Below are 70,924 nucleotides of genomic sequence, written 5' to 3'. Positions count from 1 at the left end.
GATAATATTTTACTTGAAATATAATATCTTAGATATAGAACATCTATCATCATGCTCATAATCATCACTAGTTGATATCGTTGTTATTTCCTCAATTTCTTGAATTTTTTTTTTCATTAGATTACATAGTAAACTTTTAAATAAATGATATAATAAAGAAATATTTTATGTTTAAAAAATATTAATAATTTTCATAAATAAATTTTCACCATAATTTAGTTAGAATTATAGTTTGAAATCTTTACCAATCAAATTATCTTTATGGTTATGATTTTTATGGCAATCCTTATTTCATAGGTTGTACATCTATCTCACAATTCATTCAATAGCAAAGCTTAGTTTGTATACTTACATATTTGTAGTGACATTTTCCTCGCATCACTTTCTCATACAAATCCGTAGAGATTTCGAATTGTGATTCATGGAAGTAAACTGTTTAAGTAGCTAAATCTAGAAAGCACAACATTAAGATCAAAATGATTTACTTTGATAACCTATTATTCAATTGGTGCAATATGAACACTTAGTTACGACAACATATGCACGATTCTTGATTAAGCCTCAATGTGTTTATGATTCGCAATGCAAAAATGCCAACCAAAAAGATCCAGATATGACTAGAGTAGGTAAATACGATTGATGTATTTATGAAAACAGGCCAAAAGTGATGCGATTCTGAGAAGCCAACAAAACACTAGTTCGAGCATAGCTAGGGATGATATCGAAGAAATGGTATGCCTAGTCTTCATCATAAACTCCAATCTCAGTCAAGCAAAACGAGAAGTAGATAGTTTAGATAATCTGACTCAATATCTCACGATCGATGTATTTATGAAAACAGGCCAAAAGTGATGTGATTCTGATAAGCCAACAAAACATGAGCATAGCTAGGGATGACATTGAAGAAATGGTATGCCTAGTGTTCATCATAAACTCAAATCTCAGTCAAGAAAAACGAGCATTAGACAATTTAGATAATCTGACTCAATATCTCACGATCGATGTATTTATGAAAACAGGCCAAAAGTGATGTGATTCTGAGAAGCCAACAAAACACAAGTTCGAGCATAACTAGGGATGACATCAAAGAAATGGTATGCCTAGTCTTCATCATAAACTTCAATCTCAGTCTAGCAAAACGAGCAGTAGACAGTTCAGATAATCGAACTCAATATCTCACGATTGATGTATTTATGAAAGCAAGCCAAAAGTGATGTGATTCTATGAAGCCAACAAAACACCAGTTCGAGCATAGCTAGGGATGACATCGAAGAAATGGTATGCCAAGTCTTCATCGTAAACTCCAATCTCAGTCAAGCAAACCGAGTAGTAGACAGTTTAGATAATCTGACTCAATATCTCACGATCGATATATTTATGAAAATAGGCCAAAAATGATGTGATTCTGATAAGCCAACAAAACACCAGTTCGAGCATAGCTAGGGATCATTGAAGAAATGGTATGCCTAGTCTTCATCATAAACTCCAATCTCAGTCATGCAAAACAAGCAGTAGACAGTTCAGATAATTTGACTCTATCTCCTCGCTTTCAGTGTTTTCAATAGAGTCAGCAGAATCTGATCAATAGTGTTCTCAATATCTTAAGACGCTTGTCTTGGTTTTGATTGACGTAGAATCTGATCAGTAATGACCTTGCAATGCAAAAAAAACATAAATCATGACAAATGATAGATTAATCATCAACATAATATCCACATGTTATAATGGCAAATTATAGATTAATCTACCGGAAAGAATGTGAACTTCAAATACAATCATCCACCTGAAAGCGACATTCAATGTTATGCAATAGAAGTAACAAAGAACAAAATCAAGTATCTATAATCCATCAAATGATTCAGGAAGAAATAGAGTCTAGGAAGGACTAAAAATACTTAGGTAAACACTCATCTATCCATACACAGTATATAGACACAAACATATGTGCATAATAGTATACATCTGTAAATACATACACGTAGAGACCCAGGCATAGACACATATTAAACAACAAACGTTTTGAATTTAAAAACTACACATATCATGATAGACAAAAATATAAATTAGCAATAAAATCACAGCAGACCTATAGATCAAGATAGATAATTTCATAGAAATTTTTTTTATATAATAATACCTCTAGAATGTCAATAAAGAACAAAAGATATCTATTTCTTATATAGAGCCTCATATGCCTCATTAGTCAATTTACCAATCATAGTTGTTAGCACAAGTCATTTGGAGTACTACTGGAACAAAGATGAATCGATATACTTGTATAAGTTTGTGTGGACATATGTTGAACTCCATATGAATCTTCCACATACACTAACTCATCATTTGCAAGTGTCTGGATATTTAATTTTTCACTATTGATTGCCAAATAGATAAACCACAATACCACATTCTATGCCACTAATTCTATCATACGATGTTATCTTTTCAAACGAACAACAATATTTTTAGTCATCAATTAAATGACCTTTCTGGCTTATGCATTTTAGAAAATCATATAATTTCTTTGCAACTAGCATTTATAGGTAAGAACATGATGTTCTAATACAAAAATTTCTAATTCAAAGAGAAAATATTAGAAAAGATAACATACTTCTCAGAGATTCAAGCGCACCAACACAGTTGACAAAAAAATATGACATCATTGTTCTTTGTGCATATTAGATAAGACTGAAAAAAGAGCATTCGTATAAATTAAGAAAGAGAATATTACACATGAACTAAAATTGAATAATAAAATATTTAATATACCTTGCCATGTAAGCATATAGGTGGCTTTAGACCTTTCAGTTCTAGTAGTGCAGCAGGCAGGTCCCAAAGTCTCTCTTCACATATAATACCCCAAGTAAGTGCAGGTCCTAGAATTTCCGCATGGACTATCTGATACTTTCTCCAAATAAAATCTATAACAAATCCTATGAGCATGCTAATGACAAAGTAAGGCCCACCAAGAAATAAAATTGCAAGTGCAACTGGATCGGGCACATACTCAGACAATGAAATTTTCTTTTTCTTTAACCATTCGTGGAGAATATTGAGGAATATTGAAATAAAAAAGAACATAATGGATAGGGGAAAACAATTTTGTGGTAAATGCTTCCAATTATTATTTGCTATGAAATCCATTCCCCTATAAACAATTCCATATGGCACATTATATCTCCCAAGTGATGTATCAAACGGAAAAGATTTTTTAATAAGTATTATACTATCATTTATATTAGTAGATTTATTCATGACTACGAGTATATCAGTACTTATAGATTTTCTAGGAAATATGGGAGGTCATATCTTTCAATTTATCTTAAAAATATTAGATGTATTATTCAATAATCTCTATTTGCAAAAAATAAATCTCCATTGTACTTCTACTGTGATAGCTTCATCGATTACATTGGGAGGTATATATAATTTGTATAGTTTTTATTTTAATAATTATTTTTTATATATAATATTATTTTTCTATTATGTGCATATAATATATACCTTGTTAGAGCTCAAAAATGGTTGTGTCAATCGGTTTTTGGATTATGATTATTTTCATCATAATGATTTTATTAGGTGGGTAATTCTAGATTATGTATATGAAAAAAGTAAGTATTTCTATTTTTAATAAAAGTTTGGTGGATAATTTTTCATTTAAAATTTAATTATACTATAAATTATGCATATATTAACAAATATTTTTTTTCTTTCTAGATTATGATTGTGAAACTAAATCTTTGGTTCTCGAATGCAGCCACCTATTATACATTATTAGACATTTTTCATCAAGATTATATGAAGAATATAAGGTAATTTATTATTTAAAATATTATTTTTTTTATATGAATTGAAATATAATATAAATCATTATTATATAAATAATATAGGAAACTAAGCATGTATTGCGTACTTACATTTTTACTAAGCTTAACTTGAGGATGATTTTTGCAAGTAGAGTGTGGTCTCTAAACTTTACCCATATTTAGTATATTAGCATTTAAGAAACTATAAGTTTCTATTCATATAAACTTTATTATAATAAAAAGTTATATTATAGTTAATATTAATTTTGTTACATTAGATGCGATGAACTTAAATGTATTCTTAAACCCAACATGAAATAATGTGGTTGATATTGGCCCATTAGATGGTATAAAGGTATAAATGTACTATTATTTAATTGGAAGATCAAGTTACTCTATGATTTCAAATGATAAATTTTATATCATTAAAATATTTTTATTATTCAATCAAATTACTCTATGTTTTGATCGATTTAATAGATTTAACAACTTTTAGTACCTTATTTTACCACATGAAATTTCAAATCTGAATATATGAGAATATTATTTATTATTATTGTGCATATATGTTGACATAAATAAAGACATAAATTAATTAACAATTGCTTAAGAATACCAAACTAAATAAAATAAATATATTTAATAAGAATATTATATTTCTTATTTGATTACATTATTGACTATTAATTAAAGGATTATCAAATGATCATATAATTTCTGATATTTTGAGAATATTATGCTTCCATATAGATAAGAAAAATCTTGAGATTAAAAAGTTAGATCTAGTACAAATCTGTCATCATGATCATCAGATATCCTTGTTATTTCCCCAATTTTCTATAAAAAAAAATTATTTGCATTTGTTTAAATAATAAACTTTTAAATAAATGATATAATAAAGAAATATTTTATATTTTAAAAAATAATTATATTGTGCCCTATGGAACTCTTTATAAGGGAATGGATTTCATAGCAAACAATGACCGGAAGCATTTACCACAAAATTGTTTTCCCCATCCATTATGTTCTTTTTCATTTCAATATTCCTCAATATTCTCCACGATTGGTTATAGAACAAGAAATTTTCATGATCTCAATATGTGCCTGATCCAGATGAATTTGTAATTCCATTTCTTGGTGGGCCTTATTATGTCATTAGCATGCTCATAGGACTCGTTATAGATTTTATTTGGAGAAAGTATCATATAGTCATGTGAAAATTCTAGGACCTGCACTTGCTTGGGGGATTATATGTTGAGAGAGACTTTGGTACCTGCCTATAGCACTATTTAAACTGAAAGGTCTAAAGCTGCTTATATGCCTGCATGGCTAAGGTATATTAAATATTTTTTTATTCAATTTTAGTTCATGTGTATTATTCTTTTTCTTAATTCATATATATGCTCTTTCTTGGTTTTTCGGTCTATCTATTATTAACTTATAATTTCTATCACTTACAGTTAAGAGTGCTGCAATATGCACTGAGGGAGCAATGATATCATTTCTTTTTATTAGCTATGTGCTGGTGCCCTTGAATCTCTGAGAAGTATGTTATCTTTTCTAATATTTTTCCTTTGAATTAGAAATTTTTGTATTAGAATATTATGTTATTATCTATTAATGTTAGTTGCAAATAAATTATATGATTTTCTAATATGCATAATCCTATAAGGTCATTTAATTGATGACTAAAAATATTACTATTCATTTAAAAAGATAACATCATAAGATAGAATTAGTGGCATAGGCTGTCGTATTATGGTTTATCTATTTGAAAATTAATAGTGAAAAATTAAGTATCCTACACTTGCAAATGATGAGTAAGTGTATCTGAAAAATTCATATAGAGTTTAACGTATATCCATACAAACTTATACAAGTACACATACTCATCTTTGTTACAGAAGTACTCCAAATGACTTATGCTAACAACTATGATTAGAAAAATTGACTAATGAGGCATATAGGGCTCTATATAAGAAATAGATATCACTTGTTCTTTGTTGACATTCTAGAGGTATTATTATATAAAAAAAAAATTCTATGAAATTATCTATCTTGATCTATAGGTCTGATGTGATTTTGTTGCTAATTTATATTTTTCGCTATCATGATATATGCAGTTTTTAAACTCAAAACCTTTGTTATTAAATATGTGTCTCTAGGTCTCTACATGTATGTATTTACATATGTGTATTATTACTGTGTATGGATAGATAAGTGTTTACCTAAGTTTTTTTAGTCCTTCCTAGACTCTTTATTTCTTCCAGAATCATTTGTTAGTTTATAGATAATTGATTTTGTTCTTTGTTACTTCTATTGTATAACATTAAATATCGCTTTCAGGTGGAATATTTTAAACGATAATCAGCTTATGAGAATCTGTAATTTTAACTAATTAGCAAATCATGTTTTATCTCTAGGTTGACTCATGTCAAGGTTGGCAGAAAAGGACCTTATGTAGTTTGTCCCAATCTAAATTTTTCTATGAGAGTTTGAAACATAATGGTTTTGACAAAAACTGTCAATACAAATCAACAAATTAGTTGAAAATAATGAACTGATCCTATTTACACTAATATCTTCTATCTTCTATCTAATTCTAATGTACAAAAGATGTAGCCTTATGCTTTTTTAGTTCTTAGCTACAAAAAAACCATATATTTTAGTATGGAAAACTGAGACCACCGAAATTGACATAAATAGCTGAAAACTATTGAAAGCGTAAAAATCTCTAAAATTAGAGAAACTATAGAAATGAAAATATTTTTGATTTTTTCAAACCAACACTAAAGTTAAAATGAAGATCATTGGACAAACACTAATAGTATTAGGATCTTCTTATTTGCAATCTTGATTGTATTTGAAGTTCACATACTTTCCGATAAATTAATCTATCAAACTCACAAAATATTTTAAATTTCTTAATGATGTTAATTTAGATAGTAAATATTTTGATCGAAGCATCTTCTTGAAATTGAATCGATATTACTTACTTTTATATATATATAATATAGAGGTTTATACAATTTGTATTATTTTTATTTTAATATTAATATTAAATATTTATTATTTTAATAATAATAAATTTTTGTTAGGTGCATACCTCAAAAAGAGGGTGTACCAATTAATTTTTGAATTGTGATTCTTCTTATCAAAATTATTTTATTAGTTTGGTAATTCTGGATTATATTTACAAAGGAAATAAATTTTTCTTTTTTTCTTAAAACTATTGTAACTACATGATAATTTTTAACTTTAAATTTACTTATACTAAAAATTATGCATATATTAATAAATATTTGTTTTTTTTATATTATTATTATGAAACTTAATTTTTAGTTTTCAAATGTGGCTAATACTTATTTATTATTAGACACCTTTTATCAAGATTATACAAAGAAATAAGAAAATTTTTATTTAAAATATTAAATTATTTTGTAATAATTTGAATATAATATAACTCATAGTTATATAAATGTTATACGAAATAAAGTTTATATTGTGTACCTATATTTCTAAAAAATTTTATTTGAGTTCCATTTAATTGATTTTTACGAGAGAAGATGAGTATGATCTTTAAATCAAACTCATATTTCACATATTATTATTTTAGAAATAGTAATTTTCTATTCACATCAACTTTATTTTAATTTAAAGTTATATTATAGTTAATATCCATTTTATTACATTAGATGCGATGAATTTAAATGTGTCATGAATACTAAAATAAAAATTTATGATCAATATTGGCTCATTAGAACGTATAAAGGTATTATTATTTTATTCAAATATCAAGTTACTTTGTTTTTTAAGTGATAAATTTTACATCAATAAAATATTTCTATTATTCAATTAAATTAATTTTATTATTTGATTAATTTAAAAGATTTGATATTTAATATCTTAATCATAGATAGTAAATATCTTAATCGTAACATATTCTTGGAATTGAATCGGTATTACTTATTTTTATAAAAAAAATAAATAAATTACTTATTGTTGTTATCAATTTTTTTATTTTAAAATTATGAAAAAAATAAAGTGATGATAAAGAAAAAAAAGCTATGAGAACCGTTCATTTGTAGTATAATTTTAAAATAATAAAATATCCTATCAAAAGGTAATGGGGCATAAAAAATTTAGAGTATTTGCTTAGTATGATATCAAACTATAATTTTAACTAATTTATGATAAGAATTTATTTATCAAAAATATAATAAATTTTTAAATATAAAATATTTCTTAATTATATTGTTCACTTAAAAGTTTATTATTTAAACTAATGCACATAATTTTTTTCGAAAAATTGAGGAAATAACAACTACTTCTACTACTATTGTTATTGGTTTTTTCCCTCTAATTCTTTGCTATGTTTTAGGTTTGAATATAAGTTTTAAAAATTACAAAGAAAATAAGGTAATGATAAAGAAAAAAATGCTCTGAGAAACATTCTTTTGTAGTATAATTTTAAAATAATAACTTGATATATAAAATATTTTTTTATTATATCATTCACTTAAATGTTTATTATGTAAACTAATACACATATTTTTTTACAGGAAATTAATTAAATAACAATGATATCAACCAGTGATAATGATGGGATAGATTTGTACTAGATCCAACTTTTTAATCTTAAGTTTCTTCTTATCTATAGAGAAGCATAATATTTTAGAAATATCATAAATTATATGATCATTTGATGATCCTCTAATTAATAATCAATAGTATAATAATATAATAAACAAAATATTCTTATTAGTTTTTAATTATATTTAGTTTATTATTTTTTAAGTAATTGTTAATTAATTTATGTCAACATATATGTACAATAATCATGAATAGCATTCTCATATTTGATTCAGATTTTAAACTTCATACGGTAAAAGAAGGTACTAAAAATTGTTAAATCTATTAAATTAATCAAATCATAGAGTAATTTGATCGAATAATAAAAATATTTAATGATATAAAATTTATCATTTGAAACCATTGAGCAACTTGATCTTTTAATGAAATATTAGTGCATTTATACCTTTATACCATCTAATAGGCTAATATCATCCACATTACTTCAGGTTTAAGAATATATTTAAGTTCATTGCATCTAGTATAACAAAATTAATATTAATTATAATATAACTGATAAAAACCTCAATAATAGTCGAGATTTCCCTAACGAGGAGATGTTAAGGAAAATCCTGCGACAACTACAGCACCTCCTCAGCGAACAACACCTGGCTTCTCTCAAAGTGGGACTATGCTCGCAGCATCATCGGCTTCTCCCAAACTTGCAAGCTACAGCATGTGCAGTGACGGTGGTGCCGCTGTTGCTGCAGTCGTTGTTGCTTGCGGCAGCATCAACAACTACAACTGCATCGTGAACAGTGGCAGCATGGATCTCATTGCTTGCTTGTCATTAATGCCTCAATGAAGACCTTTTGTTTGGAAAGTTGACAAGTGATCGGTATAGGAGGCCTCAACAATTTTTTTTTACCCATCTAATCATTGCAAACTCCCACCTTGCTCCCTTAAATTGATATATATTATTTTGTAAGAATTTGAATATAATACAACTCATAGTTATATAAATATTATACGAAATAAAATTTGTATTGTGTACTTATATTTCTACTAAGTTTTACTTAAGTTCCGTTTAATTAATTTTTGTCATAGAAGATGGGTATGACCTTCAAATCCAACCCATATTTCACATATTAATATTTCAGAAATAGTAAGTTTCAATTCACATCAACTTTATTTTAATTTAAAGTTATATTATAGTTAATATCTATTTTATTGCATTAGATGTGATGAATTTAAATGTATCGTGAAAACGAACATGAAAAAATATGGTTAATATTTACTAACTAGAACGTATAAAGGTATTATTATTTTATTCAAAGATTAAGTTATTTATGGTTTTAAGTGATAAATTTTATATCAATGAAATATTTCTATTATTCAATCAAATTACTTTATTATTTGATTCTTTTAAAAAAATTAACATTTAATCATTTAAAAAGTTATCAAACTCACAAAATATTTTAAATTTCTTAATGATGTCAATTTAGATAGTAAATATTTTGATCATAGCATATTCTTAGAATTGAATCGATATTACTTACTTATATATATATATATATAATATAGAGGTTTATACAATTTGTATTATTTTTATTTTAATATTAATATTAAATATTTATTTATTTAATAATAATAATTTTTTGTTAGGTTCATACCTCAAAAAGAGGGTGTACTAATTAATTTTTGAACGATGATTCTTCTTATCAAAATTATTTTATTAGTTTGGTAATTATGGATTATATTTACGAAGAAAATAAATTTTTCTTTTTTTCTTAAAACTATTGTAACTACATAATAATTTTTAACTTTAAATTTAATTATACTAAAAATTATGCATGTATTAATAAATATTTGTTTCTTTTTAGATTATTATTATAAAACTTAATTTTTAGTTTTCAAATGCGACTAACACTTATTTATTATTAGACACCTTTTATCAAGATTACACAAAGAATATAAGAAAATTTTTATTTAAAATATTAAATTATTTTGTAATAATTTGAATATAATATAACTCATAGTTATATAAATGTTATATGAAATAAAGTTTATATTGTGTACCTATATTTCTAAAAATTTTACTTAAGTTCCATTTAATTGATTTTTGTGAGAGAAGATGGGTATAATCTTTAAATCAAACTCATATTTCACATATTAGTATTTTAGAAATAGTATTTTTCTATTCACATCAACTTTATTTTAATTTAAAGTTATATTATAGTTAATATCTATTTTATTACATTAGATGCGATGAATTTAAATGTGTCATGAATACTAAAATGAAAATTTATGATTAATATTGGCTCATTAGAACGTATAAAGTTATTATTATTTTATTCAAATATCAAGTTACTTTGTGATTTTAAGTGATAAATTTTATATCAATGAAATATTTCTATTATTCAATTAAATTACTTTATTATTTGATTAATTTAAAAGATTTGACATTTAATATCTTAATGGTAGATAGTAAATATCTTAATCATAGCATATTCTTGGAATTTAATCGGTATTTTTTATTTTTATAAAAAAATAATAAATTACTTGTTGTTGTTATCAAATTTTTTATTTTAAAAATTATGAAAAAAATCAAGTGATGATAAAAAAAAAAGAGCTATGAGAACCGTTCATTTGTAGTATAATTTTAAAATAATAAAATATCCAATCAAAAGATAATGGGGCTAAAAAAACTTAAAAGTATTTGTTTAGTATAGTATCAAACTATAATTCTAACTAATTTATGATAATAATTTATTTATCAAAAATATAATAATTTTTCAAATATAAATTATTTCTTTATTATATCATTCACTTAAAAGTTTATTATTTAAACTAATGCACATAATTTTTTTTACAAAAAATTGAGAAAATAACAACTACTTTTACTACTATTGTTTTGGGTTTTTTTCCTCTAATTATTTCTTATGCTTTAGGTTTGAATATAAGTTTTAAAAATTACAAAGAAAATCAGGTGATGATAAAGAAAAAAAAGCTATGAGAACCATTCTTTTGTAATATAGTTTTAAAATAATAAAATATCCAATTAAAAGATAATGTGTCTAAAAAAAACCTTAGAGTATTTTCTCCGTACAACATCAAACTATAATTCTAACTAATTTTTGATGAGAATTTATTTATGAAAAATATAATTATTTTAAATATAAAATATTTCTTTATTATATCATTCATTTAAAAGTTTATTATGTAAACTAATACACATAATTTTTTTTATAGGAAATTAATTAAATAACAATGATATCAACTAGTGATAATGATGGGCATAATGATAGATTTGTACTAGATCCAACTTTTTAATCTAAAATTTCTTCTTATCTATAGAAAAGCATAATATTCTAGAAATATCAGAAATTATATGATCATTTGATGATCCTCTAATTAATAGTCAATAGTATAATAATATAATAAACATAATATTCTTATTAGTTTTTAATTATATTTAGTTAGTATTCTTAAGCAATTGTTAATTCATTTATGTCTATCTATGTCAACATATATGCATAATAATCATGAATAGCATTCTCATATTTGATTCAGATTTAAAACTTCGTATGGTAAAAGAAGGTACTAAATATTGTTAAATTTATTAAATCGATCAAATCATAGAGTAATTTGATTGAATAATAAAATTATTTAATGATATAAAATTTATCACTTGAAACCATATAGTAACTTGATCTTTTAATGAAATATTAGTGCATTTATACCTTTATACTATCTAATAGACCAATACCATCCATATTACTTCAGATTTAATAATATATTTAAGTTCATCGCAGCGACGGTGGTGCAGCATGTGCAGCGACGGTGGTGCCACTACTGTTGCAGTCGTTGTTGCTTGCGGTAGCATCAATAACTACAACTGCATTATGAATAGTGGCAATATAGATCTCATTGCTTACTTGTCATTAATGCCTCAATGAAGACCTTTTGCTTGGAAAGTTGGCAAGTGATCGGCCTTAGCATTTTTTTTTACCCATCTAATCGTTGCAGACTCCCACCTTGCTCCCTTAAATTGGTATATATGCCTAACATATCCTCATCATCTTTATCTCATATTCCAATTGCTATTCCCATAGAAAACCACAGTACCCTTTTCTCTACAGACCGTATTTCTATCAATGTTGCCACTCTCATCCCCTTCAAATTATCCAAAGGTGGTAACTACGCATCATGGCGTACTCAATTCTCTAATATATTATTTGGCTATGATCCAGTACCAAATGCGGACCACAAACTATGGTTACGCCTGGATCACCTCATTCTTCAAGTAACTCAAGCCTCGGTCGCTTGATCCCTTGCCCCACTCATTTCTTCCTGTAACACTACTGTCGAAGCTTGGTGCAAGTTACAAACAACCCTGGCCAATCGTTCCCGCACTCGCATGCTTAGTCTCCTATCCAATCTCATGAAGATAAAATAAGAGGGAAGCACTGTTGTTGATTATCTACACAACATAAAGATTATCATCGATAACTTGACCTTGATAGGTCATTCCCTCAGTGATGAAGAAGTTACTGTCCATATCCTCAACGACCTAGGAGACGAGTATAAGGAATTGACAGCAGCAATACGAGCATATGATTCACTAGTGTCATTTGAAGAACTCTATGGCAAGTTGACTGACTATGAGATATATCTCAAGCATGAGGATAAGTTACCAAGACCATCCATTACAGCTCAAGTCAATAAAAAATCTAAGAAGCAGAACAATCGGTACAATAAAGGCTCCAAACAAACCTCCCCTCCTCAACCTTCTCAACATTTCAATTGCAACCATCAAGGTGGCTACTTCAATTATCCTCATCCTTGGCGTCCTGATCACACATATTAACAAAGAGTTATCTACCAACTATGTGACAAATTTTGCCACTCTACAAAAGTCTGTAGAACTCGACCCAGACTTCCTCTTCCGTCACATTGGCCTCACATAAATCTTACAACTACTTTGGCTACTGGTGATCAAAATTGGATTGTGGACTTTGGCGCATCTCATCACATTACCTCTTATTTACAAAACTTGTCCATCCACAACGACTATGACAGAAATGAAGACATCATCATCGATGACGGTAATGGACTCCCCATTACTCATACTGGTTCCACAATGCTTAATTCACATAGTACTTCGTTTAGGCTAGATGATGTTTTGTGTGCACCCCACATCAAATGAAACCTCATTTTTGTTTCTCAATTCTGCAAATAGAATCATACCTCAATTGAATTCTTTCCTAACTCCTTTTTTGTCAAGGATTTGAGCACGGGGGCATCCTTGGTCCGAGGCTAGAGTAAAGATAACATTTATGAGTGGTCGTCAGTTCCACAAATCACCCAACCCATTGCCTACTCTTCGATCGCAGCTCTAACTGACATGTGTCATCGTCATCTTGGTCATCCCTCAACTCTTATTTAGCAAAAACTGTTTTCCCGTTATTCTCTTCCTATGTTTAAAACCAATAACATCATAACTCATTGTGATGATTGTTTAAGTAATAAAAGTCATAGACTTCTCTTTGGAAAATCCTTCATATCCTACTCTAAACCCCTTGAGGTTATTTACATTGATGTTTGGGGCCCCGCTCTAATCACTTCCTTTGACAAATTCAGATTTTATATTATTTTTGTAGACTATTTCACCAAATATACATGGTTATACCCTCTTCACCATAAATCTGAAGTTTCAACGATCTTTACCAACTTTCGAAGATTGGTCAAGAACTTTTTTTAGTTTAAAATTAAGACTATTTACTCTGATAGTGTCGACGAATATCAAGCCCTCATATCTTGCCTATCTGCTTGTGGTATACAACACCTCAAGTCACCTCCACACACTCCTCAACTCGTTGGCTCTGTTGAACGCAAACATTGACATATAGTTGAACTGGTCTCACACTCCTACACCAAGCCTCTATGCCACCACCTTTTTGGACTACAGCATTTCAAGCTGCCATATACCTTATTAATCATATGCTCACTCTAGTCCTTGAGTACGAGTCGTCGTTTGAAAAATTATTTCACAAATCTCCAAACCTTCAAAAACTCAAAGTGTTTGATTGTCTATGTTATCTATGGTTGCATCCATATGCCTCACATAAGATAACATCAAAATCTAAACCTTGTGTTTTCATTGGATACTCCCTTGACCATAATCACTTTTGATGCTATGAACCCTATTCTCGAAAAGTCTTTATGTCTCATCATGTTATTTTTATAGAGACTACCTTTCTATTTCATAACCCTGAGTCTCCTGCTGTGCGACCTATTCCATCATATATACATCACTGGAGTATGCCATCAATTCTATCAACCGAGTCTCCCATAATATCATCCAGTCCTCATCAGGATTCACACTCTCTCCCTCTCCCGGTGCAACAGCTCTTCACCCCCTCTATTGTGTATCTCCCTTCTTCACAAGGTTCCCCTACGCCTAAAGTCATTCCCTCGTAATCACAATCGCTATCTTTATCCTCTCCTGGTACCAATGACACTGAAGTCCCTCAACCTCCACCGCTCATACCTACAACACACCCTATAGCCCCTGGACATCAATTGATAACACGATCCAAAAGTGGTGTCTTTAAACCACGATAAATCCTTAACCTACATGCCATCACAACATCCTCGTCAGAGACCATTGAACCTACCACAATTACTCAAGCCCAATAATCTCCATACTAGCGTAAAGCCATGTGTGAAGAATATAATGCACTCCTCCATAATTCTACATTGACCCATGCACCCTTTCATCCCACACAAAATATCATCGGGTGTAAGTGGGTTTTTCGAATTAAGCGGAACCAGATGGATCCGTAGCCAGATATAAAATGCGTCTAGTGGTCAAATGGTTCATCAACGACCTGATGTTGACTTCATAAAGACATTCAGCCCTGTTGTTAAACCCACAACAATCCGACTTATTCTAAGTTTGGCCATCTCCCAAGGCTGACATTTACGTCAACTCGACATTAACAATGCCTTTCTACAGGGGACCCTAACTAACGATGTCTTCATACAGCAGCCTCCTGGCTTCATTCACCCTCAATATTCAAAGCATATTTGTAGACTACAAAAAGCTATTTATGGACTTCGTTAGGCTCTAAGAGCTTGGTACACTGAACTCAGCTCATTTTTTTGCATCAGTTGGCTTTCTTAACTCCAAATCTGATACCTCCTTATTTCTCCATCACCAAAGTGGCAATATAATATATCTTTTGGTGTATGTGGATGATATTATTGTCACGGGCAACAATCCTATGGAAATCAAGGCATTCCTCAAGCATTTAGCAGATCGATTCTCCCTTAAAGATCTAGGAACCGAGCTATTTTTTAGGAGTAGAAGCAACATACATATCTTTTGGGCTCTTCCTATCACAACGAAAGTATATTCAAGATTTATTAACTAAAACGAACATGCAAGATGCAAAGGCAGTTACAACACCTATGTCTACTAGCAAGTCGCTCAAACTTTGTGATGGAAGCCCTACTATAGACCCAACTCAATATCGTCAAGTCTTTGGCTTCTTATAGTACTTATCTCTCACCCGTCTAGATATCTCATTTGCGGTCAATAAATTATCCCAGTTCATGCATCGACTATCTACTATGCATTAGTCTGCAATCAAACGAATCTTGCGGTATCTTCATGGGACTATCAATCGTGACCTTTTTTTCCATAAACACTCCCCCTTTAATCTTCATGCCTTTGCCGATGCTGATTGGGCAGAAAATTTTGATGATAGAATATCCACGTTGGGGTATATTCTCTTCCTTGGATATAATACAATCAGTTGGAGTTCTAAGAAGCAAAAGATAGTTGCACGTTCTGAAGCTGAATACTATGTCATATCCATCGCTGTTGTAGAACTCAATTGGGTCATAAATCTCCTCAAGGAGCTTAGTATCAACATCACCTCTACTCCTACAATATATTGTGACAATGTCGGAGCCACTTATCTATGTGCTAATCTAGTATTCCACTCACATATGAAACACATAGCCATCGACTTTCACTTCGTGCGAGAACAAATTGTCAGACATCAACTACGTGTTTCTCACATACATACAGTTGATCAACTAGCGGACTCTCTCACAAAGCCTCTCACCCGCAACAACAGTCAAGATCCCCCGTGATAACAACCTCAACAACAGCCAGGAAAATTCTCTCTTCTAACATGTATAAATAGGGAGTATTGTATTATATTGTTTCAATGTAAAATACATTCTTCTTCTTTGTATTTCATTTCTATCAATAACTTTATATTATAATGAAGTTTACACGAATAGAAACTTACCATTTTAGAAAATGCTAATATGCTGGGTAAGGTTTGGAGACTACACCCTACTTCTTTTACAAAAATCCACCAAATGAGTCATCAATACATGCTTTATTTCTTATAACATTTATATAACAATGAGTTGTATTATATACCAATTTTTATACCAATTTAATATTTTATTATTTTAAAACTATACTATAGAGGAATGATTCTCATGGCTCTTTTTTTCTTTATTATCATTTGATTTTCTTTGTAACTTTTCAAGACAAGAAATTTAAGGACAATAGTAAGCAATCTTTTTTCTTAAATAAAAGTAAGTAATATCGATTAAATCTTTTGAATTGATCAAATCATAAAGTAATTTGATCGAATAATAGAAATATTTCATTGATATAAAATTTATCACTTAAAACCATAAAATCACTTAGATCTTATAATGAAATAATAGTACATTTATACCTTCTAAAGGTACTTCATCCTTTATACCTTCTAAAACTAATATCATCCACATTACTTTATGTTAGTCTTAAGAATACATTTAAGTGTATTACATCTAATGTAACAAAATGGATATTAATATTAATATAATATTTTATGATAATAAAATTGATGTGAATAGAAATTTACTATTTTTGAAATACTAATATGTCAAATATGGTTAAGGTTTAGAGACCTTATCCTATTTCTCTTGAAAAAAACAACCAAACTAATACCCGAGCAAAACTTAGTAGAAATATAAGTACGCAATACATGCTTTGTTTCTTATAACATTTATATAATAATTAGTTATATTATATTTCAATTCTTATAAAATAATTTAATATTTTAAATAATAAATTATCTTATATTCTTTGTATAATCTTGATAAAAAGTGTTGGTGGTTGCATTTGACAATTGAAGATTAAATTGTTAATATATGAATAATTCTTAGTTTAATTAAATTTCAAGTTAAAAATTATGATGTATTTATCAAACTTTTAATAAAAATAGAAACATTTACTTTTTTCTTATACATAATTCAGAATTACCTACATAATAAAATCATTATGATGAAAAGAATCATCTTTCAAAAATCAATTGGCACACCATCTTTTTGAGCTCTAATAAGGTATATCTTGTATGCACCTAATAGAAATAAAAATATTAGTATAAAAATAAAAATATAAACATTAATATTAAATATAATTATTAAAATAAAAAAAATATATACAAATGGTATATATCTCATAATATGATCGATGAAGCTATGGCAATAGAAATACAAAGGAGATTTATCTTTTATAAATAAATATTATTAAATAATACATAAAATATTCTTCAAAGAAATTAAATGATATGACCTTCCAGATTTATTGAAAAATCTATTGGTTCTAACGTACTTGTAGTCATGAATAAATCTACTAATATAAGAATATTAAAAAAATTCTTAAGAATTTTAAGGACAACAGCAAGTAATCTATTTTTTTTTATAAAAATAAGTAGTATTGATTAGATTCGAAGAATATGTTACCAATGTTCAAGATGTTTACCATCTCAATTGAATCATTGAAAAATTTAAAATATTTTGTATTTGATAACTTTTTAAATGATTAAATATAAAATCTTTTAAATTGATCAAATCATAAAGCAATTTGATCAAATAATAGAAATATAATATTAATATAATATTTATCACTCAAAATCACATAATAACTTGATATTCTAATGAAATAATAGTACCTTTATACATTTCAATGAGATAAAATCATCTATGTTACTTCGTTTTCAAAATACATTTAAGTTCCTCATATCTAATGTAACAAAATTGATATTAACTATAATATAATTTTAAATTTTAATGAAGTTGATGTGAATAGAAACTTACTATTTATACACAATAAGAGAAGTAGCATGTGGATATATATATATATATATATATAGTGTGTGTGTGTGTGTGTTTGTGTGTGTGTGGATTTTAGTGATAATTCTGGTGAAATGCATTGCCAGCAATTACTAAGATGATAACTCTGGATTTGCCATCAGTTTACTAGGAGGATGACTCTGAATCTAAACTTTTAAACGATATGGATATGTATCACTATATTTCAGTGATAGAATGAGGTGAGGTGCAGTTGAAAATTCTGTTGACTAACCTGAGCTCACCACGTAGACTGGGACACCAAGTAGGTTTGTATATGAGTTGCGGTGTTGATCCAAATATACATTGGAAAAATAGTTAAAAAATCTCCAATTCATATGAATTGGGATGTTGATCCAAATATACATTGAAAAATAGTTAAAAAAAACTCCAATTAATATGAATTGGGGTGTTGATCCAAATATACATTGGAAAGATGGGTAAAAAATCTCCAATTAATATGAATTGGGGTGCTGATCCAAATATAAGACGCACCAGATGACCACGGTTGGGTTCGAATCGATTTATCATATTTTTTTTTTTTTGAATGGATTTATTATATTTTTGAATCAATTTATTATATCTGAATGCATCGATGATCATGACCAAGCAAAATGATTACAGTTATATTCAAATCAAAATCAAAACCTAATTGATGTGATAACCCCAACTTAAATCGGATCACCAGAGCAATATAATTCGATTTCAATTATTAAATAATAAAGTCAAAATTAAGATCAGATTTCAAATCGGAGAAACAAAAAAATAGAGAGAGAGATGACACTACAACCTAATAATATGAGTCCGGTGAAATAATTTAATTTTTTTAATAATTCGAGAGCGGATCGTACAATCCATAAAACGGAGACGCCCGATACCTACTGGCCTTATAATTTTCAGCCAATATGGTTTCTCCCCCATAAGCCAATCACTATAATCTGAATTATATAGAAAGCATGGAGAGATCGAAGGAAAAAATGGAGGGACTGCAGAGAAACAGGCAGCTTATACTACTCGCTCCACTGATTAGAAAGTTACAAATAAGCATCCAAATTTCCAGCCTAAGCATTGCATATAGACATACATATATGGAAGCCAGTTTAACATTTATTAACTATAGCAGTTATTCCTACCTTAAGACGATAAATACTGTACTAAAAAGACACCCCACAACGTGAGAGAGAGAGAGAGGCTAATAGTCCTCAGGAGCCAAAGGCTGGTGAGTGCGAGGAGCCTCAGCTGGGATCATAAGGAACTCATACATAACGCCTGCAAGTGATGCACCTATGAAGGGGCCAACCCAGTACACCCAGTGGTGCTTCCACCTCCACCCGATAAGTGCCGGTCCGAAGGCCCTCGCCGGGTTCATTGCCGCGCCGTCGAACGGTCCCCCGGCAAGGATGTTGGCACCCAGGATGAAGCCAATGGCCAGAGGCGCGATGGTGCCGAGGTGCCCCCTCTTGGGGTCGATCGCGGTCGCGTAGACGGTGTAGACCAGCCCGAACGTCATCACTATCTCCAGCAGGACGGCGTGCCAATCACTGACGCCCGACGCCACCGAGAATCCAACCGGCCTCTGCATGTCACAGGAAAACCCGCCAACTTCACCATCTACAATATAAATGGCACGCTGCATGTGAACGGCCAAGGATCGTTACCATGCCACCGGTCGCGAGCCTGAGGAGAAGGGCGGCTACGACGGCGCCGAGTAGCTGCGCCACCCAGTAGAATACCGCCCGCACAAGGGAGATCCGGCCGCCGACGAGAGCGCCGAGCGTGACTGCAGGATTGACGTGGCCACCCGATATGTTAAAGGCGATGGCCACGGCTACAGCCAAAGCTAGCGCGTGGGCTATAGCCACCACCACCAGCCCCCCTGCGGTGGAGGTGTCCTTGTAGAGCTTTCCTGCAACCAACAACGTGCATGCATGAATCCATGCCTCGTTCGGTGTCCACATGCAGCCAAGCCTACAATCATACTCACCGAGAGAGAGAATGGAGCCCTCGGCGGCGAAGACGAAGAGAGCGGTGGCGATGAACTCCGAGAGAGCGGCACGCATGGTCTCCGGTTGGACGGCATCCTCGGTGCGGCCGAAGGCGAACCTGCGGGGCGGCATGGCTGCGGCGCGACCTGTTCCCGCTCAACCCTACTTCTTTCTCTTGACCTTCTTGCACAGCGAGGCTTCGCATGGACAACCGCGGGAGGAAACGGAGATGAAAGCGTTCCGGAAGAGGGGAGGGGTTATAACAAGTGAAGGGGCGGGCGAGGCGAGGGGACACGTGGGAAGAAGGTCGCAGCGAGGCGTGGCACGTCGGGGAGAGGTGTCTAGAGGTGGCTGAAGCCGCTTCTGTAGCATGTTCTTATCGTGATGTCGTTACGCTCGGCGTGTGGGCTTCCATGCACGGGGCGACCTTGTTGGGCTCAGCACGGTCTTGACACCACTTCTGTGCTGCCTTCGGCATGTTCCTTCGGGCTTCCTTAGCAATATTAGTTCACGAAGCAATTTCTTCTCGTCACTTGCAAATGTGCGTCTGGGTTTGGTTTGGGAATTGGCCAAATCCTATGAAGCTAATTAATTTGATCCAGTGTGCCATGATTCGACAATTTCTCATATCTACAAATCCTTTGAGCCCAAACTATATGGAATACGAAGGCTAATTTGAGATCGAAATCGTCTACGGCTACACCCGGGACTTACATCACATGGGCCCCATTCTGCTTTCACGCGCAATGAAGCGGGTAAAATGAATGGGTGCATAAATTATTACTTTAAGCACAACTCATAAAGCATTTATCCAACGGCCAATGGTGACCTAAGACCTCTCGCAGCCGTACGGTTGTAAACCCCAATCTCGAGCTGTCAAAACCCTGGCGTCAGATTCCGGAGATGAGATGAGGCGATAGATCAGCATTTGATCAAATGGGCTTCGATCTCCTCACAGAGAACTTGTTCGCCGGCCACGCCGCGGCGGCGGCCGGCTCTGTCGCCGGTGCCGCGTTCCTCACCCATCCCCTCGACACCCTCAAAACCCTTCTCCAGGTAAATTGGATGTGTCTCATCTCCATCCCTGCCCTCTTATTGCGTATCGATGTGATGTTACCATAGATTTGTTAGGTATTGATATCTCGTTTTGTTTTCGATCGATGATGAGTCGTCGAGATTTCGCGCATGAACAGGTTGGTGCGGGGTCAAGCCAACGGGTGGGTCTTTGGCAGGTGGTCGAGAGGGTTCGGATGGTTTCAGGATTGTCAGGTATTGCTTGTTCTAAGTTGCATCCTTTTTCAATTTCTTTCTGTGGCATTTGAGTTGTTTGTCAAGAAAGACGGAAACGGGATGGCTTGAATTGGGATCTGTTGTCCAATAGGTCTATTGAGTGTATGTTTACCAATATGAGTTGATGTGATTATTGCGATGGTTAAGTTATACGAGTATCGAAAAAGTATTCTGTGAAGTTGTTGAAGATTTACTTTGTTTCTGACTAGGTTATTGGACCGTGTGACATATCTGGTTTGCCCACATCAGATTGGTACTCTTGTTTTGTTGAACCTTGTTACTACCTTAAAACCTAGTTTCTATGCCTTGAGCTTCTTGACGTAGTCATAATTGTCACAGAATTGGTTGTATGGCATGGTTCCATCAATATTTTTAGTAAATATGATGAGGTTTTAAAATCAAATCTCTTTTATCTGTGGATATCTATACTGGGTAGCCCAAATAACAAGGCTACCACCAATTCAGCTTTAGCGGATGTTTAATGTGCACAACCTTGCCATAATCCCAGGCTTTTCCTGTACTGTATCTGCAGTAGTTTCAGTTTCTAGAAACATGAACGTCCTTGCTCTTGCGTGTACAAAACAAGATTGTTAAACAATTGGTTACACTACTTATAGCTCTTAAAAAGTTATGAAGCTCGATCTGGTTTCATTCTCTGTCATGGGTATTATCTAAGGAGTAAAGTTACAGATAATTGCTGATTGAATATAGATATGAATCAGAGTTTATAGTGGTGGTAGAACTAGCAGTATTAAAGAAGAGCAAGAAGTTGAACTATATAACTCAAATAATTTTTTTTTAATATCTAAAATGTTTATTTTATAATTATAAATGTTACAACAAATTACAGATTAATAAAACTAGATTATAACTGTAGTTGCTTTAGTTATGTTTTAAGAAATCTTTTTTACTAGATTTTTCTGACTGGTATATTTTCTTTATTTTGTTTATTTTGGTTTCTTTTCTCATTTCTATTATTTTTCTTTTAGGTTTTTACAGTGGCCTTGGATGGTCGGTACTTGGTAAGCTTTTTGGTTTCGGATCACGTTTTGGAACCTATGAGATCTTAACTGCTTACTACAAAGGTATCTTTCTTAAGCGTCAATAAGAAAACCATTAGTGCAACTTACACATACACACTTGAATAACATGAGATGTGATTTGTTTTCAGTGTCTTCTCCATCTTGTACTAATTGAAATAAGCTTTAAGCACTAGGCACAGACCAAGCTATCTGAATCTTCAATGGTTCTGGGCAAGAACCTCATATGTGCCTACATCAATCTCTCTCATGTGGAAAAATAAAAATGACGTGCAAAGAAGATAATATTCCATAACTTCATAAACTTTTTTGAAGTACAATTTTAACTCCAGCTCTGAAGCTTTTTAATATGAATCCTAATTGTCGGTTTTTTTGGTAAGCATATCAGAATTAAATTAATATGAGTTTCAGGTGCAGATTTTTCTCTTTATTGCATCTCTTCTTTTTTTTTCCCATTCTAAATCAGTGACAAGTCTTTGCTCTCACAGACTCTTTCCTTTCCTTCAATAAACTCTCTCTCTCTCTCTCTCTCTCTCTCTCTCTCTCTCTCTCTTGTTATGAATATTGGTTGGTGTTTTTGTTAAAGGACGTATCAGAAAACTTAATTTGAGCCTTTGGGGAAATTCCTTCTATCTGTTGCTTGCTTTACTTATTTATAGGTTTCTTTTCCTTCCTTTCTTGTTTCAAGCTCTCATGTTTCATGGATGAAGCTAGACTACTTCTAGGAACGTTGAATTTGTCATGGCTAAGATCTGCCAGACATACTAGTCAGAGAGCTAGGATAGATCTAGCCTTTGACCATGTTTTTGTTCAATATGCTTTTGAAACATTGACTGGAATATTGCAGCACAACATGCTGCAGGTCATGGAGCATTATTTGTGTATTTGTTAGTTTGTGTGTGTGGGATCGCCTCATAAAACATGCGAGGGAATACTAATTATGTAATGCTGTAGTCGTGGTATGTTCATGTGAGTCTCCATATTCTTTCTTCTTGTTAAATACTCTTATGCTGTGTTTATTGTATTTGGTAGATGGAAGAACATACAACTATGTGCATGTTTCTGAGGCTTTTTTGGCAGGCATGGCAGCAGGTGCCATGGAAGCTGTTATTTGTACCCCATTTGAACTTCTTAAAATTCGCAGACAGGTCTCCTCTGCTAATCACCTTAAGAAATTTGGTTCTGTTGGGGTTATGCAAGAATCAACTCCACTTATTTCAAAGTTACTACCTGGTTCCACTCCTAATATGAAGGCATGGAATAATACTCTTGGTATGTTGTCTACTCTTTCGACCAGTCATATCGACATTGTTGGTGTGCTGAAGCAGTATCCGTGGATGCTGACTGGTTCTGGGAGTCCTCCATTTGCTTCTGAGGTCAAAGAACCTTCTAAAATTGTATCATTGGAGGGATGGAGTGCTTTATGGAGAGGACTTCGACCTGGAATAGCTCAAAAATGTGTTTTTGGTGGTTTTTTCTTTTCTACCTGGCAATTCTTTCACATAGCAATGCTTGACTGGAAAGCTCTCGATTTGAATCCACCACCCAGGTTATTATCAGAATTTACATTATATTTAATTAGTATTCTTCTCAAAAATATTAGTTTCCTGCATCTGCTTTTAATCATGAACTAAGAAATACTCTCAGATATATAAGAATTATATCCGAGTCTCCTTTTTTATAAGTCACTGTGTTTTATTGATTGAAGTACACTACAGTGTGCATACAGATTGACAAATATAAGTTAAAAAGTATATGCTTCAACTGTACTAAAATATCTTATGTAATTATTACTAGGTTTTTCTATGCCAAGTAGGATGTTTATTGGCTTATGTTGTAATTTTGAGGGTAACTTCATGTGAACAAATGAATGAGGCTTTGAGCACAGACTTGTAGCTTTTTTTAATTTTAGGTCAACTGTCGATGGGTTTCCAGATCTGGGTTATAGGTTGCAATTGATTTGGATCCAAATCAAGCTTAAAATTTACTATCAGGATCACGTACATGTGACTAGAAATGACCAGACCTGTTGATGATTTATTCCAAAGTAGGATCTACCCTGGATATTGGACAGGCTAGTATGGTCGGTCAAGAGCACTTTCATCTAATAAAAATGTACGTTGGTTGTCATGGGCTAAGCTAGACCTCCAGGAAATCAAGTTTGATAAGGAGAGCTGACCATTTAAAATATGATAGAATTCCTGTTCTACATTGTTTCAATCCAATTAAATTGGAGTGAAAAAACTACTTAATATTCCAGAGAATGTGGACAAGGTGATCAAATTGGTTATGCTCCCTGTTCTTTCCCTTAATCGGTTTTCAGTTTTTTAGTTCCTTAAGCAATGAAGTTACTTATATATCTTGTTTTAAAAAAGAACCATTATTTAACCCTTTGATTAGGCAAGATTGTCTTGGAACTTGCATAATTAGTAATTCACATCTTGAATATGGGCTCCAATAAAACCTATTGTTTTGAGCTAAAATCATCATCCTCGATAGGGTATCTCTTGGGATAAAAAAAATTAAAATGATTGTAAATATAAATGCCTTTTCGTTATTTACTGCACATGAATTGTTGTGCCTTTGTATTAAGAATATCATCTTATATAGATTAGAAAACTGAACCTAACTGGTGTGATTTTGAATGTGCTATTCCTCAATAAATTGTTCGGCTGCATGATAAAACCATACCGTAGCCTGATAGGTGGGCTTTTCTCTTTTCAGTAGGAGATGGAATACTCTCATTTCACCTTTTTGACTGCTGGATTTGGATCTGGCCTGCATTGGAGGTAGTTTTAGGATATAAAACGTTGCCTTTTTTTAAAGTTCTTAAAAGGTCTTTTAATGACCAGACTGAAAGCCTGCAATGAAGAATTGAGAGGAAATTATTTTCTATCCTCTTAAGAGGGGCAAAGCCAGCTTGTAAAATATAATTATTGCAGAATTTAGCACTCAGTATTCATCTTCAAAGTTCTATTGAATTTTTGGATCTAATGTGTGCTTTTGTTTTGAACGCTTTAATTAGATAATTATCTATGGAACAATCATACTGCTGGTTCATCTAATTATCTGTTTTATTTTATTTAGGTCGATAGATGATGTTGGCCCTGTCTCCCCTCTGGCTTCAAGTCTTGCTGCTGGGTTTTCTGGAATGGTAGCTGCTGCTGCTTCTCACCCGTTTGACACTGCCAAAACTCGGTCACATTGTATTGTTACACCCAAGGTATTAGTTTGCATTCTCATACAAAAATTCTAGCAATTTTTTAAATTTGAAATTAATTCTTTTGGAGATTTAAATGTTAAGCTTTTACTATCAGAAAGGCTTCACACTGCATCTGTACGTTCATCACATGGTTGGGTTAGATTGTTACTAGACTAAATAGTATTTTCTCAAGGGGCACGCAGATGCCTTCCTGGAATGGCATGGAACCATGTTTTATTGGTCATGGGTCTAAACATAAGTATGTGCCGAAACAGTTAGCATGACTCAGCATGGTGCATACCTATACCTTTATGCATAGCACACCCATCCGAAACTGAGCAACATGGCAATCCTTGGTTAGATTGGAAGTATCCTCCTTTCAAACAAAAACTTGACCGTGCATAGATATCACTGGCCGCCACACCAATGTAGTTTAGCTGCAAATAAGGCAGTAGATTCCTAGATAATTTGCAGTTTTTGCTAGTATCAAAACTGGTGTTTGTGATGGATTCTGGTCTGTTTGGACATGCTTTAATTGGATTTGATTTACTTAATTTGGATTGAGTTTAGTTGCCACTCTAGTTTGATTGTAGTTGGGTTCAATTGGATTATCTCAGTCCATCTAGTCAATCTGGACTTGTTTACCCTAATGTTGGGAATTTTAGAACACATATATCATCTACACGGCTTCTTTGGCATATCAAATGATGGTGACATGTATGGACTCAGAACTGTTAGCTTTCTGATTTTGAATTAGTGTTCTACAGATACATCCAAAATCTCAGTGATTTTTATGTTTCTTATAGGTTAATTAATTTATGGATGAAATGTATCTACATATATGATGTATGGAAAATTTTAAATTATAAATTTCCATGACAATATACTACTATAGAATGCCCTTGTTAGCTTGTCCATGTGTGTTTCTGAGATGGGTAACAACCAACAATAGTGATATGATGTAGTCTTCTAACCTGACTACAATTGAAGTTACCTTGAAATCATTATTCAATGTCTGCAGCAATTTTAATTGACGGAAACTTGATAGTTCTCAGTCACTACTGAAAGCTAATTTCTTTTTTCCTTTTCATGATAATATACTTGATGATGCATGTTTATTCGGTGTCTTTTGTGCAGTATATTGCCATGGAAAGGAAACTTTTGAGATGGGAACGCCCTGGAATCTGGCTAGAGAGAGTTACAGGGATGTCTCCGGCAGACAGGAATATCATGTTTCGTGGACTCAAGTTGCGGATGTTATGCAGTGGAATTGCCTCCTTTGCACTCGTTGGAAGCTACCTATTGACTGTGGATTATTTGTTTTAGGCTGAACCACATTGACTGAAGCTTTTATTACCTTGAGGACATTCAACAACAACGTCCACACTAGGTAACTTTTCGTGTAGTCTCTTTGATCTATCATCATAATTTCCTGTTGCATGTCTTCTAAACAGACCTTTTATTTCTGCACTACCAGTAGAGTGATCAGGTTAGCTGCAAGCATACGGAAAGATGACGCGAGATAGCAGCTAAATCTGATTTAATAGCTTGAACTTCAAAAAACTTGCAGTCTAAAATTGTATTTGAAATGAATTTGATTATTCATGTGAAGCTGATTGTTAAAGTGCGGGTATTACTTAGTTTAAAGTCGGAAGTCTCACAGTTAATCATGCTTCCTAATTTATCTATTTGGGTAATGGACAGAATGACTTGTTTGAATACGTGCCTGTATGCGAATCAAGTTCAAATTTTTGAACCGCTCGTCATTTGGATAGATGGCCACGATCACTTTAGTTTGCTGACCTTGTGTGACGTCATACAATTTAAAGGCGAAATCTTATTTCGTCGGGCATCACGAACCTTTCACCTGATCGGATTCGGATCCCTCCCAAATTGACGACACAAGTTGGATTTATTGTATCATCACAAGGCGTCTTGCAGAGGATCTCATGGGCCGGAAGACATCTCACTTGCTACGCTTTCATCCATTTAATCTTCAATTCCGACTTTTTCTCGCTTCGTCTCTTTGCTCCTTGTCGATTTCTTGGAGGTTTTAGGGCTTCGGGTGGATAATTTATGCCCAAAAGAAATATGAGAATTCATAATTTAAACAGTCGAAAGTATTCTTAGTGCAAATGAAATAGCTTAACCATATATGTAACTAAACCATTCTGATTTCAAATCCATCATCATGATTTATCGTATGAATAGCTTACTATGATTCGATTCGAATCGATCAATGACTCCATGGTTCCAAATCGAAATCTGAGCAGTTCAGTTTCGATTCCATCTCCATAAATCTGAAACCAAAACTAATAGTTTCGATTGGAAAAATATAAAATTCAAAAACAATGATTCCGATGCAAAATCGAACTGAAATCGTCTGAAATTAATCCGATTTCGATTCCATTTTGAAGGAATCAAAACAGTCGAATTGAATCTAATTGGATGGGCAATTAAAACGTCAGCTAATCCAACATTTGCCACTTTTGAAGTTTTCATTTGAATATTTGTTATTACTATGGTGCTCATTTTATCTCACTTTGCGCCCTCATATTGGCATTGAATGATCTCCTTGAACGTTCTCATCACTCAAAATCTCTTCGGGTAGTGATGTCTCTGTCGGACGCTTACTTAATCATGGATATTGGTGGTGGCAACTCATGTGGCTAATGCATCTATCCGTGGCTGCAGCATGGCGAGCCTAATCCACTACGCCCTGTCGGCAACTTTTCCACCGAAACGAGTAGGTCTGTGCATCAAACCGATGCCTGAGCCCACCCCGGCGGTGGCCGACGTGGTGCTCAGTCATACCCCCATGGCGGTGGCTGATGCTCCTCCCACCCACCATGTGATTCTGTGGGTCATGTCCTCCGTCAAAAGAACTTCCAGCTCACATGGAAGAAAGTAATAAGAGAGAGTTAGATAAGCTCAGTGGGATGTCATTTTAATTTCTTCTGTCCGACGAGACTGAACCCGCTTTTTCTAGGTTTTCTTCCTGGATCAGAACCAGAAAAATGCACTGCTAACCATTATTGTTCTCGTTAGCTTGAAGAATTCAAATGATGGACATCACTTCCTCAAGACCTGAACCTACCTTGATGACGAAAAGAAGAACAAACCACCACACCTAAGACGGGTGGGGTGACAAGCGTCAAACGAAACCTGGAATTAGGTTCACCTAATTCTCTTTTATTATAATTAGTATGGATCCATACAACCACCTGTTCCAACTCGAAAGAAGCCTCCTTTCACGATCGATCTCAATCTGGTGCTGACTCGGTGCCGCGTGCGATGGGATGACGACCCCGCGCTGCCCGCAGTAGTCGACATCCACATGGAGAGAGACCGGAAGGGGTTGGTGGCGATGACTTGCTTACCGAGTGGCTAAGAATGACGGTTCTGAGTCATTGCTGCGTCATCCAACACTAGATTTTGAACAAAGATCAATCATTAAACTTAATCTTCGGTTTTAGGCAGCTGGTTTGCTTGCTTACTATTTCTTTTATTATCTAGAAAAATGTGTTTGATTATATTACAGTGGCTTTTTATCCTTGATGAGGATGATGATGACTGCATGATAAAGTTCTGATTAAGATAACCACTTTAGTCTTCTGAGTGCTACATACACCATCCCCTACCTCGGCTGCATCACCTTATAAGCAAGGAAACATGGAGAAAGAAAGAGACCAGAAAAATCGACGAGAGTTGCAACCGAAGAAGAGCCAGACAGAGCAGATTTCTCTAAATGGAGAGCCTACACCGTGAGCATGTCATCGGGATTCCTGTGAGCTCCGTCGCATATGCTGGAGGGGAGGAACTGCCAGGAAATCCTGCTCCTGCCCACTGCAAACAGAGTAATCTTCATCTCTCTCTCTTTTCTCAGAGGACTCAGAGCCTTCCCCATCCTTGGTTTCTGGACTGCGCTTAGGTTGTGTAATTTACGTGGTGCTTCCTCTGATGCAGAGAAGGACTCTGTTGTCGACTGGATGAGCAAGCTCGGAGAGAAGGCAGGAGGCTTCCGCGAACATGGTAATCATCATCCCCTAACTTCTTGAACAAAACAACACTTGTTCAGTGATCGATCAAACTGGCACTATAATTGTAGGTTACTGTTTTGAGTGCAGTGATTTTGGGTCCCAAGATCTCTGAAACCATGAAGGGGAAGCTGAGCATGGGAGCTCGGATTGTTCAAGCAGGTGGGGTCGAGAGGGTCTTCAGACAAGCCTTCTCCATCGTACCAGGCGAAAAGTTGCTCAAAGCCTTCCAGTGCTATCTTTCAACCACAGCTGGTCCCATCCCGGGCATGCTTTTCATTTCCACTGACAAGATCGCCTTCCGCAGCGATCGATCCCTCAAATTAACTTCTCCTAAAGGAGGCTTGGTTAGAGTGCCTTACAAGGTAATCACAAGCTCCAAAGTGACCGACACAACTATGTATCATAATCCAATGTGACAAACTATGAACTGTTTGTATTCTACAGGTTTTGATTCCACTCGGTAGGATAAAGGAAGCCATCCAGAGTGAGAACACTACCAAGCCAAACCAGAAGTACATCCAGATACTCACAGAGGATGATTTCGAGTTCTGGTTTATGGGTTTTGTCAACTGTGAGAGATCCTTCAGGTACTTGCAGCAGGCAATCTCAGCAGTCCAATGAGCAAGATGAGTAGTACATGGAGTCGAGAGAAGGCATCAATACAATATCTTGTTGTGACAGATAGCAAAATTGCTCTACAATTTTTCTTAGGAGCAAAGTTTGATATTTGTGGCTGAAAAGAGGATTTGTTAATGTTATCTCTTTATTCTCTCTTAATGTATAATACTATCATACAAAAGCAGCAACCATCTTGCAATATGAAGTTATAATTGCTAATGAGTTGATGGTGATGCACAGTTTGAAAACTCGATTGATTCCACATTAATGTGCTCGATTTTGCCCTCATATCATACATGATAGAAAGTTGATTAGTAATATATCCATCCAAGATCTAGTAACTCGAACAATATTTCTTATGGTTCCACGATGGTTCGAATTAATGGTTTGGTGTCCTTCAAGTGTTGCACAGTTATGCCAAAGTCATATCTTAGTTTTCTTATTACCCCAATGAGTACACTTTATCCAACAAAAAGAAAATAAAAATAAAAATGTGAAGAATAGTTTGTGTTGAGTTTCACCGAAGATCTTTGCATTAATGAATATTTGGACAAATAGGTCATATTTTCCTGAACTACAGACCACAGATGGAAGAATAATATACATAACTTTTAATATGGTAAACCTACCGCTGCTATCATCATAAATCTAAAGAATCCTTTCATTCAACTCAACTCACAATCAAGAGGAAAATTTTCTTTTTTCTGTTGCATATAACTCTAGTGAATAATAGGAGAACGGGAAATTGGTTAATGGTGGATAAATGTGTTGGACGTAATCATGCTGGGACGTAACCAAATGAGCAAAGCAGCATTTCCAGAAAGCATCCTTACGAGCCATCCACAGATGACTGTTTAATGCATGGATGAGCGAGCAAGAAATAGGTTATTCCAAATACATTTATACTCTAATTCTAAACTAACTCATGATACAACCACGTATACCCGATTGTATTACTAGCAATTTGACATTTCATGATTCTTTGCAATACAACTGCAGCTCTGCGTCTCTCAAGCAAACCTCGAGTGTATTCGTGTTATCTTCTCATCCCAAATAACTATAAAATGTACAATACATTTGTGATTTTATTACAGAAAATTACTTCATCATATCTCCCAAGTGATCTATAAATCCAAAAGGATATAACTAAAAGTATACTAATACACCAATTACATGTCAAAAGTATGTCTAATTAAAATTAATTGGGGATGTCTTAGAGACATATTCTATCTTGAAATCTTTGGATGACATCATTTTAGCACCAAATAAAATAGGACAAGATATCAATTCTACCAATGACACTCGACTATCAAAAATATTATGACAAACGCTCATGAATGCAGTGGACCAATATGATGCACTAAAAAAGAATAATGCAAAAAATAATATAATTAAAGAAAGGATTATAAGATATAACTATAAGGAGTATTGTATTATATTTCCCAGTGATGTATCAATCGGGAAGGATATAACTATAAGAAAATAGACTAATACACCAATCACATGTCAAAAGTATGTCCAATAAAAATCAATCGAGGATGTCTTAGAAATATATTCTATATTAAATCTTCAATAATAGTGGATGATCTTATTCTAGCCTAAAATAAAATACGATAAAATATCAGTCCTACTGGTGACCCTCTAAAAAAATTAGATCATGCAACTATCAAGAATAATAATACTAATGAATACAATGGACCAATCTATTAGATATAGTTCTCAGTACATATAATATTTTACAAATCTCATACGATCGAAAACTAATTAGGCTAAATAAAGTTCGAGTCAAATAAGATTGTGTTAACTCTTAGGGTTTTAAAGGATTAATATGTGATAAGATCGAGAGTGACACGAACTCGTCTTTAATAGTTGATTGTCCTCGCTTACTATTAATTTTTTATAATTAGAAAGATTTACTTAAATTTGAAGACGTTGATATAGAATTCTTTCGTAGCTTTAGAGGGCCAATGTGTGACAGGGTGAAGGACAACTTGGATCTCAATTTGAGGTTGCGTTTGCTTCGTTTTGATATAAAAATCTTTATAAATAATTATATATATGTATAGTTCCTAAATTACTGAATCATCAATTAAATTAATTAATAGGATTTGTGTTAGCTATCTTGTTGGATAAAACCCAAACTCTATCCCGCATGCGTGCGAGATGACCCCTCTCTCGATCATCCCCTTAAAGCCATGATAGTCGCCATGGCAATCCCACAATTAAACCACGCACCGCTCTCCCTTCGAGCTCCGCGACCGGTCATGGCCGCCGCTCGAGCAGCATCGACTGGAGCAATCCCCCTCAGCATCGTCGCCCCAACTTCTCCTTCCCCTTCTCTGAAGAGAAGGTTCTTGCCTACTTTCTTGCTTCTCTGTGCAACTCTTCTATTTCCACGGAAACCCTAACCCTGAAGCTTATGTTCTTCTTCTCCTTAGTGGCAAAAGATTCTTGTTCCCATAGGGATGGGCACGGAGGAGATGGAAACCGTCATACTTATTCTTAATAGATTGTCTATATACACACACCACACTTGTTTCATTTGAAAGTTAAGTAGAGATGTTTAAGTTTTGATATTAGTGTGTTTTTATGTGATGGTAAAGATTTTGAAACATCTAATTAATAATTGATTTAGATTAACAACCGCTGGCAGAAAAAAAAGAACATAACTTCATCACGGAGCCTACAGATCTCATGTCTAGGAACATTTATTGGCTTCTGGTCAACAGGTCACTTGAACTACCAGCTTCCTGGGAGAGGGCAGAGTGCCACAAGATTTGCCAAACTCCTCAGTGATCTCGATCGAGCACGATTCCTTTCCGAGACATGAGTCCTTGATGACAGCAAACGCCTCGTCGGAACTGCATCGTTTCCCACCCTCGAATGCTCCGCATGTTCCTTCCGGCTCTTCGAAGCTAGCAAAGTCAACGCTCGAGATCGTACGCCCTCTAAGGCACGACAAGCTCAGGGTGTCTCCCTCACTGGCGGAGGCGCATGCCGCACCGACAGTGACAGTCTGGAAGTTCACCTGCAGCGGATTGCCGCCGGCCTCCTCGAATAGCATTAGGGTGTTCGGCTCGCCGAGCTTCAGGAAGGATCGCGGGACGTGATACCTGCAAAGGCAGCGTCTTAGAGAACAGAATCGTGGAACAAGCCGCTTCAACTGCATGTAGTTTGGTATTACCATCGCTGGGACGGCTCGCCGCATCCAGTTTGGCACTTATTGGAGCTAAATGTGCCTCTGTAATCGCATTCATGGCAACCATCGGCTGAGGCAGTGTAGTTCGGCCAGAACCTGCCGATGCTATTGCCGTTCACCCAAGCTGTTCCTTTGCCCATGCCGAGCAAGTCAACCACCACCGCCTCCGAGCCTAATGGAGCTTGGAAGGTCGCCTTCAACCGTACATACAAAAGAAATGTCACTTCCCTATCATCTCTGATAACAGTTAGATATATCACAGATGCAAAATGTAAAGACAGCACCTTATACCAAGTGAATGGTCTATTTGTTGGAAACATGCCCGAATGCCACTTCACTGCACGTCGATCAAGGTGGATCCGTCTCACCTCACCATCCAGTCCAATCTGATTGTAATGCTCATAATTAGTCGATGCGAGACTTGCATAAGAACGGAAGATGAGTGAAGCTGAAACAGGAGTGTGCTATGATGTATGCCTGCCTACCTTGTAAGACCAAGTATAATTGGACAAATCCAAAGTGGTATTTTCTCCAATCAATTTTACAGGTCCACCAACAATTCCTGTTGGCGCCAGATCATAATATGCACCATAGTTCTGTTTAACATGATAACAATCATTAGCTACAATCTTTACAGCAGATGTAATCTAAACTTCTGGAGATGCGAATTAGAGCAAACCTGAAGGCCAACAGTTGCACTTAGCAATGATATTACATTTCGGCCAGGATTAAACCATACTTTCCGCTCGAAAGTAAAGTTAAGCTGTCCAGCCAGGCCATATTGAGAACCTATTCATTGATCCAACCTCCAAGTGTTACTAAAATACTTCTGTTCGAAGTAGAGAAGAATGTCTGAAAACCTAGCTATGCTATCTGATACTACCTACTAGCCTGTCATTAACAAAGGCATGGAGGATGTGGCCGGTGGTGTTGACACTGAGAGTAAATTCTTCCTTCTCGCCCACATCCACACTGGACGTTGTCGTTACATTCAAGGGTTTATGGTCTGTCTTGCTAAATTTGTATGCGTACTTTGATTAATATTTCAAGAAAATACTTGCCTGGTTGTGTACCATAAGTAGTCACTTTCATCAAGAGTGACGCTTTTCTGCTCTAAGAGATTGTTAACGGTGAATGTACTGCCAAAACCTTTTGCAGAGATTCCCAGTCTCTCTGGTCTCCAAGACCAGTTCAAGACTTCAGATGCTTCCATGGCAGTGTTTCGCTTCTTCACCATGAGAGAAGTCTGAGTCTTTACCTATAAGAAGAACAGGTAAAACAGGAAGTTAAATGGATCAGCAGAAAGCAGGCAAAAGGTTGTGTACAAGTGGTAGTAATTACCTTGGCAGTGTTATATACTTCGCTCTTGCAGTCAGGAAGAATGCTGACAGACCAAGCAGGCAGGAAATATGTACTTCCCTCATAGTCTATGGTGCCATTTAATTTGCTGTTCTGATTACTCAAGAAACAAGCAGGATTGACTCCATCACCAGAGTATTTGGTGATCTGCAATGACCACAGCATCATCATATCATGCTCCTACCCTTAGATCAAAAGATAGATTCATATCCGAAATCATCGATACCATCAATTCATTGTCAAGATTAACTTCTTCGACTTCTCCATAGGTGAGGGCCTTCTCCATTAGCTTAATGGATGCATGCAACTCCTTCAAATGCCCCCACTTTGGTTGCCTTGTGTACCCTAAAGATACATACATGATCAGAGCATTTCCATGTTTTCCCGGGATCTATAAACTCAATGATCAGAGGAGTACACAGACATACCGTACTCATCAAGTGGAGCATCATAATCGTAGCTTGTGATAATGTAAGGGCCACCTGAGGTTCTGCCAAAGTTGGTTCCTCCATGATACTAAGAATGAGCAATTAATCATCCATTGGATCTTGGTCTTGAACATAACAATACATGCGATGCAGAGAAATATAACCAACCATATAGTAGTTTTGCAGTGTCCCTTTTGTTTGGAAAAAGCGAGCTACTTGAAATGCCAGTTCTTCGGCAGGCCTGTGTGGATCCGGAGAGCCCCAGTTCTTGAACCTGCAATCATCATTGTGGCATATCATCGAGCAGAAGAGCGAAAACCAAACAAGTGAAAGATGATCACTCTATGTTCATCAACAACAGCAAAATGAAGGATCAAAACACACCAGCCAGTCCAATTCTCTGTCCATATCTTCGGACTGTTCTCGTTGTTGGGTGTAAAAGCATCACAGCCGGAAAACCCGTTGCAAGTATTGATCTAAGTTCGATGCATCAGAATCAAAGTTTCTTCTCATCAAGAGACAAGAAACATGAACAATACCATCAAACTAGATTTCGATGAATTTACTACCATCGGCTGGGGAGCGTCAGCTTGTTGGCACATGATCCATGGCACATCGATGCTTAGAGAATCTGCCATTTGCGAGCACCAATTGACGTATCGCGGCCCGGCATCGCCGTAGCTGGTCTCGACGTTTCCAAATTCATTTTCGATCTATTTGGATCAAAAATATTAATTAGAGACGGAAGAAAAAACAATCTCAACTTCTCAAGTGCAATCTGTGCACAGAAGATTTTCTTGTACCTGAGCTAAGATGATGGGTCCTCCTTGCGTTGCAAAGAGTCCTGCTTGCTTAACCATGTCTACTATTAAGGTAGTAAAATTTTGCATCTCATCCTTCATTGTCGAGAGTGATTTCAGACAGATGAGCTTATTCACAAAGTAGGTGAGTCTAAAGACACATAATTCAAATCAAAAACTCTGACCTTCCACGGCTGGTTATCTGTCCTCAGTTCTATGTATGGGATTTGTCTCAACCAGACAGGAAGTCCTCTTGAAAACATAAAAGTAAAATTAAAACGGCAAATAAAAATCAATATAATGATCAATGTTTTATGACTTTAATTCTTGTTACATACCCATAATTCCACTCGGCACAAACATACGGACCGATCCGAAGGATGGCATACAGTCCAGCATTATGAACTTCTTTGAGAAACCTAATGAGATCGTAGTTGCCTCCAAAGTAGTACTAAAGAAGAAGAAACGAAAAGAACGATCAAGTATTATACTCCACACTTCATACATGTAAACACACTTGGTAAACCACAACCTCACGTCGCCTGGGCTCATGGCCATTCCAGAAAACATACGTCTCGATTGCATCAAGCCCTCCTTCTTTTGATTTCTGTACCAAGTCCGGCCACATCTGGAGAACAAGACGAACTCGATCAAGTATGAGCGTGAAATGTATCTGTTTAATGCTGTAATTGTCACGGTTGAAGATGCTAACCTCAGGAGTACTGCGCGGATAGTGGATGGCGCCGGTGAAGAGAATCCGACGTTGGCCGTCGATGACCAGAGCTCGTCCATCGTGAGAGACCGTCGTCGAACGAGCAATGCAACAAAGAGAAGAAGCGATCAACAAGAACAACAAGTATTTGGAGGCCTCCATCTTCCTTCTCTACGTAGACAGTGAATTGTGAAGCCCATATATATATGCACACACAATCCTTATCCTTTGTTCTTATCATCATTACACGGACAATTATGGGAAAAGCTAAAAGAGGTTAAAATCCAGACTATAACTTTCCAACTAGCTGGATGATAAAACTTAAAAGGAGAATCGCCGAAGATCTTTTGACGTATTACTTAGGGATGTAATCAAGAAGAAATCGGATTTTTCATTCCTATATCCGGATTCATTGCATGTCTAATGATCCGTTTCTTAGATCGGTGGATTGGGCTTCATTTTTCCATGTTAAGGTTCAGATGGCTATACTATAAGATGTGCTCGCGTGGAAGATATCAAATCATTATCTTATATTTGAAGACAAAAGGTTCACGAATGTAAATTTATTTATTCTCGTTTCTTGATGTGTAGATACAGATTTTATGATACACGTCTCCTTGATACCTGAACCCGTTTTCGACCCAACTCGATTTGCAACCTGAACCACATCTGGCTTAAGATCAATAATTTAATGTGATATCAGATGACAAAGATCGTTACTGTGGTTTCATGTGAACAATTAGATCTGTGGATTGTTGTGCAGGCTTTTACTGCAGATGATAAACAACAATGTCCAGATAATGTTAAGCTGAGTAAGAAGAGCAGGGATTTCTGCAGACTGCACAATACAGCGTTGTTGGAAGAAAAGAAACATCTGAACATTTGTTATCATTCTTTTCCCGTTCTTCATGTGCAGTTTTGTTCTCCAGTTCGAATTACAAATGGCCTCTTGACTACAGCTAGAAACATTCTCAAAGTCATGGCAGAAGAAAAAGACTTGGTTGGATGGTTTGTGCGGCATACTTTTGTCCTATGGCAACGTGAAACCAACCAATTTGTCTTCAAGAACTTGAGCTTTTCAAAGCCAGAAAACTGTCACTCCTTGCTGACAAAGAAAGGGAGCTACTGGACAAGAAAAGATTGGATGTTCCTCTCAATCATAGAGTTAATTAGATCCGATTGAACTGAGTCAAACTGAGCTAGGAATTCTATATGATATAGTAGTCCAATTGCACCCAACTTTCTGTGGATGGAACAATACAAAACAAGAGTTCCATGCACCCTTCTTTGTTGACTACGTAACAAGATCTGTGAATCCTTCCAACTCTGATTGCATGGAGGACATCACCTCCTAGTCATGACTGATTCCAAACATTTCAGTCCCTTGTTTGAGAATTACTGCGATACTGCCATTGACTAGCAACTCACATAGAACAAAATGTCAGAGGCCAGGGTTTGAAGCAAAGGAATCGCCAAAAGATAAGTCTATGAATCTTTTCTTTATTTCTAACTCCGAAGTACATAAATCATACTCCTTTCCAGTTGTGTTTAGGCCCCCCAAAAAAAAAAGTAAGCCATCAGAGTCTGACTCACAACCAAATAGTCAAATCAGGAAACCGAAAAACCAGCTAATGGATAACAAGCTAAGCTACCCTCCACCATAAAGTCCAATCATATAAGTCAAGCCGTGAGATTGACTTGCAACTTGTATTTATTGGACAATACTGCCTGCAGAGCGAGTTTAAAATTGAAGAGCAGGTATGTAGTGAGATAAACATGCATTTGCGTCCAAACAAACAAGTGATGCTGATTTGGATGGAGCGCATCTGAATCTTCAACCAATTAGATTACGGCACCAAATACATCCGTTCAGACGAGAGTCAGAGAGTTTGTTCCCTTTTTCTTTGGGCCTCTCTTGTGCAAGTGGATGGTGTATGTGGCAAGTCGTCATTGGTGATCTAGTGGGACCCTATCACCGGAAGTCAAAATGCAGTAAAAACGGGAGCTGAGATCAGGTTGACCAACAGCTACCTGCTGTGTTCTGAGACCATATATAGAGCGTGAATGATTTATCTTGTGTACAGATCATTGACTTGACACACAAGGAAACGGTCGGTCTAATCCGCAGTGGAAATTTTTGACCTGACGAACCCGTTGATGCCCAATCGAGTCCGCGTTCGTGGCGTCACCTTCTATTTAAACTCATTGGATTCAATTTCGGCATGATCGAGTCGAGTCAGACCAACTCTCACCGGCCGGCAAGACCGGATCCAAATATAGATTTCATGAACTTATCAGAATTCAACTTTCCATACATAAAATTTTCATTTTATTTAGAAAATTAATTAATATATGTAATTATTTGTATTTTTATAAATTATAGGATAAGACAAATATGTCGTCGTATAAATTAATATAAATTATAAATAAGATGGGATTTTTGAATGATGGAATGATAATACTAATAATAATAAGTGCCTCGGATTCTCCGCATATGCAGTTGTAGTGCAGAAATAGACAGGTGGTAAAATGTGATTTCTGGGGCAACTCGTTGACCGTTGACTCTTCTACCCGGCAGCGTAACGAGCCGGCAACTTCCGCTTACTTCCGATCGCCGTCCCTGCCCGATACCGCCAAATGCCCACCTCCATTACAAGGCAGCTTCTTCTCGTTCCTCTCTGACCACCCATTTCAATTAATTTCTAAAAATTAGATAACTATGAAAGATATTCTCATTGCAAACCATTACTTGGGTTGTAAAGGTTCCAGAAAGCGGAAGGCGACATATGATATTAAAGGAAGACCAAAATGAGGCGATGCAGGGGTTGAAAGTGAAGGATGGGGAAGTCAAAGCCAAACTGAGTTCTCTCTCTCCTGCTCTTCTCTTTTCTCTTCTCTAGCCATTTATACCCGCAAATCGAGATGAACTAAGATGGATGTGTAGCTTGGTGGATGTGAATCGGTTGCTTCGAGTCCTGCCATTGCTTCTCAAGCATGAAGGTGCCTCCTTTCTTGGTTAACTGAGGACAAAACCTATTGATGCTTCTGTTGCCCCTGCAATAGGATTCTTGGCTTTTCTGGATTGCACTGCTCTTGGGACAACCGAAAGTTTTCACTTTCTGTAGCTGTACCTTCCAAGGAAGAGCCGCTTATAACACTGTCGACAACTCGAGTCCGGCTCTAGTCATCATATGTTATGGGGAAGATAGGGGATGTTTCTGTCAATATTTTGATGAAAAGATTAAGCTTTGCGTGCTTGCTCCTCTTTATCCGACCTCTTCGCTCCAATTCCCAGAACCAGAGCTGCATCTCTGGTGATCTAAATGCCCTGCAAGGCTTCTTGAGAGGACTGGATTCAGGCATACCAGGTTGGAGCATGAATGCCTCTGCTTCCGGTTGCTGCAGCTGGGATGGCGTTTCCTGCGACGACTCGGTAGGCTCAGGACGAAGGGTGATCGGGCTGGATCTCCAAAATAAGAGCTTGAAGGGATCCTTAGCTGATTCTTTGGCAGATTTGGAATACCTATCATGGCTTAACCTTTCTTCTAATTCTCTTCAAGGCACAGTTCCATCAGGGTTATTTCGTCTTCGCCAATTGAAGCGCCTCGATCTCAGCATGAATAGACTCTCCGGACCAATTCCGATGGATTCGTACCTTCCGTCACTTGAGGTTCTCAATGTTTCTCATAATGCTTTCACAGGCAGCCATCCGATTCTTGCCGGGTCGACGAAGTTGGTGGTGTTTGATATCAGCTCAAATAAGTTTTCTGGTGGCGTCGACACATCCGTATGTAATTTTTCATCTGGAATTCAAGTCCTTCGGTTATTGGCGAACTCCTTCTCTGGTGACCTTCCTGTTGGATTCGGTAGCTGTGCTTCCCTCGAAGAGCTCTATGTTGATTCCAATGATATCTCCGGGAATCTGCCGAATGATTTGTTCGAGCTGTCATCTCTGAGGAGACTATACCTACAGGAGAATCAGCTGTCTGGCTGGCTGAGCTCAAGAATAGGTAATCTCTCTAACCTTGAGCAACTGGATCTTTCATTTAATTCTTTCTCAGGCGACATTCCAAATAGCTTCAGCAGCTTAAGAAATCTCAAGTATTTGTCCCTTCAATCCAATAGTTTCAGTGGCCATATGCCTTACTCCTTGTCAAACTTACCGCCACTTAGAGTGCTCAACCTGAAGAACAATTCGCTTAGTGGTGGAATCACTTTGAATTGCACGGTGATGAATCATCTTAGCTCGCTTGATCTTAGCTCAAATGATTTCAGTGGCCCCATTCCTTATAATCTTTCTCAGTGTGTGGAATTAAAGACCTTGAATCTTGCTCGGAACAACCTGAGTGGTGAAGTTCCGATCAGCTTCAAGAAACTGGCTTCATTAACTTACCTCTCACTTTCCAGTAATAGCTTATCCAACATATCGTCCGCATTGATAATCCTACAGGATGTCCAAAGCCTCACCGGTTTGGCACTCACAAGGAACTTCCTTGGTAGCGAGAGAATTCCAATGGATGGAATTCAGGGATTTCAAAACATACAGCTTCTCGCTATTGCAAGCTGTGGCCTTTTCGGATCCATTCCACCATGGTTGTCAAATTTTACCAAATTAAATGTACTGGATTTGTCATGGAATCATTTGGAAGGGACCATCCCTTCATGGATAGGGTATCTTGATCATCTTTTCTACTTGGACCTATCGAACAATTCGCTCAGTGGGGAGATTCCAACAAGTTTGGCACAGATGAAAAGCCTAATCTCTGGCAGCACCTCACAGCTTGGACCTCGAACAGATGACTTCCCTTTCTACGTTAAAAGGAACATTAGTGACAAGGGACTGCAATACAATCAAGTCGGCAGCTTCCCGCCATCCTTAATTCTGTGCCAGAACATGCTTGTTGGACCAATCTTACCAGGGTTTGGGAGCCTTACGAGGCTTCTTGCACTGGATCTAAGCAGAAATAGATTAGCAGGGCCTATTCCAGATGAGATATCAGACATATCTGACTTAGAGTTTTTGGATTTGTCACACAACAATCTTACCGGAAGCATTCCTTCCTCGCTGTCTAAGCTCAATTTTCTATCGAGTTTCAGTGTAGCCTACAATAATCTGTCTGGGCCTATTCCAACTGGCGCCCAGTTCTCAACCTTTTCTAGTTCTGATTTTGAAGGGAATCCAGGTCTCTGTGGTTTTCACTTGAATCCATGTAATTCTGGAACGCCTGAAGTTCTTCAACAGACCAGTCACAGAAGGCAAAATTATAAAGGTGTGATCATAGGACTGGCAGCTGGAATCGGACTCGGAGCATGTTTCCTTATGGCCTTTATCTACTTTCTTTTGTCAAAGGCTCATTCTATCCGACAGGACGACGATTCAAGGGTTGTGGCAGATTCAGGTGGCAATTTGGAGGAGGCAGAGTCTAGATTGGTGTTTCAGTTTCAGAACATGAACGACTGTGACTTAAGCATTGGTGATATTTTGAGATCCACCGACCACTTTGACCAATCTAACATCATTGGTTGTGGAGGCTTTGGCCTAGTTTATAAAGCGACTCTACCAGATGGGAGAAAGGTGGCTATCAAGAGGCTTTCCGGTGAATATTTTCAGATGGAGAGGGAATTCCAAGCTGAGATAGAAACTCTTTCTCAAGCTCAACATAAAAATCTTGTTTTGCTTCAAGGATACTGCAAGATTGGCACCGACAGACTTTTAATCTACTCGTATATGCAAAATGGAAGCTTAGACTATTGGCTCCATGAGAAACCTGATGGTGGATCTATGCTGCACTGGGAGAAAAGACTTGGGATAGCTAAAGGAGCAGCGAGGGGATTAGCATACTTGCACCAATCATGTGACCCCCACATACTGCACCGTGACATTAAGTCCAGTAACATCCTACTCGACGAGAACTTTGAAGCTCATTTGGCCGATTTTGGGCTCGCAAGGCTTATTTTGCCGTATGATACTCACATCACGACGGACTTAGTTGGGACATTAGGCTATATTCCTCCTGAATATGGCCAATCCTCGGTTGCTACTTTTAAGGGTGATGTATATAGCTTTGGAGTCGTTCTACTGGAGCTACTTACCGGTAAGAGGCCAGTGGACATGTGCAAACCGAGGGGAGGGAGAGAATTGGTATCATGGGTCCTTCATATGAAGAAGGAGAAGAGGGCAGCAGAGGTACTTGACCCACACATATACGATGAAACACTAGAGTTCCAACTGATGGCCATGCTCGAGATCGCTTGTTTTTGCATAAGTGACTCCCCGAAACTGAGACCACTGACCGAACAACTAGTCGTATGGCTTGATGACATTGGCACATATGACCGTATGCCAAAATAAAGCAGGCCTCCTTGGAGCTGTGCAGTGATTTCTTCTCTCTTTGAGATCAGGAATAGCTGATTCTTTGTACACAGTGATCGATAGTATATAACTCAATTTCACATGGCTTTTTCTCTTCCTAGGAAAATTCGATCCATACACACGATACAGAAGGTGAGATCATGACAGGACACAGGACACAGATGTAAAGCTGTGAGTTTTGGTTTTTGATATGAGCATCTGAAACTAAATCCTAGTGGCATGTACATCATGTAACCTTTCAATTTTTTCAGAGGCCGATTATATAATGTGGAAGAACATTGGAATAAGATCAACCAATTTAAGTTTCTGATGTTTAGTTCTCCACTTCAATCATGAAATGTAGACAAGTTCTTCAAATGTCACACTCACCCTTCGATAGTATATGTTCTATGAGCTAAAAGCTGGATGCAGGAAACCAGCTTCAGTGTCTGTTTCTTGTCACAACAATGTTCAGTGATCCTAGCATCCTTACAGTCTCATCGTCAAATCATTACTTCAGCAAAGGAAGCTTTGCATTCTTTGTATGTGACGAACACATCCCCTGCATCACAAAGGAATCATGGTTGGATAGATGATTTATTTTATAGCATGCATGATCATCAAATATCATTCTTTGCTTAACATTTTAAAAAGTCCAACATCTTTTTACCACAATCGTGCGAGTAGTGATTCCATCTAACAAGTTTTTGAAGACCAAATTCTTGAAAGCAATGAACAGCACTGAGCTGGAAGCCAAGACCTCTGAGAAAATGAACAGTCTCCATTGGGCTTTTGACCAGGGCCTCTGTAAAATCCTTCATGTTGCATTGTAGAGATAAGCTCGGCTCCATTACCATGCTAATAAACAGAGTGCATTAGATAAAATATATAAAAATTGTTTATTGTGACTGTGAGGACTGAGGAACTTGATTCTAACCGATGGATGATGGATAATGGAGCAGTAGAGATGGCAGATCTTCGTACCACACCATGAAAAGGTCACATCAAGGGTGTTCACTGTGCACCAGAAAGAAAGTCTTAAATGGTGTGCTTCACATCCATGATGTTTCTCTTGCAGCTTATATCACTATCGTTCTTCCTGTTGCCCTTTGGACACCAATATAACCTTTTGAGACATGGTCTGCTGCTCCGTGGCTGTATTAATCCAGCTCCTGTTTGACAATGCAAGCAAGTACTGCTTATGTGACTTCTCTTTTCCATCCGGAGCAGTAGACATGAAATCTGACATTGTTTTGGTGATAATGATATCTCTTTTTCACTGCCCATACTGTTTACACAATAATTTAGACTCGGTCAGACTCTCTATTCATGGTTTCTTAAGTCAAACATGGTGTTCTTTGACCGGTTTAACGATGTCCAAGCACTGAAATGGCCAAGGAGTGAATGGGATCATAGTGGTGGGAATCCAATGCACGATTATGCCAAGGCTTCATCATCTTTTTCCTGCCATGGTGGGAGTGCAGGGCTTGAACAAGGATCATTTCCCCATTGCCCGAGCGTCCATCTTAAAGTTCACATGGGTCCCTCAAGATCTTCCCATGGGTTGAGCATCGATCTTAAAGTTCACATGGGTCCCCCCCTCAGAGGTAACTCGATGTACTCGGGTCCTTTTTTACGATGGACCAGTAGGCCTTTTACAGCAGTTTGGCTTCACTCACCCTTCACCCAATGCAACTCACATTGTCTTGTTGCTTCACGCCTGTCCTACGAGGTCCTCTCAGCCTTGTGTCTCTCCCCACCTCCACCATATCTTCTTGTCCCACTTCTCTACCAGGGAGGGTCCCATGCAGCTTTAATGGCATGGGCAGAGACGCAGTTTCAGCTGGGCATGCAAGTGTTGAGAAGATAGAGAACCTAAGAAGATTTGTGGCTCCTTGATGCACGTTAGTAGAACAGTCAGTCTCTCATGGGTGAATGCTTTTACTGAGGTGAAGAAAGCCATGAATAGCCGCCTCCTTTTTCTTCTGGTCTCTCTCGGAACCCTGGCATCGACAGTAGAGGTAGGTGCATGCAGTGGGCATGAATGAAAGTCTCATTTAGTTTTTGCAAGCCATTCTTCCCACAAGAAATGAGTGCAGAGGAAGACTGATGGATCCATTTAGTGAGACTGTACTTGATGGAATGAATGGTGGCCTGTGAGCTTTTCAGATCCCCTGCAGGCAAAAGATGATGTCTTCGACACAGCTCTGCCACCACAACATCATGGTGTTTTTGCAAGGTCTGACTCCTGGTGGCTAGCTCACTTTTGTCATCAGGCATACATGTCTTCTTAGAACAGTATCTCATATTAGATCATGAGTTCGAGAACCAAGATTTGTGGCACCCCTCTTGTAGGATGCTGTCATTCGGAGATTAATATTCTACCCTTCCACGTTGACTACTATAGATTTTTAGCAGGAAAATTAGTTTCCTTTAGCTTCTTCATGTTTATTATTTTGATCATACAAGTAGTAGCATTAAAATGTTGGTCCGTGAAAATAATATTCATCGTGGAGGTTCAAATAGCTTTAAAGTTAATTCTCCTTGATGTTTCGATAAACCAAGTCGTAAGTGTCTTCTGATTGATGTGACATTAAAATGTATTCACATGCTTTCCGACACGGATATGACATGAGGAGACATGACAAAATTTCAACTCTCCAAATGTCGTGTTGACGACAAACCATTTTGACGTGGTAGGGGATTTCAAATCTCATTCCAAAGCCTGTATAAAAGTTCAAATACAACTATTTATACTCATATTAAAATTATATTATATGAAAATAATAATAATAATAATAATAATATGAGAAATTAAAGGTATAATTTATTATCATAAGACATATTGTTGTCATAATTATATATGACTTATATATATCAAAAAGTAAGCTAATTTTGATGGAGATAAGAATTTTAAATCCGATTTCGAGTTCTAATATGATAATGAATCAATATCATCTAAATGTTTATTTACTATATGGTTATCAACTATTTAATCTCATAATCAAGATTCTATATTTTAATTTATGATCAATCTCAAAGATCCATATCATATCAATGTATTAGATGATGTACTTATTATTATCATCAAAGTCTAGTAAAAAAAATCAGTAATATTTATCATGGAACGACTTTGCACTTAACTTATAATTATATTTTTATCATCTAAGTTTTATTTTTATTTTGTATAAGTGTTTAGCGAGTTACTTGTAAAATGATATCTTTACGAGATATTTAAACTTGTCAATCTCTTATTCGCTCAACTTTTTCTTATAGGTTATACAAGATTGTTTTTAGGTTGATCTTTTACGAAGAGATATAAAGAGCTTCAAACCTAAACGATTATAACTAAGTTTATGATATTAAAATAAATTTTTATATATAAAAAATTCGATTGATTGACAATCGGGATTAGACATCTCCAACACAATTTGTACTTCCAACACCAAGTTGTCGACAACTCTCATGCATTCATCTCTCTTTTGAGGATCATAATATTATATCATAAATTTAATCAAATATCATCATGTATTTTATTATACAATCAAGTAGAGTTCACAAGTAGTAAGAGATCATAATATTATACAATCAAGAAAATAGAGTAGTATGAGATCATAATTTCAGATATGATTTTGTTAAAACAATATCACAAGTAGAGTTCACATCAATTCAGATTCAACTTTTCATTCAATAGTTGATAGAGACCAACCTTTGAAGCCTAAGCCATAAAATGAAGTCTGACCCCATTTGCTGCCAACCAGCTGTCATGTGTTGGCTTCACTTGGCACTGACAAAGTGTTTGACAACAGTTGACATTTATTCACGTCACATAAAACTATGCACATGTAAATTATTTATATGTAGATCAATATTTTCGCTGTTGTCCATAAGAAGGGCATTCGAGGTTCGTATAATATCTAATAAATAATCTTTCAAATGTATTTACAAATACATAATATATTTTGAATCATAGAATATAATTATATCATCAACATTTACGTGTAATTTCGATAAGATAACAAAGAATCATTTAAGATAATTCATGTCAATAGGCTTATTTTTCTTTCTTCATGCAATTGTTGATAACTTATATAATTCATACAATATTCAAACAGTCATATACTTTTTATGATAGAACGCAAGATTTAATTATTTGTATCTGATTAAAAACGGATAAGCTGAAAGTAAGTTCTTCAACATCTGATTTGTATGATGTATTTCATTACGTTGAAATATATTTCGATACTAAAATATTGCAAGTAAATATTTTATAGTTCATGATAAAAAAAACTTGTTATATTGCTCAGAAAACCAAACAAAAAAAGAGTTTTGATGTACTCCAGCTTTTGATTTTCTTAAAAAATAATAAATAAAAATTTTCATTTTTATGTTAACTAAATTTTTATGTTAACATTTTATCGAAGATTAAACAGTCAATACTTTCCACCGATCATTCAATAAGATAAAGCAAAAAAGAAAAAAAATATTTTACAAAATAGTAAGCATTTATTTTATAATTAGTGTACTTAAAATAATTATTTTGATTAATTTTTTTTTAAAAATATATGGTGCATTCTTCATGTAAAATTATTTTTATAAAAATAATATATATATATATTGATGTTTTGGGATACGTATGCACGTGCACATGCAAATAACGTGCATGGAGACCCAAAAAATTACTGTCGAAAATTATTATTAAGATAAGACGATTTGCGTCATTGTCCGTATCAGTGTCGTCTCCATTTCAGTCACCATTAACTCCGTCTTAGGAATCTTATGGGATTCCATCCAATCAAAAATCAACATGACAGGCATCTCAGGTACGCGTCGGTTTGCCCCTTCCCCTGCGCCACGGGATCCAATAATTGTAACGTCTACCGTTAGGAATATGGAGTTTCTTATGCTATCGCAAATATCAAATTATAATTCACTAACTATTTAATTTGCTATATACTAATGTTTTCTATATGCTTGAGATCGAAGACAGGTGTTTATGTAGTAGTAGTAGTAGTCATACAAATAAAAATCTCGCGAGGGACTGTGAGGAGGAACCATGATGATGAAGGAAGATTTGGATTTGATGCGGCGGCCCCGCTCCGACCGCCCCTGCGGTAATCTCACCCTTTCGTTGGAGCCGCCCGCTTCGTCCCTCGCTTCTCAGGATGTGGGGCCGAGGAGCAGTACAATAATTCGTGCAGGGACGGGGGCCCCACTCGTCGGTCGTAATCCGCATGAGAGACGGCTGCCCTCTTTCGTGATTCGGGAAAAAGTTTTGGGGCATTTCCGCCATAAAAGATTAGCTGGAGCCCACCTCGAAGGCGAAGACCGTACGGATGCGACAGCGACCCTTTCCTGCCACGTCGGTCATTGCCCATCGACGGGCCCTGATCCGTCTGTCTCACCCACGGACGGCGTAGATCTCCTTCCTCTTTGCCACCGGTGGTCCTCGCCCCCCGAGTCGTGAGTTCTTGGTGACGGCAGGTGGACCCCGGTCGGGCCCGACAAACACGTTCCACTTATCATTGGGTAGCTGAAGAGGGTAGGTGACGGACGTGTCTTAAAGCTCTCCTTCGGGATAAAATATTTCAGAAAAAAATAATAGTGGTTTCAAATCGAAAATTCCACGCATACTCGTTTCGTCGAGTACCCGCTCAGGCGATTTCATGTGGGTCACTTCTTGTCCATTCGATACACGGGCACACGTCGAGTCCGATCCCATGGGTAAGTGGATGTTGCCCTTAAAGATTTCGGTTATTTAGAAGCGTTTTCTTTGGGGGAGAATTGTCGGAAAAAAAAAAAAGCGTGTACGAGAGCGCGAGCGGTCTGGTCGCGATTCGCGAGGAGAGATAGCGATGGGAATAAAAGCGAAGATTTTTCTTTCTTTTTTACCCTTTTGCTTTTCTTCTGCGTAAAGTTGGAAGCCCGAAGAGGCAAAAGAGCGAGTACAGAGGTTTTTAATTTGTTGCCGAAGATTTATCTGCCATCGTCTCGTCTCCTCTCCTTCTTTGGGTTTGGCAGATTGCTGGGGAGCTCGGCATGACGATTTCGAGGGACGAGAGCTCCTCCGAGCTCGGATGAACTCCTGGGTCCAAGAAACCTGGGTTTTTGTCGAATAATTCTTGCGGCGAAGTCTAGCTTCGACGACCGTTGCTTCTTCTGGTGACGTTTCTTTAGTTTACGGTATCGACTTGGCTAGGAGTGTTGATGGCTTGATTAGGTTTTGAAACCCTAGTTCTGTTGTTGGTTCGATCTTAAAGCTGTGGCTTTTTATTGTTCCTTGACATCAAGTAGTGGTTCTTACGATTTTAGGTTGGAGAGGGAATGCATTTGCAGTGGAGGAAATGATCGGATTGGCAGAGATAAGATGAAGCTTTCCACTGTTGGTATCAGCCAGCAAGCACCGGAAGGTGATCTTTTTTATGTTGCCTTCGATCTTGCTTCCATTCTTACCTCTGTTTCTGAAAAATGAAGGTTGTTTTCTCATTGTTGAATTAGAGGAGGAGAAGAGATGTTTGGATTCGGAGCTCTGGCACGCCTGTGCCGGGCCGCTGGTTTGCTTGCCGACGGCCGGTACTCGAGTGGTCTACTTCCCTCAGGGTCACAGTGAGCAGGTGAAAGATTGAACCGTTGATACGTTTCCTTGACAAATGGAGGTTGGTACACTTTCTGTTTAATGATGACGGGTTTTCATCAAGGTCGCTGCATCGACGAACAAGGAAGTCGAGGGCCATATCCCCAATTACCCGAGCTTGCTGCCTCAGTTGCTCTGCCAGCTCCATAACGTGACGCTGCACGTTCGTTCTTGCACTTATTTATTCTGATCTACATATCTATATATTGTCAATTTCTGATTTGAGTGGCTGTACGTATTGCAGGCAGATGCGGAAACAGATGAAGTTTATGCTCAGATGACCCTGCAGCCTCTAAGTCCCGTAAGTTTGATCTGAATTGTAACTGTTTACTAGCAACTATACTGTATTTTCTTATTAGGACCTCTGGAACATGCCACAATATCTGCAGGAAGAGCAGAAAGATGCTTATTTTCCTATGGAGATGGGCATTGCGAGCAAGCAACCAACGAACTATTTCTGCAAGACTCTGACAGCGAGTGATACAAGTACACATGGAGGTTTTTCTGTACCTCGTCGTGCAGCTGAAAAAGTCTTTCCGCCCCTGGTGCGATGGTCATGAGCAAGTTGTATTAATATCTCTTGGAAATTTATTGGAAACGCCAGGTATAAAAGTTAGTAATGACTTCTGTCTCATTGATTCTAGGATTTCTCTCAGCAGCCTCCAGCACAGGAGCTTATTGCTCGTGACCTTCATGATGTTGAATGGAAGTTTAGGCATATTTTCCGAGGTGATTGAACCTATTTTGATGCTGTATATTCTCTGTAGTTCATGCTTCTGTTGATAGACTTAGTTCTAATGGCATAGACCGAGGGCAATTACAAAAAATTTGAATTGTGCTCAGCCAATATTTTTACTGAATATAACTTAATTATAAATTTATTTTTAAAATTTATACTTGCAACTCAATGTCACAGACAAAAATCCTTAGTTAGCAAGGTACATCTGAATTGGCTTTAGATGACCAAGGTGTTTGCATGTACATATTGGTGCCAAATTACTGGAAACAACTTTAGGCTGACACTAGCTTGCGTAAGCTTAACTATTGTGGTTTGCAAATTTCTAATGCTTATATTTTGTGGTAGTTATAAGCTTGAGCCAATTTCTAGAACTTCCCTTGGATTCAGAACATGCCCTCACCTCACTTTATATTTGAAAAAGATACTTTTGAGGCTTTCAAGCTTGTTGATGGACCCTAGAGTTGTACAGAAATTTGATTGTATGGTCAAGAAAACTGAAGTTTGGTTATGTTATAATTGTAATTTAGAAAAAGGCAAGTGTTGTAATATCTAGAATATGACAGCCCGTAGACCATTCCTGTCAGCTTTGTAGTTAGGAAATGACTTTTTTGTTTGAATGATGGAAGTTAAACAAATGGCAAGCAACTTATTCTCCAAGACAACCCAAAGATCTAAAATTTCAAATAGTAAATAAAAATGATAGATGATGGAAGTTTTTCATTCTTCAAATAGTAAATAATTCTTTATATATCAGACAGAATGGCTATTGCAAATTTTATAAATTAAGAAAGAAGAGAGAGAAAAGAGTTTGGCAAAACTATCTTAGATACCTTTTCAATAGCCAAATAAATTTGGTTACAAATGAACTGTTTCAAATGAGTCAGTTCAGAAAAGTGTTCTATGAGGAGTCACTAGCAAAACTAGGTTCGCCGTACCGTACCGTACCGGCGTTTCGATGCTGGTTCGGTACGGTATGGTACGGCGTACCGAGCGGTATACCGAGGTGTACCGCTCGGTACACCTGATTTCACCGATTTATCCCTCCGAAAATACCTGAAAATTAAAAAAAAGTTAGGATAGAGTTTTCAAGTTATAAATAAATATAGTAATAGTATAAGTTTAGCAAAATCAATGTAAATTAGGTAAAAATAGCATCACATATCTTTTTCGGGCTTTGAGGTAGTCTTGTTCGAGGTTCGTATTTCAGCTCGTTATAGATTGAAATATCTATAGAAAAATCAATTGAATTGTTAGACTATTTTGTTACAATATAAACTCTAAAATTCAAATGAATTAAATAATCATATATCTAGATATACCTGATTGTTAATTCTACCACCAAAACGAACGACGGGCCTCCACGGGTGGTGGATCGGGGTCCTCGATCCGATACATATCAATATGATACGTTTGTTGGACCTAATCATGAAATTGATCCCATGACATAGTGTATTGATACACCGTATGCCATTGATGCATCAATGTGGTACTGATCGTAGATTGATCGTCATAAATCATATTTGTCCGAGGCAGCTCTTGAGGCATATATTGGTGTTGTTCTGTATCATGTTGTTGCTCAGAGAAGGATGACCAACTATCACCATACTGTTGTTGCCCATATGATTCTTCATTATACGATGGCTGTGAATACGAAGAGTCTCTTTCTGTGTCTATATCATGTATGCTCTATCGCATTTGTTCATATTCATCCACTGCCTTCCCCTTCCCCTTCCCCTTCTCCTTTCCCTTCCGCGCATAAACTTGACCAGTACCTTGTCGAGTTCCATGATCTGAATCTTGAGTGGCATGTGTAAAATATTGCTCCTCAGTCCATTCACCACCCTCAAGTTGTGCAGACGAGACCAACGACTGCCCGGTATCACCGCCATCATCTGTTGAGGCACTACTGCTCGTGTTGCTGTCATGTCTCTGGACCGAGCGAGAAAGAGAATGTGATTGTGAAGGTGTCTCGTCACCTGACTCGATTCTTTCCAACGATGCAACTGATGCTACTGCCTTCCCCTTTGCCTTTGCACGTTGGGCGGACGAGTGTGACCGTTGGGTATCGGTAGTTCCTCGAGCAGTTTGACTCATACCATGTTGTAATCGAGGGGGATTTTCTACCTGTTGGGGTTGTGCTTCTTCTTCTTCTAATGCCTCGGTGATAAAACGTGAAGGACGCTGAGGATCTCCCGCCTCATCAAGTAGAGGATCCTCTTGGTTCTCTGCTGCTTCAACCCAATCTAAAATTGTCTCTGAATCTTCGTTGTAGAATTGAAGGTCAATGGGATCAATATCTGGTTCCTCTGGCTCCTTATCCAACTCAGCACATCGTAATTTTAGCCGCATGTTATAATGGACATATACTAGTTTCTCTAACCGTCTGTAGGAGAGTCTGTTGCGGACCTTCGTATGAATCAATGCAAACGTTGACCAATTACGTTCGCAACCACTAGATGTTGTTGCTGTGAAAGTACACGAACGGCAACCTTCCTTAAATGTGGTGCATCGCCTCCAAATTGTAACCACCACTCGACTGCAAAAAGATATAAATAATATTTTATTAGCATAACAAATAATTAACATTAAATATAATTGATAATCAATATGCATAACTTTTCCTCACCAGGATCCATAGTGTAACGGCATGATACAGCTACAACGTCGGAGAATGAACCAACTGTTTCTCGAAATAATCGACCCTCCATAAGAGCATCGGCTGCCTCGGTAGTGTTTGGCAAGAGTCGATATATAACATTTCGTAGTGTCGTTAGGAAATTATTTTGCGTTCCGAGAGCATATCGATATTGAATTACCGGGTTTAGATAATACGCTACAAAATATAATTTTGTTAGTATGATTTTTTATTATCTAAATAATAATAAATTAAATATTTCTGAATATGAATTTACCTGTATTATGGATATCTTGATCCATATGAACTTCAGTCCGACGATCAATGATTCGTACGTATTGGTCGGCCTTAAAATCATCTTTGAATGCTTTCCTGACCTCCTCTCTTGCTGAAATCAGCATATATTTAAGATACGGCATTTGTGGACGCTTGTCCATATCGACCTTACGGAGGACAATATAAAGTGGTTCCACACCTTTTATGATTTCTGCTATAGTCTCCCAAAATCTAGAGGAAAGAATGGCCTTTTCTATCTTCTTTCCATCACTCAATTTCGAATATCTGGATTCAGACCACTCTTGTGAGCTAGCCATTGCCTTCAAGCCATGCCTTTTTTGCTGTAATGACTTTAATGCAATAAAATTGGTAGCAAACCGAGTAATTCCAGATCGAAGTATCTCACCATTTACATACTTTTGCATTAATGCGTGGACCCAATGATGATTATATATAAACTTTGTAATTGATTGTGCTCGAGCTACACATTTCTTGACCGCATCCAACTCACCAATATCCTTCAGCATTAGATCTATGCAATGAGCTGCACATGGAGTCCAAAACAAAGTTTTTCTTTTTTCCATCAATTGCAAACCGGCCTTTTTGAAATTCGCTCCATTGTCGGTTATTATTTGGACAACATACTGTGGTCCAATCTCCTCTACCATAGTGTCCATCAAGCTCTCAATGTAGTTTGCATCTTAGATCTTTTCAGAAACATTAACGGACTTATGAAACACCACTCTTCTATTGCAATAAACAAGAAAGTTGATGATACTCATTCTTGTTGGTCCTGTCCAACTGTCACACATCAATGTCACCCCATATTCATCCCATTGCCTCTTGAAGGATTTGATCTAATCCTTTAGTTCTGCCACATCCTCATCTAAGTACACGCCGTAAATCTCCTTCGGTGTTGGAGGTTGGATCCCCGTGCCAGACTTTTGAATAGAGGAGATCATGCTCTGATAATATGGACCTTGGGCTGTGTTGGCTGGAATCCTATGAAAGTTGAACCATTTTGAGATTGCCTTCTCAATATCCCGTTTTTTTTCTTTTGTGTATGCATCGTCAATCCGTGTCTGTTTCGCTGTTTGTGGGGGATAGGCTTGCGGATCAATATGAACAATATCTGGTGCGGACCTCCTGCCAAGACCTCTCATAAAACCACGGAGTCCACCATACCTCATGCTACTAGTTCGACCTAACTGAGAAGGAGCAGTTGGTTGTCTCATGCTGGTTGACCTCTGGATTCCACTACCACTGCCATGCTCTAATTGTGAGTCATGTCGTCGATGCCTCATTGCTTCATCGATCGTATACTGATGCTCCAATGATGCACGAATCCCAGCTGTGAGATCCGGGTCGACGTCATCGCCGCAACCCTCATAATGATCATAAACTGGTTCCTGTGTAGCCCTATGATATTCTTCCTCAACTCTTGCCTTCTTTTTTAATGCATCTTCCTTTGCTTGTTTAATCTTGCTTTGAAATAATTTACGGATCTCCGTTGGAACCTTCTTGCATTTTGCAACATCAGGATATCCACCAGCCAAATGCATTTTCACTCGAGTTATTCCTCCACCTTTACCAATGTAGTCACAATAAATACATTGCCAATGATGACGGTTTCCATCTAGCTTTCGGGCATGAACCCATGCATCATCGTGTGACTGTTCCTTTGGTGCCATGATCCTATCAAATTTAAATCAAATAAACTATAAAGTATAAACATATTAAATTGACCAAATATCGATCATAAATCACTAATCACAATATTAAGTAATTTTATTAAAACATAACTAATCATATTTTATTGTCATAAATATGTTACATGCATAAAAGAAGTATTAAAATCATTAGATACACTAATTATGTGATTAATATAGTTAATTTTTCACTAATTATTTCTCTTTCAACATTATAAACATGGCAAATACTCTAATAGATATTAAAGATATTGGATTCACATAAAATCGAACAAATTTTGATTAAATCATCGTTAAAATAACTAATTACAGTATTAAATAACTTTAATAAAACATAATTAAACTTATTTTATTATCATATATATGTTAAACACATAAAAGAAACATTAAATATGTAATTTTAATCTAATATGATTCAAAATTCAAATTATGATAAAATTATCATTTATCTACACTAATTATATGATTAATATAGTTATTTTTTTTACTAATTACTTCTCTTTCACCACTATAAACATGACAAATACCCTAATAGGTATTAAAGACATTAAATTGATATAAAATCAAACAAATTTCGATTAAATCATCATTAAAATAACTAATCACAGCATTAAATAACTTTAATAAAATTTAATTAAACTTATTTTACTATGATAAATAGTATTCAATACTTACTATGTATAAAAGACTAATCATAATCTTAAATATCTTAATTACTCTCTAATTAAAGAAAACGAATACATACCTCTTGATTAGAAAGTTCTTCCTCTTAATCTTCTCAAATTTGCCTCGATTGAATTCACAAATCGTTGTTTTATAGAGTTTATGAGAGAAAAGAAATGTTTGAGAGAGAGTTTAAGAGAGTAGAATGAAATAGGGGAGAGGTTTAAACTTTAAATAGGAGGAGAAATGGCTCTAACGGTCAAATTGACCGTTGGAGCACTGTAGCACTGCTACAGTGTGGTAACGGTCGATTTCGACCGTTACCGAGTGGTACCGGTCGATTTCGACCGTTACCGAGTGGTACCGGTCGATTTCGACCGTTACCGAGTGGTACCGGTCGATTTCGACCGTTACCGAGTGGTATCGGGCGGTAACAGTTGAAATCGACCGATACCGAATGGTATCGGGCGGTAACGGTCGAAATTTCGACCGTTACCGCCCGATACAGACTTTTTTTGGTGTACCGCCTGGTAGAGGGCGGTCCGCGTACCGGTCGCCTCTCGGACCGGTACGTACCGCCCGTACCGGGCGGTACACATCGGTATGTAAGACCTTGAGCAAAAGGAAGGATACTTTGATGATCTGTCCCCATTAAACATCTATCTAGAATTACTTTACTAACTTTCAAGAAACTGTCAATGCAGTTGCTGATTAAACAAGGGAGCGTTCACCACATGTTGATAGAATAAACAATTACCTAGTCAAGGATGAGACCTTCCTTTGATTCATGTTTTAGAAGCATTAGTTCGATTGGATCCGAACCTAGGATGCCCTTCCATGGCTTCAGTTGCTCAATATCATTCCTCTGGCCATTGAAACAGAAGTTCCTTAGGTTGACTGCTATTTTATTCGTTGTTTTCTTTTTTGTGTTTAAGTGAAAAGGATCCACTTCATGCTTCTTGAACATGAAAGAATTCTGATGTTTAGCATCATTCATTTTTTTTACTCCTGTTGGCATTATAGTCCCAACTATTCTTCGGCAAGAAAATTATTTGGAGTATGTAATTTTTATGGTCTTGATGGTAACCCAATCAATTTCTCTTAGTTGAGCTATCTGAATGTGCTATTTAGGCGATCACCTCTATTCTTCCTGTCATGATACTACATTCTGGCATTTTACATCAAACAAACAAATGGTGTGTTAATCTTCTCTCCACAGCTTGACTCATGCACTTGCTGCTTGTATCTGTGAGCAACCTCATCACCTGCAGCAGACAATCCACAAAATCAAGTTGTAGCCAAGATATCCCATTTTCAATCTCACTGCTGCTTCAGAATGCTTTCTGTAGGCTCTTTTAAAGAGCATGACGTCTCCGAAGTTGAGAAATTGGGCCTTGGGTCACTTCAATCATAGACACATCATTTGGATCCTTTCCTCTCCCGTTTAGATAGTCCCTATAAACTTTCCACTGTAATATTGTGCATCAGAGGGTGTCTGCTTTGTCATTTTTTGTCTCTGTGCTATTTTGAGTATATTTCTTTTTAAGAGATGTCTTGCTTTTTATTGGTAGAAGACTTTAACATCATATATTAAACAAAAATTGTGTGTATTTTGCGTGATTTATTGAAAGCAACTGCAAATGAACAATCTAGTTTCTTTGTTCCTATTTCTTCTTATAACTATTGTAACATCATTAGAATTTTATTGTCAATCATTTTCTTTACCACAGGTCAACCAAAAAGGCATCTCCTCACTACAGGCTGGAGTGTGTTCGTCAGTGCCAAGAGACTTGTTGCTGGGGATTCTGTTCTTTTTATTTGGTTAACTTAATTTCCTTATCCATTTCTTCCATGCTAAATGTGGCACAAGATGGAAAGCCTGTCTCCCTTTCTTTTCAATTTATATGTGTTATGACTTTGATTTTTTTCTTTTTCTTGTTAGGAATGAAAAGAACCAGCTTTTGTTGGGAATAAGGCATGCTAATCGGCCACAAACTTCAACACCATCATCAGTTTTATCAAGTGACAGCATGCACATTGGACTCCTTGCTGCAGCTGCTCATGCTGCTGCTACAAATAGTCGTTTTACCATATTTTATAATCCAAGGTATCTATTACCATCATAGTACATTGTGTTGGTCACTCTCTTTATATTGTAGGAGCTTGTGTTATAGCTTTTATGGATGCAATTTTCACAGGGCCAGTCCATCAGAGTTTGTTATACCTCTTTCTAAGTATATTAAAGCAGTATTCCACGTACGTGTATCAGTTGGGATGAGATTCCGTATGCTTTTTGAGACCGAGGAATCAAGCGTTCGTAGGTAATATAATAAACCAACAGTATTTGCCAAATACTTATTTTTATAGTTCCTCTTATTTGTGGTTATGAATATATGAATTTCAGCTTTTTGTTCCATAAGAAATGTGATCTTACAGGATTGTATTAAGATGACATTGCTTTTTATAGTTCTTCCCATTTGTGGTTAAACATTGTTTTTTTTATAGTTCCTCTCATTTGTGTTTATAATAAGAGTATATGAATTTTAAATTGTGGGAGGCTAAGAAATGTGATCTTATGGGATTGCATTAAAATGATTGGTTTGTGTTTTATGTGGTAGCCAGTTCATGTCTGAAACATATTTAATATTCCTATTTATGATTTATGTTGTCTGAAGGTATATGGGAACAATCACTGGCATAAGTGACTTGGATCCTGTTCGTTGGCCGAATTCTCATTGGAGAACTGTCCAGGTAAGTATTTGTGTTGTTATTATTTTAATATGTGTGTAAATGTCTATGACTTGAACTGTAATTTGCCTCTATCCTATGACCTCCAAATCAATCATGAAGGCTCTAAATCAGAGATCATACCATTGGATATGATAGATTAATACATTTATCAAAATTCATGTGATTCTGATAAATTTAGATATTCACCAAACTAACAAAAAAATGCATGGCGTAAATTGCATTTATGCAAAAACATGTGATATAAGCCTATTTTATTAATCATCCAAATGATTGATCATGATCTATTTATTGTTAGATAAATACACACAATTCAAAATACTATTGAATATTGATCCTATCATAATATATTGTAGGTGATTAAAACAGCTTATTTCTTGGTCCATGATGATGTGCATTTCTAAATATTTTTCAAAGTTTAGTCTAAATATCTTAATTCATGTTCAACGGAGTCAACCTTCAATTTGGAGCTCTCATGATCCTCCATGATTGATTCTAAGGTGATAAAACTGAGCCTTAATCCATCCGCTATGATGATAGCTCAACTCCGTACTTGTTTCTGTTTATATATAGACGCAGACCTATGTACCAGGTTCATGTTGTTGTGTAAGGGTTATTAGTCACCCTTTTGTTTTATTCCTTTCAACTTCTGAATGAAGATATTGATATCGTAGTCCTACTTTGCAATAGCACTGCAAGATTGCTGTGAGGTAGTGAAGTCAAGTAACTGATGTATGGCTGTGGTTCTGTTAGAACATTTAGAAGCTTAAGTTGATCGTTAACACTCTTATTTTACTCACCGTGCCACTTCTTTTTTATCCAAAAGGCTGTACTAAAGGAGTCTCATGATGGTAGAATAGAGTATGTTTTAGAACTTAGAAGATTGGCACCTAATAGCTTATCATCCTGCCATTCTTGGATTTTAGCTTGATACCTAGTAGGTTGGAAGTTGTAGCCACTGCTATCATTTTTTTGGTTGCTCTGGACTTTGCTACTTTAAATTTTATATCTGAATGGTATTCAGAGGTTCACTAAGTCTTTATTACTTTTCCTTGCCAAGAATTAAGGTCTTAGTATTCAAGTTGCTCCACCCTTCCAAAAAAAAAAAGTATTTGTTTGAACTAATATGGGATTTTAGTAATTGCATTTGCAGGTTGGTTGGGATGAATCCACAGCAGGTGAAAGACAGCGCAGAGTATCACTGTGGGAAATTGAACCTTTAACTACGTTTCCCATGTACCCTTCATTGTTCCCTATTGGCCTTAGACGTTCTTGGCATCCTGGAGCTTCCTTTCCTCATGGTATGTTCTAATGCATTCTTTCTTATTTGATCCTTTATTGCTTTGGTTGGCCTTGTCATGCTTTGTTAAAGAGGAACAACAAAATGGAGATGGTTTTATGTTATTATTTTATTTCTTGGTGTATGATTATGTGACTCATAAAAACAATTGCTTTGTATCTTGAAAAATTATGGAGCCATACTATGATGCAGTATCCTGTAGCTACTGTTAATAGCTACGGGTACTGTTTCTAGAGGCAAATATGTAATATTTTGAGGATACATCATTCTACATACTGTTTGTGGTGATAACTATGGTTGAATTCTTCTTGAAGATGTCAGAAAATACAAATATTTTATATTGCTTCTGACATTCTAATTTATCTACACTTTCATTTTCAGACAATAGAGAAGAGTTTAATACTTTCATGTGGCCGAGGGGGGTTCCTGTTGATCAAGGCATGTACTCATTGAACCTCCCATCACTTGGTACGGGTCCTTGGATCCAGCAGAGGCATGAAACATTGCTGTTGGGAAGTGAGTTTGATCAGTACCAAGCCATGTGTCCTCTAGCTTTTCAGGACATACGATGTGGGGATATTCTGAAGCAGCAATTTCTACAAAATCAACAACCAATTCAATTTCTTCAACAATCCTGCACATCCAGTTCACTATTCAAGCCTCAAGACAATCAACAGCAGATTGTTAATCCTCAACCACAATGCTTAACAGAAAACCATAGACATCCAGTCCCATACCAGCAGTTGCAGCCACCGCATACTGAACAACAAAAGCAGCTGCCTCAAGAAGCAAATGTTTATACACAGGCATTTACAATGCATAACAATCATGTGCAGCGGCAATCTGCTTTGCCCTCTCCATTATTTGAAAACTCAACCATTCCTGATTCTAGTTTAAATTTCTCCTCAGTTCCCACACCAATTTCTGACCAGGATATCTTAGGATCTGCTTACCGTGAAGGAAATGTTGGTGGTTCCAACTATCCACGACTCAATCAATCCATGATAAGTCATCCTGGTCAGAAATCATGGGAACTAAATTTTACGAAGTCACAAATGATCTCTTTTGATGGTGCAACTCTCCTTTCATCATTTCCTTCTAAGAACAGTACTGTGGGAAATGATAATTTCACAGATACCCAGACTTGCACCCTTTTTGGTTTTAGCAAAGATTCCTCCTCTCTGCTAAATAGTGCATTATCGAATTCAGGAACTGTGAATGATGTGTCAACAATGCCATACACTAGTTCATGTTTCCAGAATTCTTTTTATGGGTATTTAGATGACTCGCCTAGCTTACTACAAGGTGCAGGAGAGACTGATCTGCAATCCCAAACCTTTGTGAAGGTAAGAGCAAAGTTTTTAGCTGCATCAAATGCCCACTACGTCAGATTGCCCTTTCCAAAGCACCATATGCACTCAGCTGTACATAAGGTGAATATTCTTTTTTTCTGTTAACCGAAGATACTCTGTTTTCTCTTATAGGTTTATAAGTCAGGATCGGTTGGGAGGTCTCTAGATATCTCCCGGTTCAGCAACTACGAGGAACTACGCGAGGAGCTGGGTCAGATGTTTGGTATTGAGGGTCTATTGGAGGATCCTCTTAGATCAGGCTGGCAGCTTGTATTTGTCGACAGGGAGAACGATGTGCTTCTCCTTGGAGACGACCCATGGGAGTAAGAAGTTACTTGAAACATTTAAATATTGTTTAGTTACAAAGTACCACACTGGTAGATGCATATGCAATTACTTGTCAATCTACCCTATGATTTCATGTTTCAATATTTAGAATAAACTAAATTGTGTGTATCAGCCTTCTGTATTTTTTTTCGAGGTCGAACACCAAGGTGTTTTGGTGAAAGAATGAAATGTGCTTCCTTTGATGGTCTTGCTAGGAATCAGCAAGATACTAGTGAAGACAAAATTAGGGAGCATCAGTTATGTCTCATTTTGTCAAGGATATGATCAAGAAACATCTGTCCAAAATTAATAATACAAAAAGATACAAATATTCTTAGGAGTATAGGACAACTTCCCAACCAATAGTTTTTTGTTGGAGCTCCATGTCAATGTTAGGGAATGGAGAGTTCATGTTATATGACCTCTTTCTTTTTTTATCTCTTTACTAAATCAATTTTGGTTTTACATTTGTTTGAATTAGATGTTTAGCTAATTCGATTCTTCTTCATGTTTGAACTATGAAGATTGTATTGCTTTGCATTATCATTAGTCACCTCTTTTATTTTATTTTCTCCTGATCCAGATTTCTCGATTAAAAAATAATCCAGGAATTATTTTCTATTTGCTGTACCTATAGGCATTTTTGTTTATGCTTTTGCATATGAAAGTTAAGACAATTTATTCATCTCTCTAGTTTGGATGTGCCCAGGAAATAGAGTACTCCTCAGGTTCAACTGGAACCAAGAACAAAGAGGCATGCACTCATTTCCTCAGGTTTAACAAGCAAGACATTTAAGGTCGAAAACTGGAAGTGAAATTCCTGATTTGAACATTCTAGTTGTCATGGTAAATGAAATGCAGAAAGAAATAGAAGTGATTACTCCCTTAGAACTAGTTCAGTATGACCTGTACTCAAGTTCATCTCTTCTGCCTGTGTCTACTTGGCAATTTTGCCACCTTGCATGTGAAAAAATATTGGCCAGCTTTTCTCATTCTTGTCATTTAAAGTCTATTTTTGGGAAGGGAAGGAGAGGGTCTTAAAAAGGTTCATCAACTGAGGGCCATTAAGATGTGTCACTTGTTTTGAGATTAGAAAGAACTTCATTCTATAATATTTTTGTTAAGAATTTTTTTATCTATTAGAAGTCATTTTCCTTCAGATGTTCGAAAATAAGTCAGCCAATTAAGGGATTGATTTATACAGTAGCTGATTTAATCTTTCTAGTGACATAGTGTGTATCCTGTCCATGCTTTCTGTTGCTGATGCAATTTGGCCATGTCTTTTGCCTTGACACGACCATATAACAGAGGCTGACATGCAGATCACTGAGCCATGCGGTGATATGAGCAAATTCAAAAATTCTTTTCTAGTTCTTATTTTGGAGTTCATATTACCTTTTAGGGTGCCCGTTGTCCACAGTAAATTTACATAGAAGATCATACGTTTGTTTTTCTTGTTTGTGTTATTTTGTACGCCTGTAGTTTATTGTAGCATGTGGCAACATTATTTGTTGCCTTGTTTAATAGTTATGATTTCACTCCCATAGATCAACAAGATAAAGTTCAATAAGATCGGCAGCCATTTATCAATTGGATTTGGAAAGGGGCACTTATCCAATGTACAACGTGCTGTGTCTGCCAGGTAGTTGTAAGTCATGGTAGCTAAACATAAAATCGAGCACTTGCAGGTCTAGTATCACTAAGGTAGGACAATACCACCAGTATAATGTAAGGTTCAGGTTAACATCAAACCTTCATGCAACTGTCAAATGCCTCCTCTACAATAAAATCCATGCAAGTACTCACAGAATAAACTTTCTCTGAGTCAGTACTGAAAATACTAAGCTTGGTGTCCTGTCATTCCAGTCAGAATTTGTCTGCATAACTTATCACTATCCAGTAAATATGCTTCCTGCCAATGTCAATACATTCATGTTTGCCAGAAATGTAAATGCTCGTGCTTTATGGATTCTATAGAAGCAATAAACATATGATATCAAAATTGAACATAAAAATGAAATATCTGTACATCCCATCATGATGTTTCTTTGCATAACCCACTAAAATCAGTTACCTTTTTAAGCACAGTTCTCAGTCCAAACTTTGTATCTTAGTGAATGGCAGATAATCTGTCAGGATTTGAGTATGTTAAAATGGAGTTTAAGGCCATTGCTGTCTATGTAATTGCATAGGTTGGAATTTAAGTTTTTATTGTTTAACTGGACATTTGACATTACAATGCAGGTCCTTTGTGAATAATGTTTGGTATATCAAAATACTTTCACCTGAGGATGTGCTGAAAATGGGAAAACAGGGAGTTGACTCTTTCTGTTAGTCCTCACTGAAGTTCAAGGAACAAGGGTATGTTCTATAGATAAGTGTTGTTGCATGTTATATTGGACATTTGTAAAAACTACTGTTTCTGCTTTGAATCTTCTTATTCCGTGTCGTTGTTAGTGGTATTACCTACAAAGAAAATTTTGATAGGTATGCTCCAATTGTTTCTATAATCGTAAACTTAGATAAAGTTTTTGGATAGGGAAAACTGTGATATTTATAAGTTGGATGATGGATTGCGTTGGAATTTATGCCATGGCAGGATTGCTGTTAGTTACTCGGGTTTATACCTTTTGGGTCATGTGGTTCAGAAATCTTTTTAGTCAGAGTTGCTGGGCAATGGATCTATTGAGTTGTTTTACTCTGCTGATGTTGTCAAATTATGTCTCAACATCCTTCCACTAATTATTGTCCTTTTTTCTTAAACTTGCTGTAATTGACTTAGAATTTGACAATCATTGTATACCATATTATATTGTGTAAAAGGAGTCTGCGAGGCTGCGAGGCCGGTACCATGTTGTGCTGATTTTAAAAGGAGTCTTCGAGGCCGGTACCAAAAAAATTAATATCTTGATTTAGTTTCAACAATTGGATCTTTTGATAGTTAATAATGAAAAACAATAAAATGGTCGGTTAAGGTTGCGCTTGCTCATAAACTTGGTATAACTGAGCCAGCAGTGGGGTTTGCTGATTTTTCAGTTCACTAGACTGACTGGATTAAAAATCATATGAAGAAAGACTTCAGAAAACTTATCGTTGTTAGGCAGTTGGTCGGATTGTGTTGACACACTGCAATGCTAGTAAAATAGGAACCACCAGAGGACATTGGTGTTATGTAGTGTTTGCATAGTAGTTCAGCAAGATCTGATGTTATTTTCTGGCTTTGCAGGTCACACTCCTATGCCGCCCTCAAGTGGCACTCTCAGTGACGACTCCCATGATTTTGTTGTTCTGGTTATTCTGTATGATGTGCAAGATCTATGTATTGTACCTCGGAATAACTGGGTCTCTTCTACATGTTCGAAACTGGATGAATAAACTAAACATTTACTGTGACTGTAATCATAATTACTAGGACTTATCATCGATATGGTTGAACAAGTATCGTCTTGGTTTGTTTCCTTGTATAACTACTACTTGTTTTGAGTAGCAACCTTTGGCCTGCAGTTCCAACTTGTCTTGATGTTTCTTTTCTAAATGTTATAGTTTTCATAATGACAGTGGTATTAGGAAAGACTACTTGGATGGTGATGAAGCTGGGAACACTCAAAATGCAAGGTACAGTGATTCTTGATGATCCATGTCCGATAGCATCTTGATGGAGCTCAGCACCAAATTGATGACAGGTTTTCTTTTTGTTTTATTAGTAGTTCATATTGCTTAATTGATGACAAGGCCTGAGAGCTGTCTTATATATGCCAGACTGAATGATAACCCTTTTAGCGCCCAGCTATTTCATCCATGCGTCTCTTTTACCCAACCTTAGCTCCATTGCAGATGCTACTAGATATGAAAGCACCTGTCAGCGGCGTTTTCGAAGCCAGCAAGTCCCTGAACAGGGTGAGAGCCTGCAAAACCATGACCCACCTCGTCTCTTATGCGCAGCCGACGAGTCGCCCAGCAGACTGCAACTAGAGCACCGGAGGAGAAAGGGGTGACTACAAGCTCCTCCGTGATGAGGTGCGTGAGGTTTGGAAAAGCTTCCACCTGGTTCTGCTGCGTACGTGCCTTGTTTAGGATTCACTACATCCATGGCAATGGTCGTTCGATAACCCGAGGGGCAAGTGGCAGTCGATTCTGTGCTCAGGTGACGAGTGCAGTGCTGGCTGTTGCACATGTAAGACTGCAACGCTTCCTCGGCTGCTCGTCCGACTTGACTGTCACAGCTGAAATGCTTTGCAAGTTTAGGGTTCGGAAGCCTCTTTTCGCATGTCTGGGATTACACGGAACGTCGAACGTAGGTACTCGACACTCACGTACAAGTTATCGAGACAACCGACGTGACTTTGACCGCCCAAGTGCTTCGTTAAGGAGCCTACCAGAAATGTAAGGGAGATGAAGAGCAAATCAACGAAATCTCGTTTCGCTCCAGCATGCACCACCTCGTTCTTACTGCGACGGCCTTTATGTCAACCTCCCTCTTGATCTCGTATGGTCTTTTAACCGAAGCATGGGGATCATGACTCCCGTTCTCGGTTGGTTTCACGTCGTCCGGCAAAGATCTCGGCCCAGAGGCCTCAGCTACATTATTTTACAACAGCATATCTATGAGTGGAGTCCTGGAGATCAATGATCGCCTCAGAAGCTGCAGAACCTGCAGCAGCACAGAACAGGGTAAACCTTGCAATCATTAGATCGGAGAAAGAGGTTAGTGCTTGCTTAAATACATCGGTACGACCAATCTTCGCCAGCTTCCGTTCCAGGTTGCTCCATTCGCTGATGCAAAGATTGTGGTGCAATCAGGAGAAGTCGTCCACAGGGAATATTACCAAATCTTCCCCTACAACGAATCTGGTGCCTCTGACGAACACACCCTGTTCACGAGATCTAACTGAAAGCAGCATATCTTGCAAAAAGTAGTACTTCCTTTTGCTGTCCAACCGGAGTTGCTCAGTCATGTCTTTACCGCACCGGCATTTGGAGTTGGGGTAATAGTTTGACAGACAGTGAGAATAGAGGCGGCAGTCCTTGTGATGAACAGGCGTAGTGAACTTCATCTGTGTCGTCAATGTTGACCTTCAGGCTCTTGGATTCAGTTGCAGATGCATTCCTCGGAAAAAGCAGCATCTGCCTGCTCGCCTCTTCCTTCGGGTACTGCTTGTTGAGCCACTTGCCATCCCGTAGAGCTTATCCATGCAACCCAGGGTTGTTAGGCTAACGATAGTTCCATTTGGCAGTGTGAGGAAGCTGAGGAGGACGTCCACGAAATCCTTATCTGATTCAACGAACGTAACACCTTTTTTTGGCTTTGTCGACGAAGAGCTTCCAGGTAAAGGGTTTGACGTCCGGCCATGATATATTCTCGTCGTCGCAGGCCTCCTATTATACCGTCACCTTATTGCACCCACAACTCCAAGAGACACATCACATAGTTTGCCGCATTATGAAGAAGTTGAAGCAAATCCATTGAAAGCTTAAATGCGCAGAAATCTGAGGATTTATTGGTTAAGACCACTTGCATTAGTGTGAGAGACATTTGATATCCAGTCAAAAGAATTACATTTGAGAAATTTGTGGCATCTATTGATACAAAGCTCCATCAAAGCACTCATAAAGATCCCAGTGAAGTTTTCTGAAAGTTGCTGCAGCAATAAATCTCAACTGAAATTAGGTTGATAGGCTTTTAGTATGATTATATCGAATCACACAAGAACATTTATGAAGGTACATATTTCCTTCATTATCAACCTAATCAGTGTTCAACTTGAAAGAATCAGTCATCGGAATAGAGAGCTTCGAAAAGCATGCATCCAGTATTCGGGTCCGCGACTTTGTTGGTGGACTTGCGGAACGCAAGAAACAGGAACCAAGCAGAGCCCTTTACTCCTCAGATCAGCCTCTGCCTCTGCTTTCTCCTTCTTGCTCATCTCTCCCCAGGAACTGTGATCCTGAAACAGAGGAACAGGCTTCTCACAGTGTCTAAAAGTCCTTTCATTCTGCAATAACATTCAACTGGTTTTTTGCAGTACCTTGATTCTACTTGACTTCATGTACGAGTTACTGAGCAACTGCATGGAGGCACAAGAGCTGCTCAGTTCATGGATTCAAGACTGCTATAGCATGCACATGTATATGACTGGTAGATTTCAGCAGAATAATTCGGTAGTTCTCAGGTCTTTCCACTTTTATTTCATTGACGATTCTAGGAACCGTGCAACAGTCATTTATCGAATAATTATGGCTATTCTGGAACATTAATGCAGTGACCATTTACTTTACAGAAGATGGGAACATCGAGAAGTTTGCAGAGTTACCTGTACTTGCTCTTGCAAGACCTTGATACAGTTAATCGTTTCAAATAGCACCGATGCAGTGTCGGTCTGCAATTGAACAAGAGAATACATGGGAATAAGGTCAGGTTTTGTAGTCTGGATATGAACATGTATTGCCGGAGTAGTAACCTTTCCAAAAGGCGACACAAGTTGCTGCAGTGAAGTGATTTTATCTGTCATCTTGACCTTGGGTGCCTGCAATTGGTTGTGCAGAGCATCATATTAGCACATTCCGAGAATTACTTGCTTTCATCGATTTCTTTGCCATCCTAATTACTCAGTTAGATGAACAACTAAACGTCAGAAGAAGATGGACAGAATTTTCTCTTCTTGCCGTACCTGAAGAGACGAAACTGTGGAGTTCTCATGCTTGGACTTCTTTAATTGTGTCTGTGAATTCTCATCAGATCTCTTCTTTTTTCCTTCAGTTGTCCCAGTACTTTTCCCATGTTCTCTACTCTGTAAGTAAAACAAGGACTTTACCTTTTAGCAGAAGGGAAATAATAGGAGTTGATCACACAAAAACAATCAGGAGAGAAGTGTAGCGTGCTTACAGATGAACCATCATGTCCTTGTATCCTGCCATAAGATGAATCCGAACCTCTCAAGTAGGACCGTGAGGGTCGTAATTCCGTTGATGGCCTGTTTACGCAATCACCAAAAGAGATAAGGTCCGACAAACTGCTAACACCAAACTGGTATCCAAAGACATTATTACTGGGTGGAGGTGGAAAAGCTGTGGGAGCTTCCATGTCTCGATGCTCGCTCTCTCCTTCAATATTACGGCCGTAGGGCGGTTTATAACTTGTACTTCTTTCTCTTACCGATTTATTACCGGGATATGATGGTGATGTAGGAAGTTCATGCTTGACAGGAGTGATCCTCGAAGTAGAATACTGGACCATAAAAGGTGTCATGGGAGAACTCCATGGTGATGGTGCAATATGTTGATCGAGCTGAGGGGTTCCTTCATCTTGGTTTGTGCTTCCGTTGTAGCTGCTCAAGTGTTTCTCGAATGTGTTCAGTGAGAGAGGATTTGGGAAGTCGAAACTAGTGTCCAACTTCTTCGGGTAATCACAAGCAGGGTTGGACATCTGATTCCTCCTCGATGGACCCTTAGAGGTCAGCGTTTGGAGGAAGTTGTCTCCGTCGCCGTGGTGGTTGTGCATGTCTCCGCCGCTCCCAACATTTCTGCCGCATCCAGATTCCATGCTTAGCTCTTAATTTCTCGTCATAAGAAGAATGTTTTGCATATGATGTAAAGAACAAAGATCAATAAGCAAGCTAGTCATCATTTGGAGCATCTCTTAAAGAACAGGGTCCCTGTCACAAGAATCTTAGTCTTTTCGCACCATAACATGATCTAAAGAGTTTGATTCTTCCCCACTAGGATCAATCATGGACATGGGTACTAGCCATAATACTTACAACAGGACTTGGTTCCATAGCTGGTTCTCCACTCGCTCTCCTGAGAGATAGGTGTTGGTGAATGAACTGCTGTTGGAGATGCAGAGGCCCTCATCGCATGATGATGAAATGGAGCGGTGGCTCGACTGAGGCCACTGGTTGATGGCGCTCCAAGTGGAGGGGAAGTCGTCATGGATCTCCCACCGACTGTTGGCTGAAACCGACGAGCTAGCCACCGAGGTTTCCGAGGCTTCTTGTGCCATGGAAGGAGCGCATGTAGACACCGAGATACGGCCTTCCGTCGGCTTTATGGTCGGAAGAAGATGGTTGCTTGTAAAAGAGATTATAGCTATTGGCATGACATCAGTCTGCAGCCATTTATGAGCCTGAATTATGAGCAAAAGGTTTGTAGGAAAGTGGAGGCAAACAAGTATGCCTATCCTCGTGTTCTTTCCACTGAGGTTGTGTAATTGGAGGTGGTGGCTCCCTCTAATCTCTCATGAGGGATAAAGGAAGCAGTTCTTCGTCCAGCTGATCATTCTTTCATGTGGATTTTAAGACTTCGATTGAGCTAATCACATCTTGGTTGTACCATCGTTAAGGCTAGGATCTTCCTAGTACCCTGAACTCGAAAAGATGGCTTTCTATGTTGATGGGTTTTAGCACGTATGAGAGCTTCTGATCTTTTACTGCTGACAGCGAAAGACTTTGTTCTTCACCGAGTGGAAGGATGATCCTAAGTCGTAGTCCTTTGAAATCCATTTTCTCAGCAGATCTAGTATCAATGCATGAACAACTTAAAAAGATCATATGCTGTGAAGACTGACAACAGCAGCAAAATTATGGTGCAATGACCATCATGATGTTTGCAGCATTGGAGGACAAATATGAACCTGAAGGCAAAAATGAAGCTAAAGAGGAGGTGTAGAAGACAGAGAAAGAAGGATAACAGAGCATAGCAGCAAGATAAATTCAGCACTGATGAATGCAACTACATCTAACTGGAATCTAGTATTAGTTTTCTCTGCTCCTTACTGCTATCGAACCGCGAAGAACACACAGAGAGAACGTGACCTGGTAATTGCCCTGCAGCTTAAGTTTTGCTTTTGTAGATCAAGCATACACTGGAGTCTATAACCCCATCTCCTTGCAAAGGTTATCCAAGTGTCATATTAACTTCACCATTTCACCTTGGA

At 36.8% G+C, this 70,924-nt stretch overlaps 7 protein-coding genes across 15 annotated transcripts; 4 read left to right on the top strand and 3 right to left on the bottom strand.

The window, feature by feature from the left end:
- Window positions 1–19,671: 19,671 nt before the first annotated feature.
- Window positions 19,672–20,780, bottom strand: LOC103982686 (aquaporin TIP3-1-like). Its single transcript, XM_009399676.3, has 3 exons — window positions 20,569–20,780; window positions 20,243–20,490; window positions 19,672–20,160 (listed from the first exon to the last, which is right to left on the bottom strand). Exons 1-3 carry the CDS (start codon window positions 20,699–20,701, stop codon window positions 19,777–19,779), a joined length of 765 nt encoding a protein of 254 aa, XP_009397951.2. The 5' UTR covers window positions 20,702–20,780; the 3' UTR covers window positions 19,672–19,776.
- Window positions 20,781–21,388: 608 nt separating this feature from the next.
- On the top strand, window positions 21,389–27,822 carry LOC135611049 (uncharacterized). 6 transcript variants are annotated; one of them, XR_010486419.1, is made up of 7 exons: window positions 21,389–21,625; window positions 21,763–21,838; window positions 22,849–22,944; window positions 23,980–24,448; window positions 25,987–26,122; window positions 27,239–27,491; window positions 27,579–27,822. XR_010486419.1 is itself a non-coding variant. In XM_065106309.1 (6 exons), exons 1-6 carry the CDS (start codon window positions 21,506–21,508, stop codon window positions 27,425–27,427), a joined length of 1,134 nt encoding a protein of 377 aa, XP_064962381.1. In that variant the 5' UTR covers window positions 21,389–21,505; the 3' UTR covers window positions 27,428–27,822. The 6 variants fall into 6 exon arrangements, 1 of the variants encoding a protein (XP_064962381.1); XR_010486418.1 differs by having other exon boundaries at window positions 23,932–24,448; window positions 27,582–27,822; XR_010486417.1 differs by having other exon boundaries at window positions 23,932–24,448.
- A 1,917-nt stretch (window positions 27,823–29,739) lies between these two features.
- On the top strand, window positions 29,740–30,981 carry LOC103982689 (putative GEM-like protein 8). Its single transcript, XM_009399678.3, has 4 exons — window positions 29,740–29,958; window positions 30,068–30,133; window positions 30,229–30,503; window positions 30,586–30,981. Exons 1-4 carry the CDS (start codon window positions 29,850–29,852, stop codon window positions 30,760–30,762), a joined length of 627 nt encoding a protein of 208 aa, XP_009397953.2. The 5' UTR covers window positions 29,740–29,849; the 3' UTR covers window positions 30,763–30,981.
- A 2,313-nt stretch (window positions 30,982–33,294) lies between these two features.
- Window positions 33,295–37,419, bottom strand: LOC103983415 (beta-galactosidase 1-like). The gene is made up of 18 exons (XM_065101854.1): window positions 37,258–37,419; window positions 37,078–37,173; window positions 36,884–36,996; window positions 36,731–36,797; window positions 36,549–36,641; window positions 36,315–36,458; window positions 36,130–36,221; window positions 35,914–36,019; window positions 35,746–35,833; window positions 35,544–35,662; window positions 35,300–35,464; window positions 35,020–35,216; window positions 34,842–34,930; window positions 34,638–34,747; window positions 34,444–34,554; window positions 34,243–34,344; window positions 33,944–34,152; window positions 33,295–33,872 (listed from the first exon to the last, which is right to left on the bottom strand). Exons 1-18 carry the CDS (start codon window positions 37,417–37,419, stop codon window positions 33,482–33,484), a joined length of 2,454 nt encoding a protein of 817 aa, XP_064957926.1. The 3' UTR covers window positions 33,295–33,481.
- A 2,619-nt stretch (window positions 37,420–40,038) lies between these two features.
- Window positions 40,039–44,363, top strand: LOC135611048 (phytosulfokine receptor 1-like). The gene has a single exon (XM_065106307.1). It carries the CDS (start codon window positions 40,454–40,456, stop codon window positions 43,607–43,609), a length of 3,156 nt encoding a protein of 1,051 aa, XP_064962379.1. The 5' UTR covers window positions 40,039–40,453; the 3' UTR covers window positions 43,610–44,363.
- A 5,052-nt stretch (window positions 44,364–49,415) lies between these two features.
- On the top strand, window positions 49,416–65,502 carry LOC103982691 (auxin response factor 12-like). 4 transcript variants are annotated; one of them, XM_009399681.3, is made up of 16 exons: window positions 49,416–49,771; window positions 49,922–50,019; window positions 50,108–50,223; window positions 50,308–50,406; window positions 50,488–50,544; window positions 50,633–50,788; window positions 50,888–50,972; window positions 57,996–58,086; window positions 58,208–58,372; window positions 58,464–58,586; window positions 58,941–59,016; window positions 60,167–60,314; window positions 60,695–61,659; window positions 61,798–61,988; window positions 64,237–64,353; window positions 65,219–65,502. In XM_009399681.3, the coding sequence occupies exons 2-15, from the start codon at window positions 49,977–49,979 to the stop codon at window positions 64,325–64,327; spliced, it is 2,406 nt and encodes an 801-aa protein (XP_009397956.2). In that variant the 5' UTR covers window positions 49,416–49,771; window positions 49,922–49,976; the 3' UTR covers window positions 64,328–64,353; window positions 65,219–65,502. The 4 variants fall into 4 exon arrangements, with proteins under 4 accessions (XP_009397956.2, XP_009397957.2, XP_018680638.2 ...); XM_009399682.3 differs by having other exon boundaries at window positions 49,416–49,792; XM_018825093.2 differs by having other exon boundaries at window positions 49,416–49,829.
- Window positions 65,503–67,478: 1,976 nt separating this feature from the next.
- LOC103983417 (uncharacterized) lies at window positions 67,479–70,151 on the bottom strand. The gene is made up of 7 exons (XM_009400632.3): window positions 69,750–70,151; window positions 68,876–69,512; window positions 68,661–68,780; window positions 68,451–68,516; window positions 68,304–68,369; window positions 68,019–68,057; window positions 67,479–67,937 (listed from the first exon to the last, which is right to left on the bottom strand). Exons 1-7 carry the CDS (start codon window positions 70,085–70,087, stop codon window positions 67,767–67,769), a joined length of 1,437 nt encoding a protein of 478 aa, XP_009398907.3. The 5' UTR covers window positions 70,088–70,151; the 3' UTR covers window positions 67,479–67,766.
- Window positions 70,152–70,924: the final 773 nt, after the last annotated feature.

Source organism: Musa acuminata, chromosome BXJ2-4 (assembly GCF_036884655.1).
Source record: "Musa acuminata AAA Group cultivar baxijiao chromosome BXJ2-4, Cavendish_Baxijiao_AAA, whole genome shotgun sequence".
NCBI lineage: Eukaryota > Viridiplantae > Streptophyta > Magnoliopsida > Zingiberales > Musaceae > Musa > Musa acuminata.
The sequence above is the reverse complement of the archived record's forward strand: the minus strand, read 5'-3'. Positions and strand labels throughout refer to the sequence as shown.

Bases quoted from the DNA above. Each gene is read 5' to 3' on its own strand.
- LOC103982689 (XM_009399678.3), top strand. From the start codon at position 29,850: ATGGAGAGCCTACACCGTGAGCATGTCATCGGGATTCCTGTGAGCTCC. The intron at 29,959-30,067 runs GTAATCTTCATC...CCTCTGATGCAG, and splicing joins TCCTGCCCACTGCAAACAGA to AGAAGGACTCTGTTGTCGAC. The intron at 30,504-30,585 runs GTAATCACAAGC...TGTATTCTACAG, and splicing joins TGGTTAGAGTGCCTTACAAG to GTTTTGATTCCACTCGGTAG.
- LOC135611049 (XM_065106309.1), top strand. From the start codon at position 21,506: ATGGGCTTCGATCTCCTCACAGAGAACTTGTTCGCCGGCCACGCCGCG. The intron at 21,626-21,762 runs GTAAATTGGATG...GCGCATGAACAG, and splicing joins CCCTCAAAACCCTTCTCCAG to GTTGGTGCGGGGTCAAGCCA. The intron at 26,123-27,238 runs GTATTAGTTTGC...TCTTTTGTGCAG, and splicing joins ATTGTATTGTTACACCCAAG to TATATTGCCATGGAAAGGAA.
- LOC135611048 (XM_065106307.1), top strand. From the start codon at position 40,454: ATGGGGAAGATAGGGGATGTTTCTGTCAATATTTTGATGAAAAGATTA.
- LOC103982691 (XM_009399681.3), top strand. From the start codon at position 49,977: ATGAAGCTTTCCACTGTTGGTATCAGCCAGCAAGCACCGGAAG. The intron at 50,020-50,107 runs GTGATCTTTTTT...TTGTTGAATTAG, and splicing joins CAGCCAGCAAGCACCGGAAG to AGGAGGAGAAGAGATGTTTG. The intron at 58,587-58,940 runs GTAATATAATAA...TGTTGTCTGAAG, and splicing joins GAGGAATCAAGCGTTCGTAG to GTATATGGGAACAATCACTG.
- LOC103982686 (XM_009399676.3), bottom strand. From the start codon at position 20,701: ATGCCGCCCCGCAGGTTCGCCTTCGGCCGCACCGAGGATGCCGTCCAA. The intron at 20,491-20,568 runs GTGAGTATGATT...TGTTGGTTGCAG, and splicing joins GGGCTCCATTCTCTCTCTCG to GAAAGCTCTACAAGGACACC. The intron at 20,161-20,242 runs GTAACGATCCTT...TGTGACATGCAG, and splicing joins GGCTCGCGACCGGTGGCATG to AGGCCGGTTGGATTCTCGGT.
- LOC103983417 (XM_009400632.3), bottom strand. From the start codon at position 70,087: ATGCCAATAGCTATAATCTCTTTTACAAGCAACCATCTTCTTCCGACC. The intron at 68,781-68,875 runs GTAAGCACGCTA...TTTTACTTACAG, and splicing joins AAGGACATGATGGTTCATCT to AGTAGAGAACATGGGAAAAG. The intron at 68,058-68,303 runs GTAACTCTGCAA...GCCTCCATGCAG, and splicing joins TCTTGCAAGAGCAAGTACAG to TTGCTCAGTAACTCGTACAT.
- LOC103983415 (XM_065101854.1), bottom strand. From the start codon at position 37,419: ATGGAGGCCTCCAAATACTTGTTGTTCTTGTTGATCGCTTCTTCTCTT. The intron at 35,217-35,299 runs GTAATTACTACC...TTCTTCTTATAG, and splicing joins AAGTATATAACACTGCCAAG to GTAAAGACTCAGACTTCTCT. The intron at 34,748-34,841 runs GTAGTATCAGAT...ATCAATGAATAG, and splicing joins TGTTAATGACAGGCTAGTAG to GTTCTCAATATGGCCTGGCT.